This window comes from Phoenix dactylifera, chromosome 9, assembly GCF_051530095.1.
Source record: "Phoenix dactylifera cultivar Ajwa chromosome 9, Ajwa_hap1_PhDact_Kaust_v1.1, whole genome shotgun sequence".
Classification (NCBI taxonomy): Eukaryota; Viridiplantae; Streptophyta; class Magnoliopsida; order Arecales; family Arecaceae; genus Phoenix; species Phoenix dactylifera.
Window position 1 is genome coordinate 25,104,904 of NC_143198.1, and position 58,359 is coordinate 25,163,262.

The following is a 58,359-nucleotide window of genomic DNA, read 5'->3' on the forward strand; positions in this document are numbered from 1 at the left end:
TACAATAGAAGGTTTATAATACACCAAAAGATATAAACCTCTATCTACATTATACTATACTATACTATGGAGCGGCACAGCTAGCAGGCAACCACTAATCCTGCTCCTCTCTATACAATACCTTTCCTGCAATCAAAAACATCAAACTGGGGAGTGAGTATATAAATACTCAGTGAGTGGAGTAGAGAGTACTATGCACATGAGACAAGATATAATCATGGCTCGAGGTAAAATCTCAAGATCAATAACAAGATGAACATGAACTCAACATAAAGAATATGGAGTAAATCATCAATATCACCACAATCAATATCAACTCATCTGAAGCATATATGGAATAATCAAGTCAACATATATGCTACTCATGAATATGTTCAACAGGTCATAGTACTGAATCATATAAATCAGGTGTCAATAGGCTGAATCATCAACAAGACAGCTATCGGGAGGTGGGTTTTACGCCCCAGGCGAACCAGCAACAACTCCCTACTGCCATATGCATACATCGAATATGACACCACACCAATATGTAAATCATCACTAGACAGCTGTCGGAAGGTGGGTTTTACGCCCCAGGCGAACCAGCAACAACTCCCTACTGTCACATGCATATGCAGGATAAGACACCATACCGATAACATAAATGCTAGACAGCTATCGGGAGGTGGGTTTTACGCCCCAGGCGAACCAGCAACAACTCCCTACTGTCACATGCATATGCAGGATAAGATACCACACTGATCATGTAAATGCTGGCCAGTATCCAGAACAGAAATCCATCTCACATCTACATACTAAACGGCACCTCGCGGGAATTCTACATCCGCGGAAAGCCATACTGCACCTCGCGGGGTCTTACTATGCCCGGCGGCAAGCAGAATATAAGTCGTAGGACCGGCCGATCCTACGCCTAGGGCCGTGTCCCCCCCTAGGAAGGGACTGGGCTCCGCCCACCCAGAAGGCTACTATGTGCACAAAGGCCGATGTTCAACCCCCATCGACTATAGGTGTCCTGCAGATACTGCCAAGCCATGCATGAATGCCATAATGCACCCTCCCAATACTCTACTAAAAGGAGCATAATTAAGACTACCACTCACTCGACTCCGACCCAATCATAAACTAACATCAGGTTTGGGAGTGAGGGGTCAAGGGTGTGCAATGCAACTCAATATACCACTGAAATGGGCTCTACAAATCTTTGAAATAAAGGAAATGAAATCAATTTACAAAAGAAGTCATTTCACAATTCAGATCCAATTTAATTACTCATAAAATAGTATAATCAAGGCTACCACTTACAAGTCTTTGAAATAGAGGAAATGAAATCAATTTACAAAAGAAATCATTTCACAATTCGGAATCAATTTGATTACTCATCAACCCCTCGTAATTCCTCTCAATGTTCCCTCAAATGCGTGCACAAGATAATCAAGTATGGAGAAACAAAATTATAGAGGAATCTACTACAATATCAATCAATATGCACAAGTGGAATCAATTCACACTTGGCGGTATTCATGAAAATGAATTAAGGATGCTCATGGTGCAAAGTACATGACTCCCACTCACCTGTCAATCTGGCACAGCCCTGATACGCCTCCAAAAATCTACAGCTGGCAGTGGGGAACTTCTTCCTCTTGTTTCCTAGCTTCTTGCCCAACTGTGACATGCATTTACAATACATTTAGTCTTGTATCAAGGGCTATAATCTACGTGCCAATTATAATATAGGGAACTTTAATTGATTCAACTCCCCCGTTTCCTAAATCTTTTCTTTTCTTTCTCTTTTTCTTTTTCTATTAATTAACTCATCATTTATGTGTATTAGGGATTCCCTTGCACGAGTACAAGGTCTCCCTTAGCCTAATCTAGGCTTAATACCCTATTATGGCATGAAATCCCTTATTTTCCACCTGGATGAACAGTAACCCGAACTGACAGTGGGTTACTTCATCCCGGTTTTGATCCACTTTCAGGACTCCAAATTTGATGAAATTTTTACCTAACATTCTACACTCACAGAGGATTCCAAAGAGATAACATGCATCATCATCGGAGGCCGTTTGACCCCCTAAATAATTTGCCGAAGTTGGGACTTCGACACAGTTTTTCCGTAGTGCCGGAAAAATTTGTCAAAATCCGATTCTTCTTCTTTTAACCGCCTCTACAACCCTTATCCGACCCCTCTAGACTATATTCACCCTTTGTATAGCCTAATGTTATCAAAAGATTAGATAGGGATGGACATTTATCTTTTTCTTTTTGGAAATCGAGGTCCTTGCGTAGAGGGGAAGGAGATCTACGTTTTTCCCTTCAGCTGGAAGTGCAACCGGGATCCCTTTCCTCCTTGAATCCCCTTCCTCTTCTTCTTTCTTCTTCTTCTTCTTCTCTTTTTCTTTCTTTCTTTCCTCTGTTTCACGCCTGAGAACCCCCTCCCTCTTTCTCTCGGTTTCACCAGCTCAAACCCTCCAATTAAATCACATCAAAACACTATTCACCCTTTGTTTAATATTATTAAATTCCCATTTTGCCCCTAACACTTCAACATATCTACCGTTATGCCATTAACTTTTGATTCCTTCCAATTTTACCCTTACCACTTCAATGCATCTACAACTATGCCATTATCTTTTGATTCCTTCCAATTTTACCCCTTATATCAATTTTAAAGGACTATTCTATCCCTTTTTATATATAAAAAAAAAAATTTGGGGTTATTACAAAACCTATGTACCTAAAGAGAAATATGCTGTGAATTTACATGAAAGAACTACATAGAAAAATTCCTGGCTTCCATCTGCACATCATCCTTGATTTATCTTGACATATTTGACAAAGAGCCGTATTCTTGTTTGTTTTTACATGAACAAATCAACAAATATTCTCTTTTTTACCAATTCTATTATGCCCTTGTTGTTCATGTGCTTACATCTATTTAGATCCTTTTATGTAACTAAATGTTGTGACATGTACCCCTTGGTCATTAAAGGATCCTAAACATTAATTCTTGATTGTATAATTTCTATTCAATCCCAAACCTTGAGGGCAGTAGCCTGCAGTGAGAGACTATTTACAATATAAAAAAAATATGTTTCATTCTCTTCTCTTAGCCCCGGTCTACGCGTTCCATCCATCTGATCAAAATGGCGATATCTTCAGCATAGACTTCATATGTACTTGAGAGTGAAACTACAGCAGGCATGGATTCAAACCTAGACTCCATGTCCTCACTTCTTTTGGTCCCTTTTTTTTTTTTTTTTTTTTTTTGGTACATCGGTAGCACTGCTGGTCTCTCTGTAAGTATGAAATGCTCGGTGGGAGATGCATTCGTCTAACTTTTTGGTCCCATTCAATCTCCTAACTAAAGATGTTGGTGTATGATACTGGTTAGGGCTGGGAGGGTACAATTGAAGTGAAGGTTCAACCACCATTAGCTGTCTTCGTCCTTGATAGGGAAGGAAACCATCACCATGATTGTCGCTCGATGGTTTAGCCTAAGCAAGCAAACGATTAACATACGTCAAAACGTCCTCAAAGCGCATGTTGAAAGGAGCATCAGTCGCTTCTACAATCCCACTCCATGGCCTAGCATGAGTATATATTCTTTATACACATTAAGCAAATACGTCTAATGGATAAAGAGACATGGTAGTAATCATTCTATCACATTGATCAAATTCAATAGTTGCTACTGCTATGCCAATAATTTCCTCCAAAAAGAAATTAATTAAAAAGATAATCAATAAAACAATCGGGACGTAGATAATGAAAAAGAGATAGGACTCATCAAGCAATAGTAATGAATAAATAGAGGAGGAAACAGGTTAGTTACTTGATCAACCACGACTTTATTGTCGGAAGAACCAAATCATCCTTTGATGCTGCTATTCAAAACACCACCATTCCCACCACTAGCTTTTACTATATTGGAGCTAGAGATGGCAATAGGTAGGGTATAGGTCGTGTAGGCGATTATCCATGCTAGCCTCGAGGCAAAACGAGGTGGATGGACAGAACAGGTTGAACTAATTAGGTCGGGTAAAGTTTTTTTTGCCTTGGGGAGAGAATTTGTGAAGAATTATATATATCTAGGTCGGGTTTGAGGTAGGCTTTACCATTGCCCACACTCTCTCTGAATTCGTTGTAGGTCGAAGTCGTGGCGGCGGCATCAGTGGTCCCTTATCGACATCTAGATTTTGGAGATGAGAGTGGTTGCCATGGCTTTAGAAAGAAGACCAAAGAAAAGAGAAAGAGAGGAGGGCTCGAGGGCATGCTTGGGTTGTCGCTTGATGACTGGTGGTTGGTGGCTTGTGGTTGGTCATCAACCATTCGTCGTCCAGGCTAGAGGAGTGGTGAGGCGAAGGAGTTGAAGAGGTAATATATTCGAGCCCTGAACTCTTTTTCCCAAAACCTTGGATTGGATTTTTTTTTTTGGCTAAAGAGATTGAATTTTTATCTATCACTTTAACTAGCCGATCTTCTAACCCAAATCAATTCGAACAAGCCACCATTTTAGCTAAAGGTAGTAGCAATTCTTAGTTTTCTTTTTGATAGGTCGGACGAATCACATAGATATATCTAGTATGAATACATCCAATGAAATCAAAAAATAAAATATCACAAAAGGAGAGTGGCATGATCACATAATTAGCCCGCAACATATCATCAGAGTGCTCTCCCACAAAGAATGCAACCCAGTTTGCAACTCTATAAGCTTCAGGATAGACAACAGTGGCCCAAAAAGTGGTACAATCCCTTATAAAATATCAAATATCCTAGAGCAAGGGGTGTTTATCTGTAACCCCAAACTATTTCTGAATTCAACCAATCACAATAGGCAAGTCACCCTCCATATGAATAGAATTAGCCTTCAAACAAAGTCTTGCAAAGCTTATGCCTACCCAAGCTTCCCTTAACTCAGGTCTAGGGATGGTGGTATCATAAATCTAACTTCTTCCAGCAGCAGTGAGTCAGAAATCAGGGCCTCTAATCACAAATTTAGCGCTTTCTCTATTTCCACCACCAATCACATTACCATCGAAGTTCATCTCGAGGAAGCTCGGAGGTGAGGACCCCCAAGTAATGAAAATCATCCAAATCAGTGTATAAGCTAAGGTGTCCCAAATGCCCCAAGCTATCACAAGCTCTCCAATGAAAGGTGAATGAATAACTTTGCTGCCTAAAAAAATGCTCTCTCCAATATGAATCTCGGTGGTTGACTGCTATTTTCGAAAACTCAGACATTTCTATAAAGCCAGATATGGTAGGCTAAATATGTAATCCTAATACCTTGACGTCTAATAGGTGCCCTAGTTATGCAACCCCTTAGGTAAGCAAGAAAGGTCTCAATCGGTGTTACAAACTGGAAGAAATCCAAGGATATGACAAGAAGCCCCTATACCTGCAACGCCCTCAGACACCGGAAAAGAGCATATGTGTAAGGATTCATGCAGGTGTGTGTTTAATCCCACATCGGATATTTGCTAGGTAAATTTTAGATATTTATACAAGATCAATGAACCCAAATAATACCTTTCAACTAGCCTTTTTGGACGAGGTCCTGGGTTGTGATAGATAAAATAGTATTAGAGCAGATCCGGCCTATGGCCCATGCGGACTAGGAGACACTGAAGCACAGACTCATTGAGTTTGGCTACGGGTTGATCATGGTGCTTGTGATTAGATTTGAATCCTTAGCCTGACGAGCACGTTAGGGCTTAAGCGGAAAGAGTATGTGAGGACCGTGCAGGCGGGCATTTAGTCTCACATAGATTAATCACTAGGTAGATCTTGGGTACTTATATAGGATCAATGAATCTCAATAATATCTTCCGGCTAGCCTTTTAGATGAGATCCTAAGTTGTGATAGATAAAATATTATGAGAGTGAACCCGATCCATGGCCCATGTGAACTAAGGGACATTGCAGCACAAGCTTATTAGGGTTAATCACGGGCCAATTGTGGTGATTGTAATTAGATTTGAATGGATTTTGACCCTTAGCCTGACAAAAATGTCAGGACGTAAACAGGGGAGTATGTGAGGACCCGTGCAGGCATGTGCTCAGTCCCATATTAATTAATCGCTGGGTAGATCTTGAGTACTTATATATAATCAATAAACTAAAATAATACCTTCTAGCTGGCTTTCTAGGGTAAGGTTCTAAGTTATCAATATGCCTTTGACGACTCAGTTGAGCAAATATCGCAACTTGGAGGAAGGCTCATCCTCCGTCTACTCAAGATCTCTATATATGGATGGGAGGCGGCCCCAGGCCGCCCTCCAAAGGAATAAAACAACTCTAGGGTCGACACCAAGTCTCCAAACCCATGCACTGTTCAACCTCTGATCTGGCACTGCTATGTAGAGATCATAAAAGATCCTTGGCCTTCACATTCGAGCTACAGGTAAAATGCAACACCTTGCTGCGAGGAGTATCATACCTAGGAATCGGCATAGATAGAATTCTTTCAGCTAGCCAATCGCCAAATAGACGAGCAATAAGGCCAGTATTTGAGCCCATTTCGATATTGACCACAAGATGCCACTACCTAAGAGGTAAGTCGAACATCCATGCATCCGCCATCACATTCACGAACTGTCTATTTCCAATGGATGATCTGATGTTGGCTATTACCCTCAGAGCATGGGCACAAATCTCTTTTCAAATGAAAGAGCTATTTCGGCTAGTTCAAGTATTATTAGATGACGTCCATGAGCCATACTTAGCCCTCACAATGGAGCTCCATAAGCTGTCAGGCTCTAGTATGTACCTCGTTGCATTCGATCAGTAAAACTGATCATTAAGGCCATGAGAGTCTCTCTTCTGATCAGTAAAACTGAACATTAAGGCCACCATTTAGTAAGGGCTGACAGATCACACCCAAGCAACCAGACGCACTCTAGTTACTCTGCCATACGCCTCCTATAGAAAGTTTCAAAATATCTGCTCACACGGAGGATGTTGAGAGAATTGTGTTAGTCATAAGAAAGACGCCAGACTGACCCAATCAGTTTGGTCCGGTTTTTAAATATTTCCCGGATATTCCTCATCAAAAGCTGCTCTTTGACCCAAGAAATATATGGAACAGAAGCCCAAAGGAGAAAACAAAGATGGAAAACCGTAGTCCAACATGGCGGAGCTTAAGCCAGTCAACCCCTCTCTCTCTCTCTCTCTCTCTCTATTCCTTAAAACGTGTTAGTGCATTTCTAAATAGTGAGATCACCTCCACCTACATAACATGTAATTGTTATAAAAGAGGAAGGAAAGTGAGAAAGAACATCGATATAATCTAAAACTATCAGTTATCCTTCATGGAGGCAGGAGAGCGCCATCTCCCCATCACTAACTCTTCCATCCCCACACGAACACTAACCACATGCGCAGATATAGTTGCCATTCGCAAAGCCCTTTCTTGGCTCTCCACCCTGACCAGATTCCATGCCGGATACTTCCGCATTAGCCTCTCTCTCTGCGGCCAGGCCCTGCTATGGAAGATTCTCAGAGAGCCCAGCACCGACGCCCACGCCCTCCGCCCTATCATCCACATTTTGCCCTCGGCCGCCTTCTTCGTCCTCTGGTCCCTTGCTCTTTTCTCTCTCGTCGCACTCTGCCTGCTATACATCATGCGCTGCCTCTTTCGGATGGAAAACTTCAAGGCTGAGCTCTCCCACCATGTCGGCATGAACTACCTCTTTGCACCGTGGATCTCATGGCTCCTCCTCCTGGACTCCACTCCCTTCCTCCACCCCAAGACCACCAGCTACCTTGTCCTCTGGTGGGTGTTCTCGGTCCCCATCGTCGTGCTCGATGTCAAGATCTATGGGCAGTGGTTCACCAACGGGAAGAAGCTGTTGTCGATGGCGGCCAATCCCACGAGCCAGATGTCCGTGATCGGGAACCTGGTAGGGGCGAGGGTGGCGGCCAGGATGGGGTGGCGGGAGAGCGCCATGTGCATGTTTTCACTTGGGTTGGTGCACTACCTCGTGCTCTTCGTCACGCTCTACCAGAGGTTCGTGGGGAATGACAGCCTCCCGGCGTTGCTCCGCCCGGTATTCTTCCTCTTCTTCGCGGCACCAAGCATGGCTAGCTTGGCCTGGGATTCCATCTCTGGCACCTTCGACATTACCTCCAAGATGCTCTTCTTCCTCTCCCTCTTCCTCTTCGCTTCGTTGGTAAGCAAAATGGGGGCCTTTTTTTTCATTCATTTCATTTCAATATTTCTCTTTATTTTTTTTCCCCTGACCAATCTTGTCCTTGGAGAAATTATTATGCTACCCGGTTTACGGTAGACTGGGCCAATAATATCCCGCCACATGTCCAAAAAATAAAATAATCTAATAAATCAAGCAAGCTCGAGCTTGCCGTAGGAATGCGATGGTGCTGTTCCGGAAGATGGGGACGGCACCGTCGCAGACAGCGCAGGCGGAGAGGCCACGGTTCCGGAACTCGTCGGCGCCAGGGAAGTGGAGGCACCGAACGACGGCGCAGGTGGCGATGACGAGGGCATCGGCGTCCACGGCTGTGGCAGAAAACCGGATGTGGAAAGGGATGGGCCGCGAGGTCGACGGAGGTGCGATCTCTGAGAGGATTTGGGTGCGAAGCGGAGGGACTAGAAGCGGCACCAGTCCATGAACCCGAAGCCGAGGATGCCCTCGGGGAAGCCTGTGAAGTCTTGGCTTCGGTGGTTGTGGTGAGCTGGCCATCGGCGCCGATGTCGCGAGCCATTCAGCCCTCGAACACGATCGATGGGCTTGAGCTCGGCATGAGCGGTGTAGGTCGCTGCCAAGTTACATGACGGAATCTGTTTTTCCGTTTTCCTTACGCTAAGGTGGTGAGAATGTTACGTGACGATATATTATATATTGGCTCCCTCGGTAGGATATAATTTCTCCTGTCTCACAACGTTCGCAAGGAATGATTTGACGCATCTGTTTGGGTTGGGTCATGAGACCGAGAGAGAGAGATGCGGATATTCTAGCATCACTTTCAGCTTGTCGGATCATAAACCTTTTTTTTGTATACCCTTTGAAGTGTTCGAACCCATTTCAGTTTTGCCCAGTTCAACACACTCTTCGATTGCATGCAGAGTCCACCAACAAAATGCTGGATCACCGAGTAGACGGTGGATCCAGCAGCCTGTTCATGTTCCTAAAGCCGACGGTGCGACCCAGATCTTGTTTCATTCACCGATCAATACCTATTCAATGGAACTCTCTGGCCAACTAATGGTGGGTTTGAAGGTTTGTATTTTGGTCAGATTTCTTAGTTAAGAAAGCAGGCCAAAGGTAAAAGAGAGAGTTGAACTCATAAAAAATGTTTGTTTTAAAAAAAAAAAAAAGTCTAAGAAGGGGAACTTTGATTGCACGCTACCCACCGGTAAGAAAAATAAAACATGCGTACTTGTACCGTTCCATGTCAAATGGTGAGGTTGACAGTTAGGCTTCCATCCCTTGCCATCTTAATTTCTAATGCGACCATCATGTCTTTTGTTGGCTTTAGAGGAACTTGGTTTTCTGATAACGTGCATGGAATCCGTTTGCAGGTGTCGAGGCCAGCGCTGTTCAGGAGATCGATGAGGCGGTTCAACGTTGCATGGTGGGCGTACTCCTTCCCGCTGACCGTCCTGGCCCTGGCGGCCACCGAATATGCCCAAGAGGTGAAGGGGATCATCTCCAATGCTCTCATGCTCGTCCTCTCCCTTCTCTCTGCGCTTGTCACCCTGGTCCTCGTCGCCTTCACATTTCTCAAAACCGGCGATCTCCTGCCCCATGACGAGCCCTTCGCTCCGTCACCCTCTGGCTCTGTACGTACCAACTAACTTCGTGAAGCTCGCGCTGCATGCGTAGCCATTACCGCTGTTTTGTTGACGTGAGTGATGGACTTGTTCCATGCAATCTTGTAGCCTAGATATGTAATCATGCGTTGTTTTGAATAATTGCATGTAATCTATCCATTTATTCCCTTGTTCTGCAACTTTCTGGCGATTAGTATGCAAGGCAATCGTAGCCTATATATATTTGTTCTAGTTCTTGGTGGTCAAAAACCATATGCTGAAGCATTTAGGCGAGAAATCTTACCTTCCAAGGCAAAGAAAAGTCACTGATGATGAGAGCCGATTAACGTAGCAGTACTCTGTCGGTCATCCATGAAATTGCGGCAAGAGCTCGAAAGCGCTGCATATAGATTTTTTTCGTTCCCAGATATCTAACATCACTTTGACCAAATCAAACCTTTTTGAAAACTGCATTGCCGTATTGAAAAGAAAATTCATATTTGGAAGTAACCAAACTGATTTAAAGACAATAAGAACTTAGAAAACAGTAAATGCTTAAATGGTGAAATGGCTATATCGTTGACAAGTGCCAAGTTGTTAAGGGGTTTTGATTTATTAGTCCTGTTGCTTCAGGCCGATCCAAAATGGTCTGTTTTTGTTTCTAAAAGGATATTTAGCACTTGTCATTTTTTATTACTAGGACAAAATAGTCTCTATTTTTAACTAGTTATTGATTCGATCAATAGCCATCTATTAAACAATGATCATCTTTTAGTTTTCCTATATATTATTGTACGCAAACTACTTATACAAACGATTCATTCGCTTCTCTTTCTTTAAAGAATATTGTGTACATAATAATAACGTTAGAGACTATAATCAATACTAGATAGATGACAATCAGCAATCTGATATCAGTTGAGTGAACTATTTTGTCCTAATAACCAAAAAAGTGCTGTGTATCTTGAGAGTATAAGGGATCACTTTGAGATTGGATTAAAAGAGGACTTACATGTCAAAATCCCATTGTTAAACTCTAAATATTGAGAGAGAGAGAGAGAGAGAGAGAGAGAGAGAGAGATTCGAGATTCTACTCTTTCTCATATAAGGACTATTTTCCTTGCAACCTGATATCAAGGCCTGGCCTTTAATATTTATCACTTTACAAGACAAAACCATGCAGGCTACAGATTCCCTCAAAGTAGCTTTTTGACATGTCAAGTCTTCTTTTCTAAACTCAATTCCAAAACAATCCCCTTTATTGCTTTGTGTTAATGAGACAAAATAGTCCGTACTATTTAACTAATGACTAATTCTAATAATATCCTTATATTAAGTGTTGACTATAGCTTTAACCATGCTAATATTACAAATTTAAACTAGAAAATGAAGGCATTGATAAACAACAAAGTTCATGCTATTATGGTGAATAATATATATTAATTATAATCATCATCTAATAATATAAACAAATTAGGAGATTAGTTATTAATTGGACAACAATATTTTATCTCACTGACAAGAAATCAAATCTCTTTTTCTATGCCATCATTTTTCACCATAACTCTCTCTCTCTCTCTCTCTCTCTCTCTCTCTCTCTCTCTCTCTTACAATTCACGTCATATAAAAGAGGAAAGTCCACTTACAAATTGCTTGGGATGGTTCAGATTTATGAAAGGAGCTGGATGGATAATTGAAGTCATGGAGCAAACCAAGCTCTAAACACATCCCGTACTCAACTCCTGACATTAATTATTATTGAGTTTGAAAATCAAATTGTAAATTAGAATTTGAATTTTAATGCATTTTTTCTTGAAGTGGGAAAACCTCCTCACATTCTTCGTGTACTTTACAGTCAGATACAGATATCTAACAGTATAATTAATATGAAATATTTGATAGTTTATATTATTATAACAAGTTTAACTATTGTATATTTCTATGTAAAAATTAATTTATTATTATAAAAGATTATATTATATTAATCCTAATATATTATTACCTTTTAACATGCAATACATTTATAGGAGTATTATAACTTTATTATATTACATTATAATAATGTAAAATGTCGTTATAATAAATTTTATGTCTAATTACATGACAATGTAATATCCACTATGATAAAAATATTATAATAATTTTGATAATTATATAACTATAATAATTGATATAATGTTGTTATATTTTTTATATTATAATATGATTATTATGAATATAATAATTACTTATTGTCTTAATATATTGGATTGGATCTCGACTAATTCTGATCCTCAAAAAATTAAGATAATATAGTTAGCAACTTGTTGATAAACTGTAATAAAAAAAATTCACTGTAGGGGGTATTTACTTCAATGCTTTTTTTCCCCCAATTATTATCATCATGTAGGTTAAACCTCAACCCTTAAACATAGAAAGAAAAATTGAGATTTGATACGTTACCCAGCTTAGCCTATTAACCATCCGGCCTCCTTAGGTTTCTCTCTCTCTTTTTCTCTCCATACTTTGATATATATGTATAATATACCTATACATCCCTATCATAACCCCAATTTTTTAATATTTTCAAAATTTTCCATCAGTAATTCCGGTGTCTGGTGAAGTATAATCAAAAACATGAGAATAGCTTAAAAAACGGTGTACAAAAATGAGACTTAAATAGATAATGAGAGATTATTTTTATTGCTGCAATTTGAATTGCAACTAGAATTTCTTTTCCATGAAACCCTAATATTAGTGGAAAAAGAACGCCTTTATATCCATTTATTGCAGAATAAATCAGATTTAACAAGGAATTAAATATGAGTTCATTGCATTTCCATCGTCTTGAACTGCTGCTCTCTACCTCCACTATCCCCACACCTCTAATAAGGCCATGGATTTTTTAGTGCACTGTCTCAAATAGGCAAGCCTCTCCTAGCATGAGTGATCACATCTATGGCAATCACACACAGCTCATTGATAATGTCCTATCCCCAATCTCATCAACCCTATCGTTGATGTTGACACTTGAAGCTTGAGGGGGCTTTGGGTAAGGGTGGCAATCAGGTTGCATTAAGTCGGACATTGATTGGATTAAAAAAATATCAAATCAAACCAAACAATTTATTAAACAGATCAATAATTGAAATCTGCATTCAACATATTTAATAAACACGCAAATCAGCATCACCTATAAACCCATTTACTAACAAGTCGACATGGGTTAAATAGGTTAAACATATTAAGTAAACTTTTAATGTGTTAAATAGGTTTAAACGAGTAAATAGGATGAGCGGACCATGCTAAATAGGACACAAACTGGTTAAGTAGATTTTAAATAGATTAAACAAGTATTTAATGGGTTTAATAGATCGGATCATGATCCGACTCAATTATTAAATGAGTCAACATAGGTTAAATAAATCAAGAGTCTAAATTTGAACCCATCCATTAAATAAACGCATCTAGGCAGATTGAATCATTCATGATCCAATTCATTTATGCCAAAACCAAACTTGATAATAGTAGGTTGTGCCATAAACTACCATACCTAGTTTCAGAGAAGGATGGGGGATATTTCGGAGGTGAGGCATATTCTGCATGTGAGAGAAGAGAGAGAGAGAGAGAGAGAGAGAGAGAGAGAGGAAAAGATGGAATTTTTGACCTAAAAATATTTCTTACTAGATTGGTTTTTACTCTATAATAGGGTTATCTAGTAGTGCTTTCCCAAAAAAATATTTTTAATACTACATGCATCATATAGTTACGTGCACGCCATTAATTTCAGCCACTTATTTCTATAGTAGTACATCATGCATGTTGAATGAATAAAATTTAAAGGAACGAACAGTTATGATCGTTGGCATCAGGGCCGGCCCGAGCCTTAGGCGACTGAGGCGGTCGCCTAAGGCCCCGGGCCAACGGAAGGCCCCCGGAAGGTGAAGAGAGAGGGAGGGAGGGAGGGAGGGAGGGACCGTGACCAAAAGGAAGCAAAGGCCCCATATAAAACGGGATGAGCTGGCTACGAGTCTTCCCCCTTGATGTAAGGGAGGTGGAGAGCTTCTTGGCCTGCAGAGGGGAAATTTAGGAAGTTGGGGACGGTAGTTTTGTTTTGGATGGAGAGAGAGAGAGAGAGAGAGGAGGGATTTGGTTGGCTTGATACACGCCTGAAGCCACTCTTACCTTTCATCCCTTCTCTTGTTTGGTTTTGGTCTTGGTTTTCCTTCCCTCACATTACTCCTGATCCAGCTGGGCCATCAGGAAGAAAGGGGGATAAGAAATGGACTTCTTGGAGGGTGGAGATTCTTTTAATTTTCTCCTCTCGGTTTCTTCTCCCCACTTGGGTGGTAGAGAGAGAAGGAGGGAGGGGGTTGAATGGCTGCTGTGCTGTGATGTTGCGGTTGCTGCTTGGGTACTCACTTGAAGGGGAGATGGAGGGATGGGACTTTTATTAATTAGATGGAGTCAATTTCCCATAATGCCCCTACTTTCTCTTACAGAGAAGCTCCTGGAGAAATTCTTTTCTTTACCTTGACCATGGAGTGCCATGGGATGACCTTTTCCTATTCCGCTCTTGCTTGACATGATAAACAAAATTGCCAAGCATTATCTCAGTTATTTAATCAGTTTTATGGCCCTTCTTTTAGGATAATTATTTTTCTGCATTTCCATTCAAAAATAATATTAAATTAAAAAGATTTCTGGCCTATCTTTGTTAGATTCATGTACCTTTGTTGAAATAGTGTACTTGATAGCTATCCATTTTCATATCATTTTTTTAATATTTTATATTTATTAAAAAAATTTATTATTAAAAAAAAAGGCCTCATTCATTGGATTCGCCTTAGGCCCCCAAATATATTGGGCCGCCCCTGGTTGGCATGTACAGTCTCGTGGTGGACGGAGTACAGAAAATAATTGCACGTTTTCTCCATGGTTCTTGTCGGCGCCGGTCGTTCTTGCCGGCGCCGGAGCGAGTGACGCCGTGCTAGCGTCGGACCCACCCTGCACTCGCGTATGAAAAGGGAAACAGAAGTCTATACCAACGATCATGTGCGGACGACCGCGTAAAGTTTTAATGCGGAAGTAGATCCATATAAAAAATGCCCGACTTACGTGCTAAAAATAGAATAACGCTCGGAGAAACACTTCTGTGCGGCTGCATGTACGAAATTTCTATGCAGAAAGAAATCCGCACGGCAAACGATATGCGGACATCCGTACACGGGGCGATACCAATTTGTTGGCAACGCACCGCGCATAAAAGCTCTAGTGGAAGTAAATCCATGTAGAAAGATATATGCCGACGTCCGCATTGGAGGTCTATGTTGGGGCCCAGACGCCAGCACGGTTACACCGTGGAAGGAGCAGTTGGTGTCCACGTGTACGGCAAGGATGCGGACAACTAATTTTTTAAATTCTTTTTTACATTGGTAAATGAATTTTAGACTCTGTTTGGTTTCTGGTTAAATGATAAATAAGAGAAAACTATCGGTTTACAAGACTAACGCTTGGGAAAAAGTAGTGAATAAAATTATTCAGTCAAAGGATAAAACATGTGCTTAAACCTGGATAATTTCTTTTTTTTTTTTTGCTAAAACAACTGTGAATAACTTTATTCGCTGGTTAGCTGGCTAGAGGATAGTTTCAAATGGTTAAAGACATCCATTGGGCATCCAAATGTAGCCTTAAAATGATCGTTATAGCTAAGAAATGGTTAGAAATGGTCGAAGTGCTGCTGCTCATGGCTGTTCAACAAAATTTGACAGCAACAAGTAATTGCTTGAAAGGAGTTAGAATAGTTTGCCATCGCAGCATGAAAACCAAGCACATGCACTACAAGTGCCATCATACAAGAAATTAATGCATCCTCTAAATCTAGGATGCGTTTGGTTTGCTACTGATGTTGGATTTGAAATTGGAATAGATTGAGATGGAAATCGGAATGGTCATATTTTCCAACACATTTAGTTTATGATTGAAATTTAAATCAAAATTTAAATACTAGAAAATACTCTGAATTAGATTTTAGAGGATTCAAACATTTCCATTGCCCTCTGGAGTCGGAATAGGAAGAAAACTCCTCCAACCAAATAGCTAGTAAGAAAGTCACTCATTCTTATTTCCACTCTAGCGCTCAGCTTCCCTCAACCAAATATGCTCCTAGTAAATTCTCTAGAAAGTAAACACCGAACAAAAGAAAACAACGACTATGGCATTATCTTTGGTGCCCGTTCGGCCGCTTCTGCGGCTAATCTCTTGGAACACATTGCAGGCCCTTTAACACTGTTTTTGATGATGGATACCACATCCTTATTGCTCACCACATCACATGGTCCATCACTAGCCACAAAAATCATTGATTTGATTACATCAATTGAGATGAGAACTTTACTGATTACTTCACAGCATTTCATCAAAAAATTATGGCGCTCGTCGATGACCATAGAATTTTCTACAAGCTTTACATATCTGTGTTGGATAATTAGCAGATCTGGTACAAGCATTCAGACTTCACAAACATTGTTTAATTTATTTAAAATTGATAAACATATATATTTTATGTGCCTCTTAGAAGGTTAAGATATATTAATATAAGGGATATAAAGAATGTAATTGATGAATGCCTTTGCAATATCCATGTCTTTATAATTTTACAAGAAGTGTCTACTATTATATTTGTAGACAAGTCGGCCATTGAACCTGTAAGAATATAATACAAAACAGGAGAAGTAGGCACATTGACACTAGATCCTACTTAAAAGTATGTGAATTCGGGAACCATGAGGTACGCCACATTAACGAATAAATGATAGATACATTCATAAAAATTCTCTTTAACTGATACATTCAAGAGACCGAAAACAATACTTAGCACCACCATGCTTCAAGAGAAAGAGAGGGCGTCCAGAGGTTAATAGCATCAATATTATAGAAACTTTATTACAGTTGGCTTCAATTTCATAGGAAGCTGGAATGGATCCACGGAGCTGAAGGTACGTAGAAAACCTAGACTAGATTTTAGCTGGAATTACTTAAGAGTTCAAACATTATCAAGGCTGGAGTTAAGACTTACAAGTAAGGGATAATTTTAACTTTCTTCAAGTCCAAATAAGCTTGAACCTATTTCTTTAAAAATAAACAAGCATGAACCTAGAACACTTTCATATTCACGGGATTTCAAGTCTATAATTAAAGCTGCAACCGCCTCTTCACTATCAAGCTTGTAAGCAATCCATTTCCTGGGTCTAGAAGAGAGAGGCCACTAAATTGGACATGCAGTAAAGTGTGAAGTGAGATAGGTAAAAAAAAAAAAAAACAAAGAGAGAGTTCAGAGGGTGGTCCTTTCTTTCTTTCTTTCTTTCTTTCTTTCTTTTTTTTTTTTGGTACACTGGCTCCTTACACCATACATATATGAGCACAGCCAAGAAAAACAGAAGAAAGAGGTGGCCCAACAAATAGGGAACATCCGCCTAGTTCATTCAAAGAAAATCCTCCGAGTGATGAGCCGCATAGAAGGCTACCTAGTCAGTAATTGTGTTGGCCTTTCGGTACACATGTGTGGCCCTGAATGAGCCGCAATATCCCCTGTCATCCATCGTATGTCAAGAAGCAAGAACTGCCTATCCGACTTGACGAGTCAACCACAAATCTCCTCAATCACCGAGGCAGAGTTGCCCTACAAGTGGATATACTCCGCACTTAGAGCATGTTTTGCGTAGGAGAAACCTTCCCATGCCGCCCGCAACTCCGCAGAAATGATAGGAGTGTCGAAGATCCGTCGACCGCCAGCCACCACAAACTTGAAGTGGTGATCTCTGATGATAAAGCCCACTCCCCTCCTCTCGTATTGCTCAGCAGCACTCTGCCATCAAAATTCATCTTGAGAAAGCAAGAAAGTCCTCTCTAAAGACAGAAACATTACTTTGACCAAAATTTTCTTATGTGATTCGGATGAGGGCTATAACCATGTATTGTAATAGCTACTAGAAATCCACCATTAAAAATGTTCATAATCAGGCAACCACCGGACCCCTGTGTTTACCGACAAAAGCGTACTGATAAATTAGATACTGTAAGTACCTCTCCATGCCCCTCCATCAAACTTGCAGCAAACATAATCCTAAGTCCATTTCCTCTGTTACCATTACCACCATTGTTACTACAACCAAGAATAAAACCACTTGAATATTTTCTGTGATCTCTCTTAAATATAGGAACTCTTCCAGCAAATATACCCAGCCACAACCATAACAACCAGTACATTTACCACCTAGAGACTTGATTATATTCACAAGCCTGTCTCAGAAACGCAGGTTACTCTTACACAACATCATTCATTTCAGATCCGACAAGGCTCGCACAACAATGACCAGTACTCCCAACACATCTCTCAAGCCAACATCAACCGAAGACATCATCGGTCGTAACCACTGTAATTTGTTTGACATAACTTATTCCAACAAGTAATCTGCAGGGCACGCCTCCACCTTGATGTCTGCTATCATCACCTGACAGAACAAGCAACAAAGATCACAAGCTAACAGCAGCAGAAACAAAGGACGAGAAATTTAAAGAAGTTAGCCGAGACACCCAACAAGCATTGCCATCAGTTGCCAGCCAGCTTGTGAAGAACTCGGTGTCCTCCGAGTACTTCACCCGGTGCACATCCCGGCGGGGGTGAACAAGAAATCCCCATCCTCGAGCTCGTAGCTCTCTTTCTTGGTGATGTTCCAGACCTTCTTCTTCCCCTTGATGACCACCAGATCGTGGCAGGTGTGGTGGTGGGCCGGCTCCACGCTCCCGGCCTTGAACCGGACGTAGGCCGAGGTGGGGCTCTCCCTCACGATCCTCATCTCCCCTCCCAGCATGATCCCCGCCGGTTCGAACTCCATCCCCCTCCTCAGGCATCAGATCGCGCACCCTTCCCTGGCGGCGGGGAAATCGGCGGAGACGGCGGCCATATCGGCCGTGGACTGGTCGAGGAAGGACTGGATGTCGTCCGGCCACGGGGCGTCGCCGGAGGCCGGACAGGGGGACTTGAAGGGGGTGCGGCGCTAGCCAGGCATCGAGGATCTATGGAAAGCGCGAAAAATAGTAGGAACAAACAAGAGGTGCGTGGTTTTCTAGAAGCATCTAGTGGCGAGCGCGTTGCTTCTATCCTCGTGCGGGTGTTTCATGGGGACAGGGGATGCATCTTTCGCGCGAAACAAGGATTCACCTTCCTTTGGAGTGTTTTAAGATGTGTGCGGGGTACGATCCAACGGTAAACATCGCGAAAAAAAAAATCAACCGTTCTTTCCCGCACCCTAGCCAGTTTCGTCGACACGGGTTGCAACGCATAAACACACTTAGCAGCGTCACAATAACGTCTTTCTCTAATCTAACTACAAAAAAAAATTTCTTCTATTATTATTTTGAATATGTTTCTCCAGAAAAGACGGTTAACAATGATTGAATGATATTTTTCTGAACCATATCTATAACGGAGAACTGCCAACCTGACATACTAATATTTTTCACAAATTATGAGACAGGGCAGTTATAATTTATGTACATGTTAAGCGGTTATTGCACGATTTACCAAACAGCGCTAGCGGTTACACTTACGCAATGCTACTGTTGCTTACTCCGCTTGGCCTAACTTAAACTTCAGTGTGTCCTCCATCAGATCAAATCCAGCAACTTTCAGTGCTTACTTTTTTGTTTACAGATCGGTTATTCAACTCCGAGCAGAACAGTTGGCAGCAACCGATGTCTAGGTAAAAACAGTATGATCATATTTCATTCCATTAGATTCTTTGCATCCCAATACGGCCCTAAGGCTCACAATTTTTATTATATATACATTATACGGTAGCTATCAAAGTCAATAGATACACACGGCCAAACTGATTCATGACGTTACCATACTTTAAAAGCAGAATTTCTCCTTCCGCAGAAAAATACACAAAACGTGAATTTAGAAAAATCATATCTATCATGCTAAGACATGAACTCCGGAGTGCCAACTTTCCTACCCCACCCTAACATAGCTCAAAGGCAGTAACCACCAATAGAAGAAACTTACCCGGAAATTGGTCTCCCTTCGCCGGTCAATGCATGCAAGCAGTTCCTCCTGCCGCATCAGAGCTCCATGTAAAGCCTAAAAAGCACGACCGTAACATGATGAGTTCTAAAAGGATACAGTCATGCTCCTCTGCATGGTCACCACCAAGGAGAGGAGCATCGTACAAGCATATAGGCCTTGATGCCTTCAAGCTAGAGAGAGATGGAAAACAACTCTAGATGGTACATATGATCTATAAAGCATGAAATAACTAGGCAAAGGAAAAAAACGAAAAAAAAAACATCAATTTTGAAATACCACTGAATCAAGTCCTCCCAAATATTTACACAGGTGTTGATGCACAAATTAGGTCTTTAAAACATGATTAAAATCAATGTACTGCGAGCATTTGAAGCCTCAAACCACAAACTGGTAACAATGGAAACCAAGCAAAAGCTAGCTAAAACACCATGGAGATGAACAGGTCTAACGTCTGAGAATTAGTTCTGTCATCCAATACTTGCATACTGCCGCATGCCGTTTTAGATGCCACCATGGCATGAGCAACTATACATGTATGCACAAGCTTGGTGGCTATGTACTATATACATTATATATACCACCGACGATGTCAGGCTTGCACTTGCTTCCAAACACTGGCTTTATGTACATCTGAAGACACTGCAGCAAAGAAAGCAGTCTGCTGGGGTAAGGTTAGAGATTTCTAGTACCAGACTAACTACAAGATAAATATGAAGTGCAGGGAATGCGTCAGAAACCTGTCATGTCCAGTTCTTTCTCTTGGACCGCAGCCGAAAAAGCTTGTCCCTCCATTGAGCTGAAGCAAAATAACAGACTTGGAGTAAATTCAAATTGCAACAAAGTATTGTCAAAATTAGAGGGGCAAATATATCAATCAAACTCAGTTTTTCCAAAGAAGCTCATCAATTTGTTTTGGTTTCTTAATTTACGGGGGATGAACTCTTTAGAATGGTGTCCCCCATGTAAAAAAGATTCCATAAGGTTTAAACCACATCACTTGCTATAATTGCCACTTCCACCACCACACAGGCTTTCCACCTCAGCTGCCACCCTCCCCTCCCCTTCCCCCCACCCCCAAACGGAAAAAAAAAAGGGAACAAAAGAACAAAAGAAAAGGAAGTGCCATCCTGTTTATGCTAATTTTAAAATTTTAGTGAGATTCATAGTCCTAGGAACATAACTACAAAGGCCAACAGGTAAGAGCAACATATCTCACCAGCATCTCTGTATCTTTCCTCAACAGCAGCAATCAACATGTTACGCACCAAACCAAACTCCACTGTTTCCAAGCAAGGCTGACCATCAGGCCTGTTGACCATTATAACTTCACAGTCAGAGTAACATCAAAGCACTGCTAATTTGCACGAAAATTTTGACCAATTAAATACAAAGTATCAGAAGTCTAAGTCCATGTGGAAGGCACAAGAAGCCAAAAAGGCATGGAACATTCATAAGGCTTCTACCTGTCAAGTTCTGTGAATAGCATTCCCTCTGACAGAGAAGCCTGCACTGCCAGCTTAGTCGGTTCAACCACTCGCATCCCATCATTGTATGCAAGATGTCTATTGACTTGTACAGGCACCTATATGGATTTAGAGGGGGAAAAAAGGGGCAGTCAACACCCGTCAGGGCAACAACAGATGTTAATTTTAACTTGAATATAACAAAAGCTGCATTGAAAAACTTAAGTACTAGGTGAAATGTAATCATGTTTTATGTTTTGAAAAGATCTGCTGCTTACGTATAATACAATTTGATTAAGGAATGGTTTTCAATCTGATTCAAAGAGGAAGTCAGCAAAAGAGATTGCATTAGACATAGGAGAAGAAAGAGTTTATGATGTTTAAAGGTTATGAAATTAAAGCCAAAGCAACACCTCTAAAAACCCTGACAACTGGCCAAGCCATCCATTCCCTAAACAGGATGAAACTCTCCATTCTTTAAAAAACACAATCTCGATCTTCAATCCATATGAGTAACAAATCAATAAAAAGGAGTAACAACTGTATTTATCATGTCAAACAACCAGAGTGGTCCACCACCATGTCTGGCTTTGATAAGATTCCAAGCTGTCCTCTTTTTCCTTAAAAAGAACCATACATATCCCTAGCTTCTCACTTTCAGAGGTTTCAAATGCCTCTTTCATCTACAAGACAACTTCTAAAACAAGTCCGTTAAGGTGGTTCCAACAACTTAAAGTAGAAGCTTGGTTCCTTATTGTGGAGAAAAATAGTTCCTGCAGCTCACTAATGAAGAAATCATATCTTCCCTCCCTCAAATCAAAATTGGCATTTCCTATTAAATCCCTGGCGGTATTAAAACTAAAACCTCCCAAATAATTATCAATACAGCAACCCTCTTCCGAACTTCCTGCATTAGATTCCTTGCACCTGTATTTACACTTAATCTTTTACTTTTCATTCTGTGAGTGGGTCATCCATTCGTAAGATGCAGGAAAGTAAAGATATGTTCATTTAAGATCATAAGACAAGAACACTATAAGCCAATAAACAATCTCCAACACAGTACTTAGTATAGCCAACTTCTATGAAAAGCCTCGATAGCCTTGTTTAACGAGCAACAATTAATAGGACCAATAAAACAAGTAATGATTTTCAGGGTTTACTAGGTAAGATGCTTGATGAAATGCCAAGTTGGAATCAATTGAAAGAGTCTTTAAATTTGACAAGGAACCAAACCAGATGAAAAAAGACAACATAGTTCTTGCTCCTCATTGGTCAAGAGGATTTATCAACTTCTACATATTGGAAACAAAAATCTTCTAGCAAATTTTCCAATTGATCTACAATCATTCACGAGATTTGTGGACCAAAGCAGTATATTAGAAAATTATTAGTAAAAATGAATACGAAAGGCGCACAAGCAGTATAACAGTAAAAGTTCTCTTTCCAATGTCATGTGCTGTCTCCCGGACTATGACCATAGAATATCTTTTGATAGTAGAAATAATAAATAAACAAATGGAGCTCCAACACATGCAAAATTATCTTATAATTTACAGTTTATTACATGTCCTCATGTCATATCCAATATTGCTATTCAAAAATACTGTTAGCTAAAATAAGTTATCTCATATTGTTTCCTTCTATACCTTCATTCCTCAACTTCTCTCATAATGATATTAATTTATATTTCCCTCTTTGACTTCACATCTTAAATGATGATGTAACTGTTACACAGCAAACTGAGATGGTTTTAACAAAAATAGTATTATTTCACATGGATGGCTACAACTAAGGGCTCATAATTCAGTAATAATTATCTAAGAAATGATAGCCCATCACAAAATATTGGAAATCAATACTTGCTGAACCTTCTGAAAAATTATTGAGAAAATAGCAAGAGCTACGATAACGCGCAAAAGTTGAATTTACAACAACCTATAAGAAAAGCTTAATTATGGATAGAGAACCTTAACTTCAGGCTCATAACATCAGAAACAATTTAACTATAGAATGAAATGGGTTGCTAGGTAGCCCATTAATAAATACTGGAAAATCAAAACTTGCTGAACCTTTTGAGAAGAATAAAACTTTGATTCCAAAAGATGATAAAAAAATGACACACAATATTAAAGAAGCTAAATTACAATGACAAAGCAGCAAAAAATATAATACTCTCAAAGTAACTACGAAGGAAACAATAAAATATGTCCAAATACATTCAGATCATATTTTTGTTAAGCTTGTAAAGTAGCATATTTGTCTACGTAAGTGTTTACATGCTGTCTAATTTTTTTAAACAAATCTAAAGCCTGCTCTTAAGAATCATAAAAAGATTTGCTTTCTTTTTGTTGTTGTTGTTGTTGTTGTTGTTGCTGTAAACCATGGTTCTAAGTTACAAGTACTCCCAGAACCAACAATTATTTGCAAATCATGATTGGATGAAACAATTATCATGTCAAGCTTCCTTCCTGCAAAATATTAAGTAAAATTGAACAAAACCAATATCAAATTTCCAAAGCTAGGAGACACCTCGATAGTTCTTCCATGCTGCTTTAGTTAATAAAACTAAAGCCTGTTCTATAGGTGATTGCAAAACTAAAAGCCTCTTTAAAACCAATTGTCAAGTAATATTTATCATGGCCCCACACAAATAATTGGTGATCAACATGGTTTTTACACAATCATGTCGATGAGATGCATTGGCAAATTCATATACAGATGGCTAGTGCTAATTAGCAAAACAGAGCATACCTTGCACCGCACAGCCATATTAATGGCATCTGAAGGTCGAAGATCAAAGCTGATGCTCTCTTTTTCATTCCCAACCTGCATAAACCCACAACAGGTGGTTCAGGATTTGCATTCACCATTGTACAGCTAACACTAACAAAAACAATTTGAGAAATCAGGATTTGCCTTTGCAAGGTACAACCGAGCAAAGTATGCCTCGTTCACTCTTTTGGTGACTCGAACAAGTTCTACCTGAAATAGAAGATTCTTGTTTGATGTCTGAAAATGGTTCTAAAACAACAAAAACTTGATCAAATTTCAATACTAAATAGTTAACAATAAGTTTGCAATTTCGGTACCGGATCCCGTATAAGTGCCATCTTGGTACAATGTTAGTACACCCAGTACAAGATCAGCTCAGTGTACCAATACTCGATATGCCCCCATATCGTATACCGGTTCGGTACCGGTATGATACGGTAAGCCTGGTACACATAGTGACAAATAGTACCATGATAAACATCCTATCACCATCATCATAACCATTCAGTGGACATGTACCATATATGTTATAGTCAAAGTAAGATACACATGTACCAAGTGTCACTAATAGGATGAATAAGCATTAGGATGGTTGACGGGTAAACTTACAGAAATCCAACACAAACAAAGGTATTCAACCTCACAAGGAGATGAAAAAGAACAACAAAAAAAGGATAGGGGGTTGCATACGGGCATTATTTATTCAACTTACCACATATCCCATCTTTTTAATCATCTCTTTCACTACGTCATATATAGTTGGCCTAGCCTGAGAAACACAAATTGGTTACTCTTCTTTTAGAAAACAATAAAAGATAAGTGATTATCTAAATCAAAAAGTTAACATGATACTTCACAATTGAGAAAAAAGGAGCCTTACAATATGAACATTCCGAACTGCAACCATTAACAACACACTTGGCATCTCCACTGTACAGGAAAAAAAGGAATGTTGAAGATCATTTCTTGGAATGGAAGACTTGCTCTCAACAAAATATCTCAATCCTAAGAAAAAAAGAACACATACAGACAATGATAGGAAGCAGAAGATCACTTCCATCTTCCGTCTTTAGTACAATAGCAGGATGCGGAGCATAGTCTGGCAAGCTTCCTCCTTGAGGGTTATTGTGAACACATCTCAAATGTGTACCATCACGCATCTTTATCATGAATCCATCCAATCCACTTCTCACCTCAACTGTATGAAAGAACAAATTACTGATCAGCTAGGACTATAAATCCATAAACATGGAAAACACTCATTTTGCCATAAAATATGTTGGTTCTGCAACACATTTTGCCCGATCCATTTCACTGATAGCAACCTCCTGGGAATAATTTATACCACAAGCCAAATTATATTCTCTAACAGCAGGAGCATCCAAAATTGACACTCAAAAAGTGTCCTCAATTTCATCCTGGAGAAGACAACTTACACTCCTGCCACCAGATTTGTAAATGACTAGAACAGAAAACTCAATTTACTCAACAAAATTTAGAATTGAAAGCTCAAGTCCTCAAGCAACATTCTTAAAGAGAAGGAAAGATCAAAGGTCTGACAGTAATAAAGCATATTAAGATGGAAGTAGGAAAAAAGAAGCAAAAAGAAAAAAAGAGAGTTCAAATAGATTACCTGCTTCAATCACACTGGAGTTCACATAATCTTCATCATTCTCATTGAAGTTTCCAGCCATGCTGCCATCACCATCAGAAGATGAACTGAAACTACAATGAACGGGCCAACCTTTCCTTTCACAAGGTTGAATGGAAAGGGCAGCGGCTCTAATTATACTTCTGCATCTAGTTTTAGAACCCCAAAATCCACTTCTAAGATGCCTAGTCTTTGTGAATAAAGTGTTAATTACGGGAGCAGAAACTCTTGCTTGCTTAGCAAGATGAACAGCAGGACGGCAAATAACCGGTCCCTCCAGAATTCCCATCTCGCTTCCTCTTTTACAGAACATACAGAAACATAAGTAAAATTTAAGAAACCATAACATAAAAAAGGAAGGAAAGCTAATGATTATAGAATAATGATGGCAGAAAAAGAAAAGAATAATAGGCAATTATTTTCATTTTAATCAAAGAAAGAAAGGCTACATGAGAATAATAATATTTCTCATGAGTTTTCCTTATCCTATCTCTAGCATTTAAAAAATAAGCATCAACCTTGATGCACAGAATATCTGAAGGCAGCTGAGACAGAAAAATAGTGTTTGTAGCCTTGTGATACAGTGAAATAGTCATCCGTTCTCATCAGCCTGCCCCATTATTTAATATATAGGCCAAAATATTTCAGAGGATATGAATAGGTCTTGATCATATAGTTGCATCATTGCAGTAAGATCCCCAACGGCCCGAACCAAACCAAGAACGGAAACAGAAGCCTTTCGACTCACTCTCGTATGGCTCGCTCTTCGTCAGGAAGAAAGCGCGAGCTCTTCAATCAGTGAGCATACCTCATGGAAATGCAGGTCTTGTTGCAGCTGGCTGTCTGTTATTCCGTCTTGTTCGGCCATGTAGGCCAGAACCCTTCTGTGGACGGCCTCAGCGGCCTGCCTTCGCTCCTGGAGGCCGACAAAAAACATGATTTTTTTTTCAATTTTTTGATTATTTATGTTTGTTAAATAAATAATGGATTAGCATTTTCTTCCAACTCACAGCGATCATCCATGGGTCCCATATCAATAGAAACCTTTATACTCTGGTTACCTTGATTTTTTTTTGACAATTGCTAAATTACATTCAGCAACATTATATACAACTTCTAGTCTAATCTATGAGATATAAAATAATGTTTACTTGATTTGACTTGCAGAACAGGGAAATTACTATTCCTATTTTTGTTTCCTAAAAACTTTTGGCATTGCTATGCATGGTTTTTTAAATGATACTTGGTGCGAGGGGCAGGGTATTTGATTATATTTATTTTAGATAGAATCTTATGACAAGGAAGATGAGGGCAACATTCCAAGGCTCCATTTGGTATTTGCTTTTGGAGGGCCAAAAAAGCAATTCTTGAAGCGCTCGAAACTCTTTTGGATGATTTTGAGGTGTTTGGTAAAAACTTTGAAACTGCTTTCTTGCTCCTCCAAAAGCTAGAAAAGGTTTACTAAGGAAGAAAAGCTCCAGTTTGAAGCTTTTGGAGAAAAGCTCCATTTGAAATGCATTAGAAAGCATTCTTTTAAGATCAGAGACCTAGGTTCAAGTCTCGACAACAAATTTTTTTTAAAAAAATTAAAGTTAACGATATTATAATAATGGTTTTGTACAATATAATAACAATATAATATAATATAGTAATATTATTATTACAAAATATATATGTATATTATATGATATTATAATAATATTATATTTTATTATATTTATAATAATCATACACTATTACACTATAATAATATTGAACTACAGTATTTTTATACTATACTAAATAGTGTTTTTATAATAAATTTAAAAATCTATCATTTTATTATTTATTTAGGTTAGATAACAAAATATATAATTTACAAATTAAGAATACTCAACAGTTTTTAATAGTACAAATAGTTAAACAATTGAAAACATTATGTGATATTCTTTATTATTTTCTGATACTTAAAATACTTTCTCGGTTTGGTTACCAAATAAATATTAAAGTTTCACGGTACTTCAAAAATGTAGCTACCCAACAGTAAATAGTATTCTATTAAAAACTTTACTAGCGAAAGCTCTACTATCCAAAGCTTTACTACATACAACAATGCCAAATTGGGCCTAGATTGCCTCATGATGGAATAGCTCAGTTGCTCCTAGGCTAAACTAATGTCATTTGTCTCGTATGGGCCATAGTTACTCTTCACACAAGCAATAACAATATGTATCTTGTACAAAATGGAATGGGCTCAAACCAAAGACAACCGAAACTCATATCCAACAGCTAACAACCTCCATAGGTTGGATGAAGAAACTTTAAAAGTAAGTCACAATATCAACTCTGGAAATGGGTATATATGTATGAGTGGGTAAACATGAGTTCGAGAAAGCAAACATTCTATAAAAAAAATTCAATAAACCCTAAATTTTTTCTCCTATTCAAAGGTAATCAATGCACTGAGAGCAGAAGGTCTGGCACCCAATGGCTGCACAAAGGATTCAAATTTCAAACTGTAGTTTTGAATTAAAATTGATTTAGGATGATTTACAATCATGAAGGTGACATATTCAATACCAAAGATTGATTTAAGATGATTACAATCATGAAAGCGAGATATTCGACTGCAGAAGTTCACTCAAGAAAGCCATTTTCATCAAAATAAGAGGCTAAAGAGGACATGCATCAGAATCTGCGTGTCCTGTCAAATTCTGTTAAGAAGGACTGGAGATACAGAGTGACACAAAGGGCAAAAATAGAGCATCACCAAATCAATCTTTATATGGTTTAAAACGATTATTTTTGTCATGTAAGAAGTGCATCTTCTTGTGATTTTGATACTCTCTCCCTCTCTTCCTCATCCTTTTTTTCTTTTCCTTCAAACAATTTCATTCATCTTATCATCTTGGGAGGGACTCTAAGAAAACAACTCCTTGAAGCTACTGTTTTTCCTTATTATTGCAAGAATTCATAATCATGTTCAGAAAAAGAAAGAAAAATGCAAGCTGATCTGATGTCCTATCCTTAATCAAATCATTCAGGAGGAAACATCATATAATGTAGAAGTTTGAAAATATATCAAGATAGCAAAACTACTTCATATACAAAGCTGCAAGCTTTACCACTCCAACCTTTCCAAAAATCATAATACAAGACAAAAACTCATATCAGCAATAGACAATCTATACTAGCAAAACTCTTAACATTGTGTCATAGAAACAAACATCCTGATCGTAACTCCGATTGCATACGTAGCAATCCAACAAGCAAGCACCGATACCAAACAAACTCTCAAATTTCACATAGATCTGAAACTCCCTTAGTAAAAAAAAACAACAGATCGCCTCAAACAAATTGGATACATTATAAGACAAGGAAATCGCTATACCTGCAGCCCCTTTACAAACTTCTTCCAAGCCAACAACCAGACAAAGGTATCCCTCGACCAACGATCAAGAGCACGGATATTAATCCTCACAAATTATCATTCATCAAAAATCGAGGAAAAATCTATAGCTGGAACACAGAAACCCTAAGCTCCTAGGCTCCTGCGAGGAAATCTTACCAGTTACCACAACCTCAACGATCTGCGCACGAAACGACCGAGAAGACAAATCGATCAAAGACGAGAGGGAGGAGGGAGGGGGCCGAGAGAGAGAGAGACTTGGAGCTAGACAGAGAGTTGGAAGGAGAAGACGTAGGGAGCCTCCTATAGGAGTCTTTGTATGATTGCATCAAAGCGGTGAGTTGGATGAGGATTGGGAGTAGTCGACTAATATGTTTCCCGATTCTCGGCTTGATATCCGAACTAGCGCCCGCGAAAAGACGAAAATGCCCCTGAACGTGCGAGACGCACCGGGAAGCATTGGGGTTAAAAAAAAGATTAATTCTTATTATGAGAAAATACGAATTTAGAGATTTTTATATTATATTTAGTGAATGTTTAATTTAGAATATTTAATATATATTTGTTGAGGTCATCATCATCTTATGCTTAGATGCACTAATAAAATTGTTCGAGAATCTCAAATCATGCACCGTTTTGTCAAAAAATAATCTAGTTTTTTCTTGCAAAATCGATAATTGAAATAATTTTTTTATGCAAAATCCATAAATGATATGACATGCAATCTAGTTAATGAGTGCTAGAAGTAATTAAGATCCATTAAGATATTCCGAGATTTTATTGATCCAACCTAAGATATTATCTATCGGGTTTTGAATAAAAATATAATAGAAGACGACCAGTTTTAAAACTAAAAGCAATCAAATAAAAGATTGCAAAAAGATTGCTAAAAAATTCTTAAAATATGTGAAATTACTTTGCGTCACTTTGACTCACTCTCTCGCATACACCCTCTTTTGGAGGAAAAAAAAGGACTTTTTATTGAAGAATTTGACTATATTTATTGTTTAATTTTCTGCTCAATTTTTTTTTAAAAAAAATCATCTCCAACATTTTTTTTTTCTTTCACTTTCTATCAATCAAATAGAATCTAAGATTGTCTAACATATAACTAGTATCTATTTTTCAAACATAATTGATTTCTTTGGATATTAGAAGCTTGTTTGGCATCGCTTTATTTCTTGTTTTCTTTTTCCTATAAACATAATTAAAGAAACCAAGATTAAAAAATATACGTTTAGTTATATTTTTATTTTATATTTTATAAGTTTTTTTAATTATTTTAAAAAAATCTTACTTTTAATATTTTCAAAAAATAAAAAACTTATATTTTTTAACAATGCTAACATTGCATCCATCATTGTTGCTACCTCCAGCATCACTACTATTGCTACCGCTCTAGCCATTGTTTCAACCGTTGCCTCGCCATACTACTATCACCACCACCCACCATCACATCGCTGCAATTGCTACCTCCAATACACTACCATCGTTGATAAGCATAACTATTGTTATCTTTGCCATATTTTTACCATCATCATCGTTGTCTCTACTACATCATTGATACTTCCACTATTGTGGTCGCTGTCACCGCCTAACACCACTACTGCTGCTACTCTTGCCGCTATTGCTGCTACCCCCACTTCTGTCATCTTTGTGTTTGTTGTTTAAAATAATTACCTATACCAAACAAAAAAAAAATTTAAAAGAAAAAGTAGTGAAGAAATAGAAATATAATTTATATTTTGTTTATTTTCAAAAAAGATACCAAATAACACCTTAGATATGTGACCAGAATGTTTGATCTCTTTGAATCACTCTCCGATCTTAATTTTCAAACAATACATCATCAAAAATCCAATCAAACTTAACAAAAGTTGTTCAAATAATAATATATTCTATGCTATAATTTAGTCATCCCTTTCCATAATAATAAATTTTATAATAACCATTTCAAGCCCTAATAGTATATTTCATAGTAGCTATCCCATGCCATAATAGTATATCCGGGAGTAGCCATCCCGTACCATAATTATATATTCCATAGCAGGAGGAAAGGGTCAATAAATTAATTTTCAAAATATAAATATAAGTACAATGTTAGCTATCATATTTGTTAGATAATCTTAGTCTTGCACTCAGACAAATAGATAAAACTGTTCTAGGACCCTTTAAATATATCATTTGTTGAAAAATTAATATGATGTTTCCTTGCAAAATCAATAAATGAGATAAATTTTCATACAAAATCCACAAATGGAGGGCATGCAACTTTTTTCTTTCTGGTACAAGGAGTGCTAGAAGTAATTAAGACATATACATATACTAGAAGATTTTATCAATCCAATATAAGATATCATTGATCATGATTTACATAAAAATATATTAGAGGATGAACAGTTTTAAATATAAAGCATGAATAGAAAAGAAAAATTTTATATTTCTAGATTTGATTAAAATAAAAAATTATAAAAAATGTTGAAAAGTCCTTAAAATATGATTAAATTAGTATGAGTCACTTGCCTATAGTTCTCTCACATTGGCTATATTTTGGATAAATAATATAAGACTTTTCAAATAAAATTTTGACTACAGTTTCCCTTTAATATTATGCTCATAATTTTTTTAAAAAGAAATCATCTCTAAAAAATCTTGTTTTCTTTCACTTTTATAGCAATCAAATGGAGGTTAATTGTTTTGAAAGATTGGATGCGTCATCTGACTCCCACACGTAGTTTTCAAATAATACGCCAGTCTTTGATGACAGCAAAGCACATCCAAAATAGGTGGCAGAGAGGGCTCTTCTTTATGTGGTAGAGATCATCCGCTCTACCACGTCATCGCTCTTTGGGATGGCTAGAAATATCTGGAGCCCCTCTGTTGATCTTGCAGCGCCCAGAACCGTGCTGGTCTCATGGGAGCCCCCACCACCTGATTTCTTCAAGGTGAACTTTAACGGGAGCGTTAATGAGGGATGGAGCATTGGAGGCGCAGGATTTGTCATCCGAGACCACACTGCCAAACTGGTAGCAACTAGGAGTCGACGGATCTTTGACACATCCGTTGCATACGCTGATTGTAGAGCTGCATGGGAGGAAGACTCGGCAACGGTCATCAAATGGATCTGGCTCTAGTATGCTTTTCCACAATATTTGCAGGCTTTTAGACGAGGGTGCTCTCTTGAGGACCTCACACGTCTATAGAGAGGCGAGTAGCGCTACTAATTAGGTAGTTTCCTTCGCAGCCTATTACTCTAGGGGCTTCATTTGGGTGGATCAAGTGTCCGTTCCTACTCCATTATATGATAATAGAACGTGGGCATTTCGGTCATATCAGTAAGAGGAGCGATATCGCGCCGTGGAAACCGGCAACGGCCAGTGGCTTCAAGCATCGCCCGCGCTTGCAACGGCAACGTCGCCGGTTAACAAATCAAGGATGCCGTGAAGCATGTGAGCTCTAATGATTCTTTTCTTACACTTAAACACTTCCTATACTTTTATCTTGCTGCACTCGCACCTTTATACTTTTACTTTGTTGCACTCATACCTCCTTGAGGTTGAAAGTGGCCAAAGATATGCACTGTACCACATCCAAAAAATGAGTACAATAACATTTGAATACCTGCTAAATTAAACAGTAGGCACAGGATTGCTAATAATAATTATAATATTTCATACTTTTATTATTATATTATACTATAAATATTATATTATATTATATTGATATATTATATTATATAATATCAAATTATGCTATATTATTATGCTATAGTATACAATATTATATTACTATAGTATAATAAAATTATACTATATTATATATTTAAGTATTAATACATATTATATTTTAGGGTTTTTTACATAGATATCCTTCTAAATATCAGATTTTGCATGAATATCCTTCCAAATTTAATATTTGCATATATGCTCTCGTAAAACTTTGTTATTGTACAAATACCCTTAACATAACGATTGTTTTAACGGTGTTAAGAAAAATTATATTTATATTAATTAAAAATAAAATAAAATTTTAAAATTTTGCTATTGTCCCTGTCTTTTTTTCTACCATCGGAATCGCGATCTATTTGCAGGTCTACCCATTAAGAATATTTTAATTATTATAATTTAAAACCGTTAATTTTTTAACATCGTTAGATAGAATAGGTACATATGCAAAAACAAAAATAAAAATAGGGTAGAATAGCAAAACAAGTGTTTTACGAGGATATACATGCAAATATTAATTTTGGAAGGGTATTCATGCAAAATTCGATATTTAGGAGGGTATTCATGCAAAAAATCCTATATTTTATTATCTTCTGTTGTATAATACTATGCAATGTCTTTTATGGTCATTTTATTATACTAAAATTATTTTCTCTATTTGTTTATCAAATACATGTTAAAGTCTAATGACACTTTAGAAATATAGTTATCAAATAGCAAATAATTTTTTATAAAAATTCTATTTTAAAAAATTCTATTGCCAACGCCCCACCAAATGGGGCCTCAGTACCTACAAATAAGCTTATCTATAAAATTGCAATGTTTCATTAGATAAAACAAGTAAGATAGGCTAATTTGTTCATCGATTCAGATCAAGCAGGAGAAATAACAAGCTGACCCAATCCAAGCACGTGATATCCATGCTATCACCGACGGAAAATGCAATCCGTCCGATCGGTGGACTTCAGTTGGGCCCCGCACCGTGAGTCTCCGGTAAAATTCTTCGACGCCGAGCATGTGGCATGTGGATAAGAACACGTGTAGCAGCCCCAATCTAATTCAAATCCAAGCACAAGCGCGTCGAATTCGATACAATTCGCTCCCGCGGCAGCGTGGGAGATCCGGAGGCATACACCCCAAATTAATCTGGGAATTGGCCAATCAGTTCGCCGACGAGAGTTTGTGATCGTATGATGGATGGAACGTAGACGGATCCAACGGTAATCCTGGAAAAATCACGTTGACTGGCTTTACTTATCATGTGCCGCCGGTTTAACGCAAGGGGGAGTGGACACGAATCATCCGATCACGGAAGAAGAGGTAAAGAACCTCAGAACTAGAAGTCGGTTTTTTTTTTTTTATCATTTTTGCGCCTCTCTTTCTCTCTCTGAGAGTTATTAGGGGTTGGGGGGTGGGGGTCGGAAGATTAGGACATGGATTTGGGGGGGATAGAGGCAGGAAGAGGGAACGATATTAGATCGGAATTGAAGCGATATAGGTTAGGTTGACGCAAGATCGGATTGAGTGATGCATGGATTTAGTGGATTTGGTGCGATTAGTGGGGAATTGGAAGGGAATCGGAGTAGGAAGGGAGGATTTGTAGCGATTCAGGGGATTTGCTCTTTGGTGTTGTAGATCTTGGAGGGGTTCTGAAGTTTTAGGGGCTTTGCAGATCCAAACTTGGACCCAAAAAGAGATATAGTGGAAAGATGAGATTTTGTAGCTGGAATTATAGGAAGATTGTGGAATAAGTGGGCAATTCGGTTGAATCTCTTTGGGATGAGGGAGATTGGAGGAAATCAGTAGGAGACGTTGAGCATCGACGAGTACAAATCATACAAGTTATCGTGTATATTCCAAATTTTAGGTATGCATATTTTCTGCTTCTGAATATTGTCTCATTTCCAGACATTATTTGTTTTCCAGTGATTTCATTTCATCTCGTTTTATTTTATTTTTATTTTTTTTTGGTGGAGGGGGTGGTGGGGTGTTTTGAATATAACTTTTAGGAATACATCAGAATCGCCTGCAGTTCTAATTCTTAATTGTTAGATGATTATTTTAGCTGTTGTGATTTGAAAGAGTCTTACTGGCCCCTTGTCGTGGTGGCTTCCAGTGACGGGACTTTGGCATCTCAATAAATTTTGAATTGGGGATGAAACATAAGCACAATTGCTGAGATTGTTATGCAATGTCGATATGTACACAATGCCCCTTTTTTAGACTTAGCAGCGAAAATGTAGTGGGTGAAATCTTCAAGGAGATATGCTCCATTGCATTTTGCAGGGAATATGGCAACATTGGTTGATCCTCCAAATGGCATGGGAAACCGTGGGAAGCACTACTACTCCATGTGGCAAACCTTGTTCGAGATCGATACGAAGTACGTGCCTATCAAGCCTATTGGAAGAGGAGCTTATGGGGTTGTCTGCTCGTCCATAAATCGAGAAACAAATGAAAAGGTTGCAATAAAGAAGATCCACAATGTCTTTGATAACAGGGTGGATGCACTTAGAACGTTGCGGGAACTGAAGCTCCTTCGACATCTACGCCATGAGAATATTATTGCTTTGAAGGACATCATGATGCCAGCCAATAGGAAAAGCTTCAAGGATGTATACCTAGTTTATGAACTCATGGATACTGATCTGCATCAGATTATCAAGTCTTCACAGGCACTCTCTAATGACCACTTCCAATATTTCCTCTTTCAGGTATGGGTCCTCCATATAGGCTTCCTAGAAATGTATGTTTCAAAATAATTATTCCTACTTAGGATCATGGTATTTGAAATTATTTGCTATGGAAGAGAGAAAATCTGTAAATATCTGTGTGATTAAAATTCTATAGTTGGTTTCTAATGTTAAGACTAACCGCAAAGTGGTGGTTGATAGGAAGAAGTTTAAAAAAAAAAACTGTTTAGTATAAGGATCTATAAAAGTTTCAGGGCATTCAGGCACTGTTTTTGATGCTTCCTATCACTTTGTTTCCATATCAAGAGTGTGAGATGAGAAACTTTATAACCAGATTTGTTTCATTCAACTGGCATATATATAGTCAATTTTAACAGTAAGAAGACAATCTGACTTATGAGGCTATTCGCAGGTTCAGAGCGACTAAAAGAAAAGAAAAAGATAAACAGGAGAGAATGAAAATGAGAAAAAGGAGGAAATTCTATAATGAACTCTGTACGTTCAAGTGCTATTTAATGACTTTATATTCAAAGTGAAATGTTATCAAAATAGTGCTGCATTGGCATGGATTTGGGAATCTGAACCCGACATATGTTCTGGTGTACCATTTGACAATGCAGAAAAGATATCAAATTGCACTTAAAATCTAATTTTTAATACAATGTATAATTTAAGTTATATGATAAATTATATTAAGTATCAGTTAATCGTATGTTATATGCTAACTTATAAGCAATTGTATGTAGTATGAGAAGATTTGACTATTTTATCATTGATCTCGTGCAAATAGTTGCGGAAGAATCATTAGTTAGGTCACAGTTTGTGAAATTGTTACTCTTCTTGGATTGTTAAAAAGCGTAATTTTGAGCTGGGCCTTAGTTAACAAGGTACGGATCCATTAATTATCGTATCACATTTATTTTTGGGTTTTGTAGCCTAGGAAATAGATCAGTAATGAACTTTGGCTATTTGGTGTTATGGGTAGACTGCTGAAGTGATTTTATTAAAATAAAAAATTCTGCTTGGTCTGGTTCCAACTGGCCAAACGCATGATTCTTCCCTTCTCTTTCTTACTTCCATCTTCATTCCTTTTTTATTGCTTTTAATTTCCTTAATATTAGATACCCTTCTTTATCTTTGCTTGTTTTCATTGTAGGTCTATTTTTAGTTTCTTCCAAGGGAGTATTATTCCAGTTTTGTTAGAATATATTTAGCACTCTGTTTTGACCTTTAAGATTTTATAATGTTTCTGTCCGTGATAACCATATCAAAGTGGTTCTAGTTGGAATTCTAAAAGTTGAGGTATGATCATGTCCCAGTCACCGGCAGGTATGGTAAATACCACAGTACATACCATAGTGAGTCATTGTACTGTCAGGAGTGGTTACAAGGGAGGGAAGAAAGGTGTCAGAACACCATTAAACTAGGTACCCAGTGGTACAGCTTTGATCCGAGCTGGTTTACCCATGAATGGTCCTGAAGGGGTGCTGGTTACTGATCACTGGCTGGAACATGCTGTTCTGCCCAGTTTTTGAATATTTCGTTCTATATATCTCTGCTATGATCATTTATATTTGTCTTTCCGCAAAATCTCTGGTGCTGGACCAACCCAAAATTCTTCCTTTACATTGATATTGGTTAACACATTTGTGGTCTACATGATAAATTTTATTGCATGTGGATTTCTTCTTCAATTTCCATGCATAAAGACTGCTGCGAAGAGAAGGATATGTTATGCAGTCCCAACAAGGTTCAAACATGTTGGGCTGCCTGATGTACTTATCTACATGAGTGCTCAGATTTCCTTTTTTGTCCCAAATTTTTGTGACCAACCATGTTATGTGAGGAAGCATATCAGCATATTAAATGTCAAATAACTTGTGTTGACTTGTTCTTTTTTTTTCTTCTTCTTTTCATTTTATTCTTTTAAAGATAGATTTAAAATCATTTTCCGAAGCTACAAACTGTCTATTTACATCAATACATCAATGAAGGTGAGCAAAAATAATTACAAGTAATGCACTACTCATGTTCAAGTAATCTGGAGGGTGTACTGGACTGGGAGCAAATTATTTTTGTTCCCCTAAAGTTCAAATTATAATAGGAGAGTTGGATATGAATGGATATGACCTAGTAGTTAAATAGCAAGGAGCCACTATACAACTTCAATACAATGTTTATCAAGACCATCAAGGAAATTTCAGAAGCCTTGGCGATAATGTGCTCAGCATGGTTTCTAGTGCTGGTCCATGTTATTTGGCTGGCATGAACCATCCCCACCAGTACAGGCACCCTCAGCATGGGTCAGCATGACACCTATTAGTTTAGTTCTTAAAATATTTTTTTAACAGAAAAGATATTAAATCTTTCTTTTAATACTTTTTTTTTTGGCATGGTGTAATGTGCTTCATGGTATGCACTTGCTGCACCAGCTGGTGGTTGGCATGCCCACCAATAGTCGCACTTGAAACCTTGGTTATCAGGTGGAATTGTCACATGGATATTTGGCTGATCTCTATAAAATCACATTCACGATAAGAATATCAACCACTGATCAAGTAGTATGATTTTTGGTGGTCAATTTGAGTTGGATTCCCCTTTGTAATGATTAAACAAAAGAATGAATTTCAGGTTTCCAAAAATCTTCGCAAGGTTGCATTATAAGCATGAAAACATGTTAACCCTCAAACTCACTAGCTCTGAAGCATGACCCTCTTTATGTAAGGTGCACTCCCTTGGACAGCACCTTAAGTGGATCATCCTGTATTTCTTTTGGTTCTAGCTGTGGTGAACCCTTGAGAAGTCATGAAGAGTATAACTTTTGTTAGAATCCTGGTTATTATGTCATTGGATGAAGATGCCTTTTCATTGTTGGCATATTATTATATATCAGTTTGTGTTTATTTTCTTGTCCAGCTTTTTATGCTATTCATTATCAATAGGCAGGAGAGAAGATGTAGGTCGAGCTCCAGGGAAAATTAGCATGATCAGGATGTTCTTGATGCTTAGTTTAGTTCATAAGAACTTCAAGTCTCCATCCTTCAGCGCTCCCTGAGATGAAGAGAAAATCATCCTGTTGAAAAAAAGACTTGTTGCAGCTTCAAACATTACCATCCTACCAACTTCATTTGGTGATCCTGCTCTTCCATCTACTACATTGCTTTTGGATGCTATAAATCATTTTTTCAATATTTGGATCCTAACAAACAAAATTCTGGATAGGTCATAGTACATGGAGTAGACTGAAGTGATTTTGTTAATTTGCAACACAGAGCTCTAGAAACATAGAAAACATACAAGTTGGGGGTATGCAATTTATTTCATAGAATGACTTGATGCGAAGCCAGACTAATACAACTGGTCAAAAAGGAATAAATCTATTGAACAATGAGAAATAAATATCTTCCAGCATCATATAGTTAGAGGCTTTAGACTTTAGGCCCACAAGGCCTATTTCTTGAAGGTGGAGTGAGCTAGATACATGCAAGTGTGAGCAATATACATGCGCTAATGAAAGTTGGTACTTGGTAGAGTTAGTGCAATGAGTTATTTGCTTTTGCTCAAGGTGTTAGGCCACTATGGCTTTTAGATGCTCTAGTTGTGATGCTTGATTTCCCTGTACTGGTTGCATATGCTGACTTTGGGGTTAGGTAGCCCAAAGGGATTGTACTTCCAGGTTCCATGGACTCTATCGTAGCCCCTTATGATTCAACATGTTCTCCTTGACCACACTAAGCCTCTAATAGAGGATGTCAGTATAGTTGAGATTTCTCGTAGTATAGATTTTGTTGGTACTGATTCAAGTTGAAGATGAACATAGACATAGTTGAGTCAATTGACTCATTGGCGGCTGGAAGTCATCGATGTAGGTGTTGATACTAAGTATAACCTCGAGAAATTTTGCCACATGAAGTTCCTCTAGCTTCTGCCTTTGCTTGTGGATCTAGTTATAGATTTCACAGAGAAGCTAGATTGAGCAAAAACAGGAAAGAACCACAGAATTGATGGCCAAGATACACTATCATAACTAGTTTTTGGAAATTGGCATTCAGAACCCAAAGATCATGCCAATTGACAGTTCATTGGCCCCAGATTTTGTTCCCAAATTCCATCATTTTGAGGGTTAATGGGAGCCCAAATGTGGAAACTTACCTTTCTAGGTCATTTGATTTCTTAATTTCATAGGCCAAGTGAATCCAAATCATCTTAGAATTTCATAGGCGCATCGTACATGGTTGGAGATTCATGATTTTACTATTTTTGGTAAGATTTGCAAGGGGGCTTATCTATATAAGGTAGCTTAGGGATGGTTTAAATATAGGCTTGGATCCTGATTGATGAAATTATCATAAAGTAGTTTCTTCCACTTTACCTCTCTTCCTCATGCTTCTTCTCTCCCCACAGCACATGGGTAAGCCTCCACCACTTATCAAGGCCTTAATAAGAGTAGATAGGCATTTAGTTCCTCACAGAGGCCCCTACAGGACTACCCATCAAGGCTTTCTATAAACCTTCTGTGTCTAAATAATCTCTTGATACACTTTATAGATTTATGATATACTTTCTTTCCAAAGTACATTTCAAACAAGATTCAAATCTCTTTAGATGTCAAGGAACATAATATTATTGAATAAATCCAGACTAGTCTGGTGCCATGTCTTTAGCTGAGAGCTTTTTTGACTCAGGTTCTTCCAAATATAACTTATCTTGCCCTTACTGGCACACACTTAATGCATAAAACAGTTTAACCCCTTCAGTCTCTTTGATATTATAAGAATGTTGGCAATGCCACTAAAGAACGATGTTCTTTGGTTTGGCACTTAAAAGATATTGCTGCTCAAGACTTATACCTGCAATAATTATCTGTTATCTAGATCAGTTCTCAAAAGAATAGCACATATATGCTGATTCAGATTATAACAACAAGAGAATATCAAGGAAAAATTCTGGATATTCAATTTTCTGTGCATGTGGGTTTGCAGGAAGATATTACGTTCATACAAACAACCCACAGTTAAGACAATGCCCAATAAGGTTGCTTCCCTTCAAAATTTCGAGATCCTTGTGGTTATTCAGCTTATTTTTAAGAGAAATAAGCAAAGGTAGAAGAAAATAAAAGCGGCAATGCAACCAAAAGAGTGGAATTGATCATGTCTTAAGGCCAAAAAAACTGTGGTATATATGAATGTAGAGCTAGCACATGCATTTCCAAAAGGTGCAGCTCTAAGACAAACTATGGGACAATAGAAAGAGAGGCACGGTGAGAGGAAGAAACAAGGAATAAAATGGGACCAAGAAGAGTGAGGACACTAAGAAGAAGAAGATTGTATATTTTGATGCAGCTAGCTGGGTTTACACCTCGTAATGTTAGTATATTTAAGGTGATTGCCTTATTAAGCAGAAATGAGTAGATGCCTCTTCATGGGCAGACACCAATTAAGCTGCTGCTATATGGTGTGGGCCACGGAAGCTAGGAGTAGGAATTAATTATGAGAATTGATGGTGGTAATGATGAGCTTAATAGATGAATGTGTGCATGCATGATATAGCAGAAGATTAAATACCATAATTTTGTGAGCTGTGTTTCAAGATTTGGGCTATTGACTTTAAATGTTTAGTTAAAGGCTTGTAATTGAGAAATTTTCAGGCATTAATCCCAAAATCAAATGCACATGGTGGCTATATGGATTTCAATCTGTTGCGCTTATAGATGATAGAGCCAATTAGTATATAAGTAGTTTATTTTACACACTACTTACAACTATAACCTTAAAAAAACTCTATATATGCTTGCAACATGGTATTAAGACAAGTATGTGAATTAACTAGAACTATGAAGATAAGCAAATTCTTGACTCCTGTCATCGAAAATGACAATTGTCAACATTTTGAAATTAAGTATATATACTGTTAGAAAATATTAGATACACGATACTCCTTGCATCTGTACAGTGGCCTTACTGATTGCTTATTAACCACCTGTAGTTATCTAGACCATCATGCCTGTTATGAAATTTTCAAGGAAATGCAGATGATATGGGTAAAAATAAACCCCAAACACTCTGAAGCTTGGAAGTAGTAGCAGAGCTAATAATTTGGAATGCAGAATTGCTAGTGGTGCCTTTGATGGGTAGCACAGGCTTATCCTTGTACCAATCAGGTTTATAGTGCTACAAATTCTAGAACTGAATTTCACATTTCTCTTGCTCAAAAAAAAAAAAAAATCACATCTCTTTGCTTCAATACTCCTTCAGTGGCCTTCCAGTTTTGTTGTTTCCTGCACTATTTATGGCTTGTATTTCACACTTTTACTGAGCAACAATTTTGATAAATTTTAAGGTTTTCTTCCTTGAGGGAGATGGGAACCCCATCAAATTCATTGAGGATATGCATCAAGTATGAGTCCAGTGACTCTACAGGATCCAAAAGGAACGAGGAAGAAGGAGAACTAGGAGTCTGGGGCATGGGAGAGATAGATTGATAGAGAATAAAGGCCAAAACAAGGTTCCTCTCAGCAGATGAATGGTTTTATCTTTGCATGCTGGATTTCAAACCGACATCCATGCTAAGGCGTGTGACCACTCCTAACATCTTCCACCTGTTTCCTCGTGCTTGAAAATTCTAGTTTCGTTGGAGCCAAACACTCGAAAGCAGTGCAGCCACTAGAATGTCCCATGGTAGGTAGACTTATCTTTAAACATTGTGCACTCTCTAATCTGACTATAATTAAGTTATAGGTAGAGCTCTATTTCTGATTCCCCAACCTCTGAAAAAATTCTTCCAAAGATATCCTGAGAATCAACATTTTGGAAGGGGTATTCCGTGATTTCCTCATGAAATCCACATAGCACAGAGCAGGGTCTACATTAATGTTTCTTCTAATTAGATTGTCCTTTGTGATAAATTTTAAGTTGATCTAGACAGGATAATGTGCGAGAAATTTGCCAATATTGTAGCTTTTATTGGTTCAGTAATTACAGCAGCACTTGTTTCTTGGATGCTTGTATATATGCCTCCCATCAGCTTGTCATCTTTATTCCCAAATTTGCTAGTCATTTATACGGTTGCAGAATTACAAGTTTAGAAAGTGAATTTAACATTTGGCTTGCTGATCATGTCTGAAAGCTCTTTGTGAAGTTTTTGACCTTTGTTCATACGCTTGTTGCTCAACAACCTTTTTGCAATTGTTTTAGTTGCTCCGAGGACTGAAGTATATCCATTCGGCAAACATACTCCACAGAGACTTGAAGCCTGGGAACCTACTGGTCAATTCAAACTGCGACCTCAAGATTTGTGATTTTGGTTTGGCTCGCACGAGTAAGGGGGAGAATCAGTTTATGACCGAATATGTCGTCACCCGCTGGTATCGGGCCCCTGAGCTGCTCCTTTGCTGTGATAACTATGGCACCTCCATAGATGTATGGTCGGTGGGTTGCATCTTTGCTGAGCTTCTTGGGCGCAAGCCCATCTTTCCAGGCACTGAGTGCCTCAACCAGCTCAGGCTCATTATTAATGTCCTTGGCACCATGAATGATGCTGATGTTGACTTCATTGATAACCCAAAGGCGCGCAAATACATCAAGTCTCTGCCATATACCCCTGGTATTCCTCTCGCTGATCTGTACCCTCATGCAAATCCACTGGCTATTGACTTGCTGCAGAAGATGCTTGTTTTCGATCCATCTAAAAGGATCAGTGTCACCGAGGCATTGGAGCATCCATACATGTCTCCGCTTTATGATCCAAGTGCCAACCCTCTAGCTCAAGTCCCCATCGATCTCGACATTGATGAAGATCTTGGAGAGGACATGATCAGGGAGATGATGTGGAATGAGATGCTTTATTACCACCCAGAAGCTGCTTCAGCAAACTCGTAAGAATCATTGCTTGTTTCTAGTAGTAAACTAGAAGCTTCGTTGGACTGGATGTTGATTTTGTTTTTGTTGTTTTACTATTATGAGCTATGCTCGAGAGCCTGTTGTCTATAAATATGCTTGTAACGTATGCATGCAATGTTTGTGGTGTGCAAAACTTCCCTTGTATAATTTTGATGCTTGTATGTCTAAATTTTTTTATATGGTAATCACTTTTTCAATTATATTTTTCATTTTTAGTTTTTTTGAAGTGTACATAAGTGCTAAAATACTACCTTATTTGGTGGGTCATGCATATATTTTAGGATTTTTGAATTGCACCATAAAGTACTTATACAAAATGATTCTTTGAGTTAGAAAGCAATTAATCATATCGTTGAATAGTTGGCGTAGAAGCTTAACCATGGATATACACGATAAAAATGATGATTCTGCAACTGCCTATGATTTTATTGTTAATGAAATGGCAAATTAGGATGGCAGAGGATAGTGTTGTGTAACTTCTTATGTTAAAATGCAAAAAGTTGATATTTACCTCAAACTCTAAGGGCCCTGGAGCTAGTAATGGACTGCAACCTCTGAGAATAGAATCAGAAATGGGCAATCCACACTATTTCCTTCCAGTAGAGAATAAAGTTTTGGAAGAAATTGTGATAGTTATATCAAGTCATATCATATAATCAGTTGGATGCCGAAGATTCTGTAACTCTTATTATATTGTTGATCCATGATTCTATTTTTTCAGAAAAAAAAAGAGTACAAGTACAAGAAAATGTAAATACCATATAAATCACTAATTAGCTTCTTTATTTTTCTTAAATTGGTCTTGTCAATCTGTGATGTCATTAATATACTTGAAGTAGCGGGCATATGGATTGGTGGCCATGGTGCCAGTCAGGTGCCTATGTGGTTGCCAAGAGGTCAAGGTGGTCCAAAAAATAACAAATTCAAGAAACTAATGAAAATACAGAGAATTGTAAAAAGACGTTATCCAAGAAATCAAGCATAACATGTCAGATAAGATGTAGTCAGTTAATAGGATGTATTGTCTTGGTAACATTCAATACTCAATATCATTCTCAACTTTCATGATAAAATTGGAAGCAAAATATCAGTATGGGTGACCAGATGACCATTAGGTGGTCCTGTGATGTAGGATAGTCTATGGAAGATGGGAATGTATAAGGGCTTATGGAAGAGCTGAAATCTAAAGGTGCTGGAATTTCAGGTCGAGGCCTGAGTTTTCAATAAAACTTAACTAGCAATGTCATGTTTTTGAAGAAAATAGGAAATGGACGACTATTACCTACGTACGCTTAGGATTCTAGGGCCTAAATTGAGTTTTTAAGGATTTATGCGATTGAATAGCCAAAGTCTAGGGTTTGCTCAACTTTCTAGGGAAAATCTGATTTTCTTTTAATAATACAAAAGACCTATAAGCAGAGCAACTGAAACGAAAAACTAATAAGAATGAAAAATAAGGAAAACAGAACTAGATGTGAAAGAAGCAAGGAAGAACTAAAAGTAAATATAGATCATCATTAAAAGAACAGAGACAGATAAAAGATGATCCCTAGACTTAAATTTGAAGGCAAATAAAGAAAACAAAATCAGATGTAAAAGAATAGGAAAATATGAAATGAAAACATGAACTTTCTAAAAAACAATAAAGGAAAGAGGAAAGTTAACAATAGCTGACTCACTTTAGGGCCTTGATTATGAATCACTCCTACCTCACACCTTCATTGCGGGGTCAAACCACAAGAGTTATAAAAAATGACAAAGTTTCATTCTTTTTCATTCATATTCTGCATGAAACCTGATTACGTAACTAACTCTTATATTTAAAGTTAAATAAAGCCCTCAGAACTTTTCAACCCCGCAATAACACCCCTCATAATATGTGGTTAGTATTCAAATTTACTGTAGATGAATGTCAGCACTACAGTAACTTGCTCATCAAGCTATTAAAGTAAAAAATTTGCAATTTTCTAGTCTTAGCCGTTGATTTTAAATGACTAATTGTCAACTAATATAAACAGAAATAAAAGAGAGTTACAGAAAATTGACAGCTAAAATTACTTCTGAGAAAAATCCTTTAGTCATGTTGCTTTCTGATCTTGGGTCTCCATCATTTGCTTCTTCTACACAGGAACTCACCTCAAATTCTTTAAAATCAAAGTTGCATTGATTTGAGGTTAACTAATGATGAATACCATCCATTGAATGTCTAGTTATGCTTTATATAGAATTTGAACTCCAACTAACGTACAAACATGTCACACATGACTGCACTTGATTAAAATAATTCTTGATTTGCTTCGGATCAGCTCAAATTTCACCAATATCCAAGTTAGTTTTGCCTAACATGATATCGTCTTGAGAATATAAACATTATCAGCATATGTTTCATTTGAGGCAGCGGTCTCTTCAAACTTCAGTGGATCCTGTGTGCAAGTTGTTTTTTAGACTTTTGAGTATCTTGAGGAGCAAATTTTCCACTTTCTATTTTCTTCTTTAGAAAATTTAGCATCCAAACAACATTCTTCTGAAGGATCAACAATCAGTGTCACCTTCTTTTCTTCTAAAATGACTGTATAATCTCTGAAATTTATAGCCTCACCATCATTTAATTCATCAAGCTCTTCCCTATAATGAGATGAGTCTCATGAAGCTTCTTTTATGACCATCTTTTCTTTTGCAATGTTTTTATGATCACGCACTTTCCAATTTTCGGGGAAGCTCATCCTTCTCTTCTTTCAATTCCATAGCCACGGAAGTGGGTTTGATGGTCTCTTTGTTTTCCTGTGTTCCCATCTAATTGTGGCTTGTAACTGATGTTGCCTTCATTCTTCTCACTTTTACTTATGTATGACAATACCCCGAAAAGTGAGATGCTTGATTTTGTATGCATTGCTTTTCTCATCTTTCCATTGTATGACCAAGATCTTTCCTTAACTGGATCCGTGGGCTTTGGGAAGCTTCTTCCTCTTTTGCAGAATTCTTCTGTTGGAGTCTTTTCAGAAACAAGTTGGTCATATTTGTGGCCATGCTGAACAGTAAAGAGCCTTTTGTAATAAGGTAGCAAATACCTCTCCTTGAGCTGCTGCTTCATCTCTTCCCAATTGATGATAGGAGCTCAGCCTTGATGAATCATCTGATCTTCCATGCCTCTCCACCATATATAAGCTTGACCTTCTAGTTTTGTTTTGGTGAAGGGTACTCGCATCTGGTCAGACAGATCATATGAATCAAAGCAATCTTCTAGATATGTAAGCCAATCTAGAGACTTATGTAGTTCAATTTCTTCTGTAAAATCTTCATCGGCAACATGTTCATAAGGGCATTGTTGATAGTCATGTGTGCTCTATGAGTTGGATCGGCCACCATGATAGAATATTATGACATACTGAAGGCTTTGATACCAAACTGATGTTGGATAGTGGAAGAAGGGAATGTATAAGGGTTTAGTTGAAAAGGTCCATTAATTAAGAACTTTTCAACTCCCCAAACACCCCTCATAATACATGTCACTCTTTATGGTTGCTGTAGCATGAACAGTGCAGCTATAGGAACCTATTCATCAAATTATTAAATTAAAATCTGAGACTTTTAATCTTAGCTCTTGATTTTAAATAACCTATTATAAACTAAAAATAAACAGAAACAAAAGGAAATTGTAGAAAATTGTTAACTAAAAACTAATTCTAAGAAAAATCCCTAGGTCATGCTGCTTTCTCTTGCGCGTCCATCATCCTGTCTAGGCAGCAAAGGTGGCAGTATAACATTGATGCTGATCTAGGGTCTTATTCTGCCCTACATGCCAATTCCATGTTTTTGCGATCTTTAAATACTTTTCACCTCTTACATTTAGAGTTTCTTGAGATATGTTTTGAAATAGTTTGAGAAGATCCAGGCCTCCTTGATTTTTTGTTCGCTTTCCAGTTGAGTAGTCCTATAGATGGGATTTCTCAAAACATATCACCATCATTATTTACGTAGTGTTGAGGTTGAGCTCAACTGTGGAGGGCAACTCTAATTTGATCAGGTTTCATGTAGGGGTGGCAAAATATGACCCGACCCGCCAACCTGACCTGTGTTCGACCCGCCATAAACAGGTTTGGGTTTGGCCTAAACAGGTTCGGGTCGTAAACAGGTCGACCCGTTTAACCTGTTTATTAATTGGGTCGGATACGGGTTTTAGATGTCTGACCCGTTTAAACCGTTTAACCCGTTTAACTGTTGGGCAGGTTAAACAGGTCTAAACAGGTTAAACGGGTTCAACAGGTTAAACGGGTCTAAACAGGTTAAACGGGTCTAAACAGGTCTAAACAGGTCGGGTTGGGCAGGTTAAACAGGTTGGGTTGGATAGATTAAACAGGTCTAAACAGGTTAAACGGGTCAGGTTGGGCAAACAGGTTAAACAGGTCGGGTCGGGTTGGGTAAACAGGTTACCTGTTTATTAAACAGGTTAAACGGGTCGGGTCGGGTTACCTGTTTAATAAACAGGTCAGGTTCAGGTTTGTAATTCCTGACCCGTTTAATAAACAGGTCGGGTTCAGATTTATAGTTTTCTGACCCGACCTGTATTTGACCCGACATGTTTATGCCTGACCCGACCCGATTGCCACCCCTAGTTTCATGGGTTGATTCAGCAGGGTTTTACAGTTGGTTGTCAACCTGAACTCTTGAAGACCATCTTCCAAGAATCAAACTGAATTTCTAACCAGGGAACTTTAGGCAAGAAAGGGTCTGTCAAGGGCCAGTTGCTCATGCAACCTAGGAAAGATCATCTATAATTACATTGACTTGAATAGAGAGTGTAGATAAAGAGAAGATTACACGATTAGATTTTGGGAGTTGCTTTCATCTCTAAACATATGTGTGTACTGAAATATCATTTCCAATGGAATCTGAAAGGTCTAGAAAAGATTAGGGAGATAAAACTAACTGTAGCATAAAACTAAATGAACACAATATACTCTATAAATGATTGGTTTCAAAGCTTGGTTTGTAGGCAATTATGTGTTCTATCATAAGGTTGTAAGGTTGACTTAACTTGCCACTGAAGTCAGACACCAGCAGACTTAGGCAATATAAAGTTTTGGTTGTTGCAAATGAAGCTTGTATATGACTCCAAATCACCGCCTTGATAAGCTTCAGAGGCTGTACAAAGTTATGAGACAACATCCGCCTTGGGCTGCACTCAGCTAGATTCCATTTCCTGATCATTCCTTTTTCTAAGTGATTGATCCCTTCACCTAATGCCTTTTATTTTCTTCATGTTTCCTATGTCAAATACTCGATTCTTTGAAGCATGCTTATAGTAGGCATTGGGCATCTTTATCCAAAAACTATAGCTATTGTTAGCATGATATTGAGGAATCTCATTCTAGTTGCTTGAAATATGCACATGTATGCACGGGCACTTGTGCAGCTTTATAGGATAACCATTGTTAGGTATCACATGTTGTGAACACTCTTTTGGTTGGATCTAAACTTCTAACTTCTTTTCGAAACTGACATGCTTGGTCTCTTGTTGTGAGATCATAAAAGCACGGACATATTTTTTGTTTCTTGAGCCCCACCAAAGCTGAAATATTATGACCAAGATTACAACCAAGTTGCCCATGAGGTTTCTAGGATAACCATTGTTGGGACTGAGCTGAAATATTCCTAGTTTATTTTGTGGAGAACCATATCTGCTATCATGAGGTTGAAGAATTGACCTATCTTACCCATCAAATAAGATCCAACTAGATTGTATAATTTTGGTTCTTTATATTAATTTTCATAAGTATGTGAATGAGAATGTATATTGTGATGAATGGCCGTTTTTTGATAACCTTAAAGACTTTATTTTTATACATTTTGGGACAAATAGCCTTGAGGTGCACTCAAAGTTACCTTCCTGATTCTATTCCTTGGCCTGCTCCATTGTGCCTTTTGCTTTCCTTGCTTGGTTCCAATGAAAGACTAGAGTCATCTAGGCATGCTAATAACAATAGGCTCTCAGAATTATTGTAGCTTGTAGGCTTTTCTCTTTTACATGCTTATATTGTAAGGTCGAAGTCGAAGGAGGAAAATATTCTCTTCTCTTTAATGTGCTTTATTCTAAATCTCTAGCAACTGCTAGCATGCTTTGCAGCCAGTCTAGTGCAGGCAAGTCTAGGCAGAAGGCTTTGAGTTGCTTTTGAGGGTTCTAGGCAACTTTGAATAAAAGAAGGTTGTGCAGGTTGATTGTTGTTATCAGGGAAACACTTTTTACTCTATATCTTAGTCATGTTCATGAAATTGGATGTATCATCTGTTTCTTTCAGAATATAGCATGGAAAAAATATTCTTTTGCTTCATTTGCACTCCCTGTTGCACAAAACAAGAAATGCCATGAAATCTCTCTCTCTCTCTCTCTCTCTCTCTCTCTCTCTCTCTCTCTCTCTCTCCCCGCGCGTGCACGTTTGACTGCTGATCATTGAATTAAGACATCGATGCTATTTTGTTTATGGTGATGCTTTTAGGGATGAGCAATTCACTCTCTCTGTCTTCAGCACTGCTGTTGCCTACTTGTACATAGGAAAGCAACAGAATGAAATTAGGATGAGGTGAATGGGTGGATTAGACCCACTCAACCTTAGATAATTTGAATGTTAGCATAATGCTATGTTTTGGATGGTGGTGCATGCGAATTAATTGCAATTCATCATAATTTTTTTCCTCAGACTGCTACCATGGTTTTGAATAATGGTGTTATAATTGTTATGTCGACCATTATAATGGTTTCAGCCGCCCTATTATGTTATTAAGATAAATAATGTGAAAAATATAATGGCTGTTATTTTCCATTATTTCCTGTATTTTGCATCATAATGGACCATTATAACATAAATAACAGACACTATTTTCACTTGTACTTTCTTTTAAATAAAATAATACTTTTTTCCAAATTTCAAAAAAAAACAATTTATTTGTTGGACCGTTGGTACCAGAATTTTATGAAGTCTGACCTTCACATCAAACATGCTGCATTTATCTACCCCTTGAGACATGTTTTTGCTTACTTCTATCTAATTGCTGAAATTGGTAAATTTATATGTTGCAAATACACCATCCATATCTCCTCTTACAGACTAGTCTGCTTAGCGATGGATTAGACTGCATTTTCTTATCAATTGCAAATCTCAATTGCATTATCTGTTCTCTACTGTTGGGCGGAAACCATACCCATGAAATCTATGAATGGAGGCTGTTGTTGATACATGAGAAAGAAGAGGCCTGTTGGTGGATATTTTTCATGTTAAATGATCTAAGTGAATGATCATGGGTTGTCATTCAACCAGAAGAACTTCACGAAATAAAATGTTTTTATTTTCTTTTGCTGAATCAACATAAAAGGCTTGGCAAATATGTGCTTTCACCAAGGGGGGAAGAAAAAAGAAAAGGTATCATTTATTTTTTCCAAACCTTTCATAGCTGTCGAATGCACAATATGCTTTTTACAAGTAATTGGGTCTACTATGCTTCTATACCTTCCTTAGCTATTCCCCCTCATCAGATCGCCAACGCTTGCCTTTGTTTATTGTTCCTTTTTAAGTACATCTCGTCAATGGGAGAACAACTAAAGCGAAGTTCTTTTCATAGCTATGCAATGCGTAATGTTCTTTTCATAGCCATGGAATGCGTAATATTCTTTTGACAAGTAATCATATGTACTGCATTTTTGGTTCCTCATTTCTTTTTTTTGTTCCCTTGAACTGTTCCCAGGCATCAAATTGCCAATCCTGAGCTCTGTTTGGTGTTGTTTTGAGCAGCCTTCCATTCTTTTTTCAATGATACCTTGGTGACCCACTAAAGCATGAGTTGAGAGGTGGAAACTTTTACAGCGCTGACGCAAAGGAGTTTTAAAAGGATGGTGCATGTGGTGTGATAGTGTTTCTCTTATGAATTTTGATCATAAAGATCCTTAAGAAATCTTGGGCATGAAGCTTTAAATTTCCTTGTGAAAGAAGGTAATCTTCGGCTTGGAATTAAAGACTCATTTGGTTCACAGAAAAACAAGTTGAGAAAGTGTGGTCAACAAGAAAATAAAAAAATACCTCTTGTTTAGTTAGAGTTTGTAAAAGAAAGAGACGACAAAGTAGCACTCCTATGGAAATAAGATTTCTATATTTAACAGAAAAAAAAAAATTCATGAAAGACATGAAAAAGCTATTTTTTTATCAATTGGAAATTGAATTTTTTTTCTCAAAAGTATCCTTAAGCCATCAAAATTTATGAGTAAAATTTCTCTCTCTTTTAAGAGTATAATAGGTATTTTATACTATTTTCTTAAAAAAGTATATGTTCAACTAGACATAAGCACTTTGAGATTTACCACTTTTCTATAATTAACCATATTTTTTTCAAACATCATATTTTCAGAAATTATCTTCTTAAAAAAATATTTCAATAAAAAAAAAAAAATCGCAAACCAAGAGAGCCCCAAGTGACTTCAGAGCTTACTATTACACTAACAGAGTCAGTGGATGACATCCTTTCTTGCACTAGCCTACTGTTTTGGGAACATGGGTTGACCTCAATTGGTGCAGGATTCCCTCGCCCCCTTCCTTCCTTTGGGAGGAGGGGTTCCGCAGTTCTTAGAGGGAACTGTGCAATAAGAGTATCTCTTAGGAGGGGCAGAGGCATAGCTTTATAGGGTTGCATGCATCAATACAACACCACGCTTTCATGTGTGAGAAATGGGTATGACATAAGATTATACCCAGTGTAACATAACATTATAGCTTTATAGAGTATTCATAGGATGTTAACTATAGGTTTATAACTTTATAGCTTTCGACCTTGGAGTGAGAGTATTTTCCTGGTGAGAGGATAATTATTAGGATGATTTTGAATATCATAACATTCTGCTTATGATGGGTGAAAGGAAGAGTGAATGTTCAACTAAAATTCTTATTTTCTTCTAAGATTTTTGTGGTTAAGCTTTGGAGTTAGTTCAGATATATTTTCTCTGAATACTGTAGACTACGGTTTTGATAGTGACGATGCAGAGAATCTTTCACTTGAAATGATTAACAATTACGAGAAGAAGCAATTCAACAAGGACAATCAGCAGAGATTTTGTTTTGAAATTTTTCCAGATTTTTGAAACCTTCATCTTGTTTAACCACCGATTTGGAATTTATAGATGAATGCACTCCGAGCAAGGAGAAAAAATTATACACTCCAAAGCTTTGACCTATCTGCTATTTGTTTGGGTGTAAATATATTTTATCTTATTTCGTGAGTCACACTATTGTTTGATGCCCTACCTTGTGTCATAGGTGACCTTATTTTTTTTTTTTTTTCTTGTTAATGCTCGTGGATATGCAGGTCAACGATAAAATTTAGAATTTCTTTAGGGTGCAACTAGTTGAATTGATAAAATTATTTGTGTGCGATCTTATCTTTACTTTTGATATCATTCTAATTTTCTTTTATCTTAATTTTAAAAATAAAATTAGGTAAAATGAAATGAAATGAGATGTAGCATTTCTTGCATTCAAAGGTATTTGTTTCACCTGCCACTTGGGTTCGTTGATGTGCTAAGGCTTACCAAACTATTCCAGCCGTCCATACTATTTTTACTTCTTGTAGATTTTCTTTTCCAAAAGGTTATTACAAAATTATTTGTGCGGATGACCCTACATGAAATGTCACTAGAAGACGTGCAAAAGCAAAGCCCACTCAAGTATGTTGCTTGGGTGAGAGAATGGAATATCCATTTGACACTGTGTTTATATGTGTGTGTGAGAGAGAGAAAGAGGGAGAGTTAAGTTCTGCTACCAAATAATGTAGGAAAATAGTAGAGAAAACAAAGACAAGAAGAACAAGGACAAGAATGACGAAAGAAAGGTGTTGGCTCCTTGGCCATGAATCTATTTCATTGGAAAAGCCCCAAGATGTGTGTGTGTCACACACACACACACACACACACACACACACACACAGAGAGAGAGAGAGAGAGAGAGTCAAGGTTTGCTACCAAATAATGTAGGAAAATAGTAGAGAAAATAAAGACAAGAAGAAGAAGGACGGGAATGATGAAAGAAAGGTGTTGGCTCCTTGGCCACAAATCTATTTCATTGGAAAAGACCCAAAATATTCATTTCAATGATAGGAACCAGCTGTGTTTTTTTTTCCAACATTATGTTTGTCATATAAAGCTGATAAAAATCTAGACTATTTGACTAAAAAGCTATAATTGTTGTATGGTTCATAAGGGATCTTAAATTTGACTTAGAAAATATCTATCTCTATTGGAAGACTGACTCGAGAACTGAAAGAGATGCAGTAAACATGGGAGAAATTTGGATAACTGGAGGAAAAACATAGGTTGTAAAAACATTATGGGAATGTAATGAACCAAACGTGTGATGGGAACTGAAAGTGCTGTAACAAGGCATTCTTGTATTTACACACTTCTCCATGAGATGATCAATATAATAAAGCTTAAAAAGCAAAAGCAAAGTAGTATTTTGGTCAACATCACATCACAACAACTACTTGTTTGATCTTTTAAGTCACTATAGCATTAAATGTTGACTCACAGTATCCCCCTCATGATGAGAACCAAGGTAAGAACAGATAATAGAATGAGAGAAGATAATGGGTGCAATAACTGAACTTTTAGGTTTAATACGAATCGGTTTAGATAGATAGAAGGCATGAATCCAAATGGTGAATGTTAATTGGGCAGGAAACATGGCTGTTTTTTTTCCAAACACAAAATATTTATGGAAGCAAGTATTGAGACCATAACATACTTCAATTCCTCTTACAAAGTTCTCTCTGTGGTTCAGCCTGATGGCAGTTGGTTGGTACCTGCCACTTGTCGGTTTAAATCAGCCAGCTTCTCTGGTTCTGTGGGACATACATTATTAATTTATGCCGAACCTTGTATTCACAATCATCACATCAACTTGATGGACCTTAAAAGAGCAATAGTTGGCATCAATAATGAACTATGGTTTAAGATGAATCCAAATTTTTGGGTAGATTGGATTTATTAGGAGCTTAGACCTTAGACAATAATTTCTCCATGAAAAGGTCATGCTCTCTTTGCTTATTTAGTCGTGCAAGTCCTGCCCCACAAACCGACCATGTCTTTTCTTCTCCTTCTCTGAATGTGACATCTTTCACTTTACCTTCTTTGGCTCATGGTGATGGGATGGGAACCATGCCATATCATGCAGCACCAAAACGCGAATCGCAGGCCATCGTTTCTGGATGGATTGGTGCGTCCAAGGAAAAAGTTTCTGAGACAGTGCAAGGAATATGTAATGATGGGTGCATCTTGGCATCTGCTTCAGCATGTCATGTACATGGAACTGGCGCTGCCGACAGATGGATAGAACTTGTAGCTTAACTGTAACCAAAACATGCAAGCCATTAATATGAAGTCTTACATGTCCATCATTACTTCAATGATCTCATATGATGGCACATGAGAAAAGATAAGAACAAAATGAGTAATTAGATGGTTAAAAATAAAAGTTTTAAGACTTATTAGAGTAGTTCCAAATACTAAAAAAACTAATTGCATTATGTTTTTTATATGACTATATTTGTGAGGACCCGTACGAGCATGTGTTTACTCCCACATCGATTATTTGCTGGGTAGATCTTGAGTACTTATACAGGATCAAGAAATCCAAATAATACTTTTCGGCTAGCAATTTTGGATGAGATTTTGGATTATTACAAATGGTATTAGAGCGGACCAGACCTATAACTTATGTAGACTAGGAGACACTACAATACGAATTCATTGGGGCTGACCACGGAGCAATCGTGGTGTTTGTGATTAGATTTAAATGGATTTGAACCTTTAGCTGACGAGGACGTCATGGCTTAAACAGGAGAAGTATGTGAGGACCCGTGCGAGCATGTGTTTAGTTCCACATAGGTTATTCGTTAGGTAGATTTTGGATACTTATACAGAATCAAGAAACCTAAATAATATTTTTCGACTAGCTATTCTGGGTGAGGTCTTGAATTGTTACAATATTATAATAATTATTTATGTCATGAGATAAGATTACATGGTGCAGCAGAATTATTATGTAATTGAGCATGCTCATTAAAATTTTGCATAGATAGGAATCATTAGAAGAAAAAAAAATAATTGCTCACCATGACCGCAAGAAAGAAGCACCCAGTAGAGAGTGCATCCACTTCAAGTGATACACGTGATGCGGCTGATGGCCATAAGCATTATATTATGGTCCAAAACCATGACACTTGTCGGACCAAAGATCTCTCAGGTCACTTCTTGGCCACTATCAGACACCACCTTCCTCCCAGAATTCCTAACTTCACTTGGAAGGATCCGGCCTTTATAGTTTAATTGACCTAGTTAGGTGGAACCTTGCCACCTTTCCCTCTTCTTGCCTTTAAAAATGTCGAAGATCTTGGATTGATCTTGTGCAATGTCCCTGTCTTCTTTCGATGATTTGAGCCCATTTGCTTGCAATGGACATCAAAGTTGGTCCACTTAATTCCAAAAGCATCATCTAAAGTTTATGATCAACTTCGCGCACAAGACACATGGCACCTAGTTGTCTCTGCTGTTCAAATTAATTCCTCAATAAAGGATGCTCCTCAGATGGGACAGGGATCACTAGTATCTATCTGGAAGTTCCCGAGTGTTCTCCTTTCATTTGTTTGACAAAGATTCCATAGGAGTAAATCAAGTCCAATTGTGAAACCATCTGTCTCTATATTTAGCTGTGGATTTAAATTCTAATGATGCCATTATAGCTTTTGTTTTTACTGGAGAGTCACTACTGGCTGCTGTAAGTCCTATGCATGGTAGCGAGGAAACTCAGGAAACAAAAACTTCAATAGCATGCATTTGATTTAGCTATTTCCATACATTTCTTAGTCCATGTTAGTGGAACAAGCTTTGTCTACAAATTATCTCCTATATTCGATTTTTTATGCATATATTCATTCCAATGAGATGGTGTGGTTTGCATCCTTCCAATAAAGCAGTGGCTGCATCTTTATGTTGATATATCTCAACAGTTCATTTTTTATGCATATATTCTTTCCAATGAGATGGTGTGGTTTGCATCCTTCCACTAAAGCAGCAGTTGCATCTTTGGGCTCGTTTGGTTCGCGGAAAAAGTAGAGAGGAAAGTGTGGTCAATAGGAAAGTAATGAGATGTTTCTTGTTTGGTTGGAGTTTTCAAAGTAGAGAGATGAGAAAGTTGTATTCCCATGGGAATATGATTCCCATATTTCATGGAAAAGTATCTTTCCCATGAGAAACATGAGAAAGTAACTTTTCCTTGAGGCGGAAATCACTCCATTTTTATTTTTTCCCAAAAAGACCCTTTAGCATTAAAGAAGCATTAAAAAAGCATTAAAGATCTAATTTTTATTAAGGGCATAATAGGAATTATGCATAACTTTTTCAGGAGAGTGGATGGCCAACCAAACATAAGCACTTTGAAAATTTGTCACTTTCCTATGATCAACCAAACATGCTAAAAGTACTTTTCTAGGCATTCTCTTCCTAGAAATTTATTTCTCAGGAATCATATTTCTACAAGGGAAAATGCTTTCTGCGAACCAAACGAGCCCTTTATATTAATATATCTCATGGAGAAGTCATTTAACTCCACTCATATTTTTTCTCCAACATTAGTGATTATAAGGTAAAGTAAGAAAATATCAATGATGGAATCTTTAATTGACGATGGTTTCTTCTTATTTGTTGCATCTTAGAAAGAAACAATGAATACAACAATTTCAAAAGCCAGATATCTATGTGATATGAGATCAATTTCTTGGTTAAATTGTCTTTATTTTCAAACACAGTGAAGCTCGCAAGATTCTGCCTTCTCTTGGAAAGCATTAACCTCGTTTGGTCTAAGATGCATGTTATGGGCTAGTGTGAAATTTTTACCATATCCAATTGCCACTTGTATAGGAAAGAGAAATCTTAAGTGCATGGATATTTCGATAAATAGCACACATATTATTATAGAGAAACCATTCCGTTCACTATAGCATTCAATATGTAAAATAACCAAGGAACCCATCTTATTGCTATATAGACTAACAAAATAATATAAAGAGCAGCTACTGTTTGATCATTATTTTGTCATCATAATACAGTTCTATAGATATGATAGCTATTACTCAATATTTGTAACTTCGAATCATTTATCTAAATATTCAACTAAATTATGTACATGATGAACAGTGATTAGGTAGATAATAGCCTCAAGCTTTTGCTATTGGCACTAATAAATAATGATTATAATGACAGTGCTGTTAAATATATAGAAGAGAAAATAAAGGGAAAAAAGATGCTGGTAAAAAGAAGTTTGGTTTAGTTCCTCTTAGCTAGTTAAATTAACATGTGGTCTCTGCCCACCAGCTCGAGATTCCAAAGCTCTCTGTTTCTCTGCCCTTTTCCTCCCCTCCCACCAGGGCCACCAACCCAACTACCTCCTTTTCTTTTGGGAAAAGAAAAAAAAAATCATCTCTGGTCTGCTTTTTCCTCCGTTTTTTCCCTATAAATTCCACCCCGTTTCCAAGCTCAAATTCCCTTTCCCACTCTCCTCTCCTCCCTTAGCTTGCTTCTCCTCTTCCAGGTTCTTGCCTCCGCAGAACCGATCAGTTCTGCTGCTCTGCTCTTCCCCTGTTTTCCCCTGTTTCGCTTGGGTTTGGCCGAAGGATGCGTCTGTTGGGGGTGGAAGAACCTTTGCAGCTCTCCATGTATCGGGGAAACTCTGCCAAATTATTCTCTTAAAACACGGGTCATTCGAGACCGAATACTAAAGAAACCCATCATCAAAATCTGGTTCGTTCTCTCTTTTTCTTTTTTTTTTGCTGAGTAAAATTTGCACTCCCTCCTCCCCTGTTTCACATGCAGCATCTCTTCTTGTT

At 37.8% G+C, this 58,359-nt stretch overlaps 2 protein-coding genes and 1 pseudogene across 12 annotated transcripts; 2 read left to right on the plus strand and 1 right to left on the minus strand.

Moving 5' to 3' along the window:
* Positions 1–6,691: 6,691 nt before the first annotated feature.
* On the plus strand, positions 6,692–9,823 carry LOC103709359 (S-type anion channel SLAH1 pseudogene; annotated as a pseudogene).
* Positions 9,824–20,099: 10,276 nt separating this feature from the next.
* On the minus strand, positions 20,100–29,465 carry LOC103709306 (bifunctional nuclease 2-like). Of its 9 annotated transcripts, none has more exons than XM_088704541.2 (13): positions 29,110–29,465; positions 26,258–26,655; positions 25,954–26,038; positions 25,722–25,837; positions 25,116–25,286; positions 24,969–25,018; positions 24,801–24,857; positions 24,233–24,298; positions 24,068–24,142; positions 21,314–21,432; positions 21,067–21,158; positions 20,588–20,646; positions 20,100–20,508 (listed from the first exon to the last, which is right to left on the minus strand). In XM_088704541.2, the coding sequence occupies exons 2-12, from the start codon at positions 26,343–26,345 to the stop codon at positions 20,591–20,593; spliced, it is 975 nt and encodes a 324-aa protein (XP_088560667.1). In that variant the 5' UTR covers positions 26,346–26,655; positions 29,110–29,465; the 3' UTR covers positions 20,100–20,508; positions 20,588–20,590. The 9 variants fall into 9 exon arrangements, with proteins under 9 accessions (XP_088560667.1, XP_088560662.1, XP_088560660.1 ...); XM_088704536.2 differs by having other exon boundaries at positions 25,722–26,038; positions 26,548–26,655; positions 29,110–29,161; positions 29,287–29,426; XM_088704534.2 differs by having other exon boundaries at positions 20,100–20,489; positions 25,722–26,038; positions 26,548–26,655.
* A 4,540-nt stretch (positions 29,466–34,005) lies between these two features.
* Positions 34,006–43,643, plus strand: LOC103709305 (mitogen-activated protein kinase 3-like). Of its 3 annotated transcripts, none has more exons than XM_017843392.5 (3): positions 34,006–34,172; positions 35,139–35,566; positions 42,739–43,643. In XM_017843392.5, exons 1-3 carry the CDS (start codon positions 34,112–34,114, stop codon positions 43,420–43,422), a joined length of 1,173 nt encoding a protein of 390 aa, XP_017698881.4. In that variant the 5' UTR covers positions 34,006–34,111; the 3' UTR covers positions 43,423–43,643. The 3 variants fall into 3 exon arrangements, with proteins under 3 accessions (XP_017698881.4, XP_089781591.1, XP_008792811.3); XM_089925465.1 differs by having other exon boundaries at positions 34,136–34,719; positions 34,969–35,566; XM_008794589.6 differs by having other exon boundaries at positions 34,136–34,719.
* Positions 43,644–58,359: the final 14,716 nt, after the last annotated feature.

Bases quoted from the DNA above. Each gene is read 5' to 3' on its own strand.
- LOC103709305 (XM_017843392.5), top strand. From the start codon at position 34,112: ATGTGCCGCCGGTTTAACGCAAGGGGGAGTGGACACGAATCATCCGAT. The intron at 34,173-35,138 runs GTAAAGAACCTC...TGCATTTTGCAG, and splicing joins ATCCGATCACGGAAGAAGAG to GGAATATGGCAACATTGGTT. The intron at 35,567-42,738 runs GTATGGGTCCTC...CAATTGTTTTAG, and splicing joins TCCAATATTTCCTCTTTCAG to TTGCTCCGAGGACTGAAGTA.
- LOC103709306 (XM_088704534.2), bottom strand. The intron at 25,019-25,115 runs GTATGTGTTCTT...TTTCCTGTACAG, and splicing joins TCTGCTTCCTATCATTGTCT to TGGAGATGCCAAGTGTGTTG. The intron at 24,858-24,968 runs GTAAGGCTCCTT...TGTGTTTCTCAG, and splicing joins CAGTTCGGAATGTTCATATT to GCTAGGCCAACTATATATGA.